At 41.2% G+C, this 60,948-nt stretch overlaps 5 protein-coding genes across 10 annotated transcripts in view; all 5 read right to left on the bottom strand.

Annotated features, from left to right (window-relative positions):
- Positions 1-711, bottom strand: part of LOC139368265 (sesquipedalian-1-like) — a 15,379-nt gene extending 14,668 nt beyond the window's left edge. Inside the window, exon 1 of one of the 2 annotated variants that reach the window (XM_071106982.1) lies at positions 454-711. The gene's annotated coding sequence lies outside the window, so the exon portion shown is untranslated. Of the gene's footprint in view, positions 1-101; positions 294-453 lie in introns of those variants that run through there. The other variant, XM_071106984.1, reaches the window with a different exon arrangement.
- Positions 712-2,953: 2,242 nt separating this feature from the next.
- LOC139368268 (uncharacterized) lies at positions 2,954-7,129 on the bottom strand. Of its 2 annotated transcripts, XM_071106991.1 has the most exons (4): positions 6,845-7,129; positions 4,959-5,149; positions 3,894-4,837; positions 2,954-3,670 (listed from the first exon to the last, which is right to left on the bottom strand). In XM_071106991.1, exons 2-3 carry the CDS (start codon positions 5,146-5,148, stop codon positions 3,894-3,896), a joined length of 1,134 nt encoding a protein of 377 aa, XP_070963092.1. In that variant the 5' UTR covers position 5,149; positions 6,845-7,129; the 3' UTR covers positions 2,954-3,670. The 2 variants fall into 2 exon arrangements, with proteins under 2 accessions (XP_070963092.1, XP_070963091.1); XM_071106990.1 differs by lacking the exon at positions 6,845-7,129 and having other exon boundaries at positions 4,959-6,070.
- Positions 7,130-14,898: 7,769 nt separating this feature from the next.
- On the bottom strand, positions 14,899-19,343 carry LOC139368267 (uncharacterized). Of its 2 annotated transcripts, none has more exons than XM_071106989.1 (2): positions 18,808-19,343; positions 14,899-18,459 (listed from the first exon to the last, which is right to left on the bottom strand). In XM_071106989.1, exons 1-2 carry the CDS (start codon positions 18,995-18,997, stop codon positions 17,534-17,536), a joined length of 1,116 nt encoding a protein of 371 aa, XP_070963090.1. In that variant the 5' UTR covers positions 18,998-19,343; the 3' UTR covers positions 14,899-17,533. The 2 variants fall into 2 exon arrangements, with proteins under 2 accessions (XP_070963090.1, XP_070963089.1); XM_071106988.1 differs by having other exon boundaries at positions 14,899-18,486.
- Positions 19,344-19,422: 79 nt separating this feature from the next.
- LOC139368266 (uncharacterized) lies at positions 19,423-28,569 on the bottom strand. 3 transcript variants are annotated; one of them, XM_071106986.1, is made up of 3 exons: positions 28,357-28,569; positions 27,134-27,340; positions 19,423-20,918 (listed from the first exon to the last, which is right to left on the bottom strand). In XM_071106986.1, exons 1-3 carry the CDS (start codon positions 28,358-28,360, stop codon positions 19,885-19,887), a joined length of 1,245 nt encoding a protein of 414 aa, XP_070963087.1. In that variant the 5' UTR covers positions 28,361-28,569; the 3' UTR covers positions 19,423-19,884. The 3 variants fall into 3 exon arrangements, with proteins under 3 accessions (XP_070963087.1, XP_070963086.1, XP_070963088.1); XM_071106985.1 differs by having other exon boundaries at positions 19,427-20,918; positions 27,134-27,343; positions 28,357-28,553; XM_071106987.1 differs by lacking the exon at positions 27,134-27,340 and having other exon boundaries at positions 19,495-20,918; positions 28,357-28,528.
- A 15,943-nt stretch (positions 28,570-44,512) lies between these two features.
- On the bottom strand, positions 44,513-54,634 carry LOC139368269 (protein kinase, membrane associated tyrosine/threonine 1). The gene is made up of 8 exons (XM_071106992.1): positions 54,341-54,634; positions 53,504-53,986; positions 53,119-53,356; positions 52,538-52,826; positions 52,284-52,390; positions 51,448-51,620; positions 49,339-49,559; positions 44,513-45,297 (listed from the first exon to the last, which is right to left on the bottom strand). Exons 2-8 carry the CDS (start codon positions 53,873-53,875, stop codon positions 44,892-44,894), a joined length of 1,806 nt encoding a protein of 601 aa, XP_070963093.1. The 5' UTR covers positions 53,876-53,986; positions 54,341-54,634; the 3' UTR covers positions 44,513-44,891.
- Positions 54,635-60,948: the final 6,314 nt, after the last annotated feature.

The following is a 60,948-nucleotide window of genomic DNA, read 5'->3' on the forward strand; positions in this document are numbered from 1 at the left end:
AAATATTCAAATGTTTATTAATTATCAAATGATTTTGGTTGTCTAATGATTTAACGCCATATGCGTTTGAACTTTGAGATAGTAATACAACGTTTGCATACTTCATTGCTGTGATGGTGAAATTACGCATCTTTACAAATATTAGGCTCATTCAATATGCGCAAATTAATTCGGTCGATTGTTTAGCTACCGTTCACAATCCGTAATTATTATATACAATTGTAATACTTTGTTGCAGCTAAGGGGATCCGTAAAACAAAAACGCATAGGCTACTGTAGCGTTCATCATGAGAAATCCCCTTAACGTATCTGCTTCCGCATTTGTAAAATAAAGGCAAATTGAAGTTTGGTAATATCATTGGGCTAAAAAGTCGTAGGCTACCTCTCTTCATCGAGAGGAACACATGTGTATGCCTAGTAAAAGAGCAAAGGGTAAATGGGGTTGTTACTTACCTCTCTGTAGAATAACGTGTGAAGGCTCACCAGGTATTGGCTAGAGAGGATACAGTTGTTGTCAAATTGATGTAAAAAATAAAATGTTGCATTTTAGCTAACCCTAACCCTTTTCTTAACCTTAACCTACTTCTCATAATCTGTTACGTTAATTATCCTAACCTGCTACGAAAAGTCCATTGTGACATAAACTGTATCCCTTCTAGACAAAACCGTCCCACCAGCTCCCTGGGTGTTGTCAAACACTTCCTGGTAACTAAGGTGAGCGCTCAAATGAGCACATCGTCCACGTCAGCGCCTCATAGGTAACATGGGCCCACGCCCCTCAACTGTATGCTGATAAAGCCAGTGGTGTAAAGTTCTTAATAAGTAAAAATACTTTGAAGTACTTCTTAAGTCGTTTTTTGGGGTATCTATACTTTACTATATGTATTTTTTTACAACTTTTACTCCACTACATTTCTAACGAAAATATATACTTTTTACTCCCATACAATTTCCCTTCTACCCAAAAGTACCTCTTACATTTTGAATGCTCTGGCAGGACAGCAATATGGACCAATTCACACACCTATCAATATAATGCGGTCATCCCTACTGCTTCAGATCTGGCGCAATCACTAAACACAAATATTGGGCTTGTAAAGTGTGTGTTGGAAGTGTGTCCTTGTCTGTTTGTAAAAAATTAAATGTTGCAATCTGGTTTGCTTAAATTTGATGTATTACTTTTACTCAAGTGTGACAATTGAGTACTTTCTCCACCATCACACATAAGTACATTTTAAAACCAGATACTTTTACTCAAGTAGTATTTTACTGGGTGACTCACTTTACTTGAGTCATTTTATTTTATTAAGGCATCTTTACTTTCACTCAAGTATGACCATTGGGTAATTTTTTCTCCACTGAAGCCAGCATTGGATTGAATGAACTGTATTCACAATGTCAGGTCACACTAGATCTGAGGTCATGTTGATAAGGGACTCCTTTGTCATGGGGATGTATACCCCATTGTCTTCTCTGTTGGTTTATGCAAATCTCATCAACCCCCATACAATCTTGTTGTAGCCTATGAAATCATACTAGGTGTTTATCCTTTGAACTGTACAATTAAGTTAATGATTTGTGATAGTTTCTGAAAGTGTTGCAATTGCCTCAAATGCACACAATGGAAGTTACTTAGATGAAACTGCTTATGTTGTTGATTGCAGAAAGTCATGGGAATTAATTCCATGCAGTGATAAATGCAATGTACTATCCTCACGAGTTTGTAATAAAGTAAAGGCAAATGCTTATCATGTGTCCATTTCATTGTCTGAGTAGTGACTGACCACCAAACACCATAAGGCTGTGTTTACACAGGCAGTCCAATGTTGATTTTTTTTCCACTATTTGAGCAAAATAACATAATTGGGCTGCCTGTGTAAACACAGCCTAAGCGTTGCACAATTCCCCACTCTAAGACTAGTGCTATTTTGTAACATGAGGTAGGCCTATCATTATGACTATAACGTTAGAGCATGACATTCTGAGATGAACACTAAAATAACCCTGTTCCTGTTTTGTCCCAACTAGCCACCAGACCAACTGAGCTAATTGATCGGTTCAATTATTGACTCAACTCAACACACCTGAGCCCTATACTAGCCTGCTCCGGGTCAGACGAACGCCATTTATTCTGAAAGGTTGCTTCATTTGAGGAAAATTACGGATTAAATATTCTAATCCAATGTTTGTGTTAAATCGTTATGTTAATACCTATCAAATGTAGTAATGACAGAATGCATTTAAAATGTCACACGGTATAACCTTTTGTATGAATTAATACAATTATTGTATCGCATTGTATCGATAGGAGAGGGGGGAAAGGTGCTCGTGCATTAATACGCACACCAAAACCGGCATTAACGATAATAAAATAAAGACCGCACTTCTAAGACTTTTCACACCATAGCCTGCTGAATTTGCAAGCTAACCTTAATTTAATTTCGGCACAAATGAAAATGTATCTGTTTCGGCATTCTCAATGAAGAGTTCGACATGCAGCCGCAGTTATAAACCGTCTAGGGTTAACAGTAGGCAGGCGATCAATATCCACCGTCATTACGGAAACCATCTAGCGTAAGAACCAAACGGAAGCAAACAAAACGGGGCGGGACCTACAGGAATTGGTTGAATAGGAAGTCTTGAGTTTTCCGTTTGCAAAACAGAAACAGCGTAATGATTACACCCCTGACTAGTTTAAGAAAACCATGAGTCAATCCAGCTTCATTCGTAGTTATATCCGAAGAGGAAGAGACGCCCAAATCGGAGGAAAATCTCTCTCTCTAGCAGGAGTTGTTTTTTCATTGTTTCGCCCACCAAGCAAGAAGTTTCATAATACTGACATGTTTTTAATCAAGCATATTCATGTCATGAGGCTAGTAGCATAGCATCTCTCTCCATTGAATACTGGCCGTTGATGTCAACAAACCAAATCGAATATTCAAAAATAGATTACAATAATGAGCTGTATCCACCAATTCAAAAGGATAGGCAGGAGCTAGACAGCCCACCGTGCTGCTTTGTGAACGACTTCCATTATTAGGGTGGAAAGACATGTCAGTATATCCATAATCTTTGGTATCCCACTCCGGGCTTCCAGGTAGGTTAAAACAAAAATATTACATGCCTTAGGCACTACAGGACCGGGGTTGCCTACTCCTCTGCATTAGAAGTTGCAAGCCTGTTCAATTAATTATATTTCTTTGTTCTGACAAGTAGAAAGAGAGTCCTGACCCAAGTCCTCCGTTTGCTCACTTCTCTCTTTAATCATCATGAACACAATGTTGTAATGCTCGATTTGTCACACAACATCCAAGTCTTTCCTGTATGTGTACAGAGGAGATACATGTTTCAGTGTACAAAACATTATTTTGTTGCTTACACAGCACTCTCTTATTCAAAAGCCAGTGATAAGAGGTTTGCCTATTGAATAATGAACACTCCAGTGGATCAAAGGTATGCCATCCACTAATGGTCAAAATACATGTTACCCATTGACTAAATCGATAACCTGAATAATACAGCCAATCCACCCATGAGTATGACCCAGTCACTTTACTTTTTCAGCACTGCATATCTCATGTTAATTTCAGTACCACGCACTGCATGTGCATTCATTCATATGCACTGTATGTGCATTTATATAGTTTAAAAAAAAAATTGCTTTGAACGCCTAGTTTGACTGTTTTATTTTTATTTTACCTTTATTTTACTAGGCAAGTCAGTTAAGAACAAATTCTTATTTTCAATGACGGCCTAGGAACAGTGGGTTAACTGCCTGTTCAGGGGCAGAACGACAGATTTGTACCTTGTCAGCTCGGGGGTTTGAACTTGCAACCTTCCGGTTACTAGTCCAACGCTCTAACCACTAGGCTACCCTGCCGCCCCTTGAACGCCTAGTTTGACTGTTGATCTCTCCATGCCTGCTGCAGGTGTAAGGTCTCTCCGATGTGGATCTTCTGATGCCTCTTTAGGTTCTCCCCACGGCTGAAGCTCTTGCCGCACTGGCCGCAATAGTATGGCTTCTCCCCCGTGTGGACTCTTTTGTGCTTTTTGAGGTCCCCGGCCTGACTGAAACACCGGCCGCACTGAAGGCAGCAGTAGGGTTTCTCGCCCGTGTGACAGCGCTGGTGGATACGCAGGTTCCCCACCCGGCTGAACGTCTTGCCGCACACAAAGCAGCTGTGCGGCTCATCCCTCCTGAAGTGTTGCCTATGATGTTTCCTCCCGTCCCTGCTGTTTTTCCCAAACCCAAACCTCCTCCCGACGCTGTTGTGACTCGAGTGGACGAATACAAGTTCGTTATATGGTCCAGTGCTCACATGAGACTTGTGAGCATTCGTTGTTGGGTCGTAGCGTGTGGAATTGCAGCTTAAATCGACACAATCAAAGGTCTCCGGGATAGTCAAAGGTTCGGGTGCTGAGCACTCGGTGGGCTCGGGTTCCGTCTTGATAACAGTCAGATTGATGCCAAGCTGGGTGTTTCCCTGTGAAGTGCTATTCAAGTCTGAGTGCGAGTCATTTTTCACACCCTGAGGCACGTGGACCGAAACGGCTTCATCTGATTGCCGTGCCACCTCCTCGTGATGCCCGGGTAAGGTTAAGGTAAAGTTACACTCTGTCTCATAGTGTGCTGTTTGATCCAGCTCCAGTGCATTGTACTCCTCCTCCTCCTGCCTTAGTCTCACAGTCTGTTCGAAAGTGAGCGCTGGTTTCTCATCTACCTGCGTGGGCTCTGGGCTGTCCTGCCTCAGACTAGGGCTCCAACCCTGCTCTGACGGTTTCTCGATGGCCGCTCTTCCACGGCCACCAGTCTCAGGAAATGTTGCAAGTTGAGCAGCTGCAAAACAAAACAGTGAAAGGGTGAACTTGAGCAAGCGGCAGAAAATGGCATCTTATTGATTTGATTATGTTGGCCAGCCACCCACCACCACCACCACTGAGACACTATCCTGACTCACCTATGTTCTCTCTCTTCATCTTGTCCTGCATTTCCTGCAGTCTTCTCCTCAGACTCTCATTCTCTCTTTGAGTTCTGGCTGTTTTCTCCTGGTACTCAGACACAGTCTCTTTCACCACCTCCAGAACCTCATGCACTGCCACCGTCAGCAGCTTCGCCACACGGGCATTCAGACGCTCAATTTTGGACATCCTGAAAGGAACATAAACAGAGGAGTCTGCTGGTCTGGACCAAAAACTATTGCATTACTTTCATGATAAGCAAACAGTGCAGTGTCAATTCACCTGCCACTAGATATTGATAGGAGGGTTTGACTGTTATTGAATGACATATTGAGCAGCTTACCCAATTCGAACAGAATGCTCAACCAATGAGAATGCTCATTGGTTGGTCACCCTCTGTAGGGTTGCACAGTATACTGAAACTTCGATACTAGAACATGGAAAAACGGTTCGGCACTAGAATTTGTTACTTTCTGTACTTCTGTCAAATGTGTCTCACGTCGTATAATGATTGAGAAGATGAAGTCTATCAGCACAGCCGATGTCCCATTCTGCAGTGAGCGCACCGTTCATGCCTCTTACCTGCTCCATTTACTCATTGCTAGCTCCCCACTCATGCTGCACAGAAGTTACCAAACTTGAATAATGCAACACGGCATGTAGAAATGTTGAAACTGTTCACAAAACAATGTCCATACAGGCTAGAATCCTAATACAATGCAAGATGATACCGGTAGCTTCCAGTTGTAATTGTAGGTTAACTTTCGTTGCTAGCTTACAGCTGAAGCTAACATCAAACAATTCACAACCCTAGCACTTTGTGATATAATGCAAATCATTATGCAAAATATGCTGATTTCAAAGCTGTGTCACCAAAAACGTTATTAATTCACTTAATCGTCTCTGCATCACATCCAAAGCTACTTTCCCACCTTCTGTAACGTCTCCCTCAGACTATATGGACATTTTTTTTCTATTTTTTCTCTCCACCTTTATTCAACCAGGTAGGCCAGGTGAGAACAAGTTCTCATTTACAATTGCGACCTGGCCAAGATAAAGCAAAGCAGTGTGACACAAACAACAGAGTTGCACATGGAATAAACAAACGTACAGTCAATAACACAATAGAAGAAAAAAAATCTATATACAGTGTGTGCAAATGAGGCAAGATTAGGGAGGTAAGGCAATAAATAGGCCATAGTGGCAAAGTAATTACAATTTAGCAATTAAACACGAGTGATAGATGTGCAGTAGATTAATGAGGAAAACAGATTGTCATCTGTAGCCACAATAAATAATTTAAAAGTATTTTCTTAAAACTGCATTGTTGGTTATGGGCTTGTAAGTAAGCATTTCACTGTAAGGTCTACACTTTTATTCGGCACATGTGACAAATACAATTGGATTTGAATAGTGAAAACAACCACAATAACTCAATGTATGCACTTACTCATTGAATATGCTTACACTTGTATTGTGAATAGGCCGCCTAGGCCATCTTGATTTACCATGTTTACCAATAGAGATTTACCATTCAAATAAATGATTACCATTATGTAGTTACATTGGTAAAAACAGTCAAATTAATTATGATTGTACAATTTATTAATTGATGCATACATGGCTGTCTATGAAAAATGTTGACATCAAATTTAAAATGTAATGATATTGAACTCAAAAGGTATCCAACGATAAAACAGAGCAGTAACGTTAGCGGAGTTATCCGTCTGGATCAAGTGCCATGGTATCGAGTTACTAAACCTGGTATCGAAAGAAATTCTGGTATCGTGACAACACACTCTAGTGTTGGAAACCCAGCCAGTGAGTGGGATACACTTTGTGTATGACACTCAAGTTTACACAAAAAAAGTCAAACAATAGATACCTCTTTGTTGACCCTTATCCGCCCTTCTAGGTGTCCAAAACAACAGACAAGTTTGTATGGGGAATGGGCTAGCCAGCAAACGCGTTAGTTAGCACAGTACACCACAGTCGCCAGAAAAAAAAACGTGTCCAACCTTTGGCTTACAACTTTTTAAAGTAATGTTGATAAAATGTACATTGTAAACGAAATAATCCTCGTATGAATACAGGTTAACTAATTGAACTAAGGTTCATGTTTTGGTAGAAAAAAAACACGCAGCAGCCTCTAAATGTGACGCCCGCTGTGAAGCAGGCAGGAATAAAGAAGTACTTCCAGGTCACGGATATTCTTCGATGAGGTTGAAAAGCGGTTGTCATCCAAAAAAGGTTGCATTACCACCACCTACTAGACTGGAGTACAACTCCCTTAAACTTTTTTTTATTTCTTTAAAAAAAAACAAATTCTCTACACTTACTAAAAACCCACTCCACTATTTAAATCTATTTAGTCCTACCTCAGGCCAACAGCCTGAAAGGATGGGACACTACCACCCTGTAACTCTTCTGACATCACATTTCGCACACCCAAATACCTCTCTGCAGCGGTCACCACCATTTTTCTGTAACTGACGTTCCATCCCTGCAGTACAGTTAATAACCATTGCTATAAATGAAAAAAATCCAATCTTACTGAAACATAACTTTTTTTGGCCTATCCCTCTGTACTGGTTCAGCTCTACTACTCACACCACTCCTCTCAGGATCCCTCCCCTTGACCCATCTTCCTCTTCTTTCTTCACTGGCTCAGCATATGACAACTTCTGCACTACTCTAACCCTGGAAACCTCAACCTGCCTCTCTTGCACCGGACATTTCTGATCCACAGCCACATGAGCACCCCTGCAATTAACATATACCATTACTTTCCCCAATGCTACACATTCTTTTGTCTCATGCCCTTCTGCACACTTCTCACACCTAGAAAACTCCCTCCTACAGACTGCTGCCACAATGCCCATGAGCTTAACACCTGTAACAACATAATGTATTAGGCACAAAAGCTTGTACGGGATAACTTATATATCCTTACATCACTTTGTCGGGCAAAGACTCAACATCAAAACTCAAAAGGACAGACAATGACTCTTCTGTTTCACCACTCACACCACCCTGTCTGCGTCGCACCAAATAACGAGCATCACAAATCCAGGTCACAGATTTTCTTCTTCTTTAAATTTGTATTGGTGGATCGCAACTAACTGAAAGGTGCATACACCACCACCTACTGTACGGGAGTGTGAGGATGATCACAGACTCCCAATTTATCTGTTGCGTCTATTGTTCTGGAAAGTGAATTCATTACACTTTGTGACACAAAAAGGGAAGGGAAGAAGAATTCCCCTACCATCTAACCTTACAACCAATAAAACCTCACCACTATTCCACTACCTGACCCTATCTGATCCAACACCAGGCCGGCATTCTGGGAGGACAAGACAACACACTTTGTAACTCCTCTGCAGTAAAATATCATACACCCAAGTACTTCTCTGCTGCTGCCACAACAACATATATTTTATGTTATTTACATTCCATTTCTGTGTTACAGTTGATAACCATGGCTATGAACGCTAAGAAGCCAACCATACTGAAGCACATGTTATTCCGATCATTCCCTATTGGCCTCAGCAGAGAACAGAGAACCTCTTACATGCCGACCAGACCGGAAATGTCACGTGCGCGAGCATAGCAAAATAAGTGTACACATACATGTTATTCAATCATTGCACCCACGCTGCTCGCACGCATTAGCAAGCATCAGCGTGGTCAGACACTAAAATAGAACTTGGTTCTATTTGTGACGCTCAGCACGCTGCAAGTCCTGCCTCTCCCATCTCCCCATTGGTTTTTAAAAGCAAATACACATGTGCCATCTCCTCATTGGTTTTTAAGAGCATATACCCACATGGGTGATTGAAAGATGAAGATGCCGAACAGTTACCATACCAGATGGTGATGCAACCGGTCAGGATGCTCTGACTGTGTAACTGTATAACTTTTTGAGGATCTAGGGACCCGTGACAAATCTTTTCAGTCTCCTGAGAGGGAATAGGCTTTGTCGTGCCTTGCTGTGTTTGGACCATGATAGTTTGTTGGTGATGTGGACACTAATGAACTTGAAGCTCTCAACCCGCTCCACTGCAGCCCCGTCGATTTGAATGGGGGTGTGTTTGTCCCTCATTTTCCTATAGTCCAAGATCAGCTCCTTTGTCTTGCTCACGTTGAGGGAGAGGTTATTGTCCTGGCACCACACTGCCATGTCTCTGACCTCCTCCTTATAGGCTGTCTCATCATTGTCGGTGACACTGTTGTGTCGTCAGCAAACTTAATGATGGTGTTGGAGTCGTGCTTGACCATACAGTCGTGGGTGAAAAGGGAGTACAGGAGGGGAATAAGCACTCACCCCTGAGGGCCCCCTGTTTTGAGGATCAGCATGGCAGAAGTGTTGTTGTCTACCCTTACCATCTGGGGCGCAGCCAATCAGGAAGTCCAGGATCCAGTTGCAGAGGGTTGGGTTTCGTCCCAAGATCCTTAGCTTAGTGATGAGCTTTGTGTGCACTATGGTGTTAAACGCTGACTACAGTCAAGTAACTTTAAAAAAAACTTTATTTCACTAGGCAAGTTAGATAAGAACAAATTCTTATTTACAATGACAGCCTAAAGCGGGCAAACCCGGACAACACTGGGCCAATTGTGCACTGCCCTGTGGGAGTCCCAATCACAGCCGGTTGTGTTACAGCCTGGATTCGAACCAGGGTGTCTGTAGTGACACCTCTAGCACTGAGATGCAGTGCCTTAGACTGCTACGCCACTCGGGAGCCCAACCATATAGGTGTTCCTTTTGTCCAGGTGGGAAAGGGCAGTGTGGAGTGCAATTGAGATTCTGTCATCTGTGGATCTGTTCAGGCGGTATGCGAATTGGAGTGGGTCTAGGGTTTCCGGGATGTTGTTTATGTGAGCCATGACCAGCCTTTCAAAGCACTTCATGGCTACTGACGTGAGTGCTACGGGGAGGTAGACATTTAGGCAGGTTACCTTCACATTCTTGAACACAAGGACTATGGTGGTCTGCTTGAAACATGTAGGTATTACAGACTCGGTCAGATAAAGGTTGAAAATGTCAGTGAAGACACATGCCAGTTGGTCCGCGCATGCTTCGAGTACATGGTAATCCGCCTGGCCCAGCGGCCTTGTGAATTTTGACCTGTTTAAAGGTCTTGCTCACATTGGCTACGGAGAACGTGATCACACAGTAATCTGGAACCGCTGGTGCTCTCATGTATGCTTCAGTGTTGCTTGCCTCGAAGCGAGCATTAAAGGCATTTAGCCCATCTGGTAGGCTTGCGTCACTGGGCAGCTCACGGCTGGGTTTCCCTTTGTAGTCCGTAATAGTTTGCAAGCCCTGCCACATCCGACAAGCGTCAGAGCCGGTGTAGTAGGATTCAACCTTAGTCCTGTATTCACGCTTGCCTGTTTGATGATTCTTCTGAGGGCATAGCAGAATTTATTATAAGTGTCCGGGTTAGTGTCCCGCTCCTTGAAAGCGACAGCTCTAGCCTTTAGCTCGGTGTGGATGTTGCCTGTAATCCATGACTTCTGGTTTGGATCTGTACGTACGGTCACTTTGGGGACTTGAGGAAGCTGGTGACTGAGGTGGTATACTCCACAATGCCATTGGATGAATCCTGGAACACACTTGTTTTCTCAATCTAAGTAATATAGATGTATATATGAGCATACAGTATATTTCCATTCACAAGGATACACTGTGTAGTAATGAACATTTTAAGCAAAAACAATGCGTCAGAGTTAATGCAGGAGCTAGAATGCTTTTTAGACCGCCACTACCATGCCCCGTTGGACATGAAACATGTCAAAGGCAGCAACTGCGCTTGCTCCGTCATATGCCCTCCGCGCAAAAAGTAACAACCGAGGCCTTCTTCATCCAAAACCACTGGCGAAGGAGTCTTTCAGCACGGAGGCTATGGACGTGTCAGGGTTTGCTGGAGTCTATCAACAAAAAGCTGACGAAACTGGAGATGCTAGAGACAATCCAACAGAGCATCTCAGAACTGACACCTAGTTTGGAGTTCAGCCAAAAGGAAAAAAGACAAACTGAAGAAGGAGAACAAATCTTTGAAAGGTACTGTACATAACATTTAGAATGCAGTTGAGACAATTAATTGGGAGAATAGAACACTGAAGGAGTCACTGCTTGATGTACAATCTCAAGGAATGTTTCGTGGATTCCTGAGATAGACAATATCTAACCAGATGATAATGTGAAGGAATTTATTTATTTATGACTGAAAAGCTGAAACTGCCCTCCAATGTCGTGGAGAAAATCACCTTCTCCAGGGTGCATAGAATGGGGAAACCCTTCAGAGCCATACCTCACGCAATTATTGTGCTCTTTAAACATTTCAAACAGAAGGGAATGGTCAAAACCAGGGGCAGAGAATTAAAAGGTACCAACTATGGAATGAATGACCACTTTCCCCATGACCTAAACCAGAGACGCAATGTACTCTATCCTGTCATGCGAGAACACAGGGGGCCGGAGTGACAGAGTTGCAATGGTTATGGATAAACTGCACATACCGTTGAAGTCAGAAGTTTATATAGACCATAGCCAAATACTCAGTTCTTCACAATTCCTGACATTTAATACTAGTAATAATTCCCTGTTTAGGTCAGTTAGGATCACCACTTTATTTTAAGAATGTGAAATGTAAGATTAATAGTAGAGAGAATGATTATTTCAGCTTTTATTTATTTAATCACTTTCCTAGTGGATCAGAAGTTTACATACACTCAATTAGTATTTGGTAGCATTGCCTTTTAATTGTTTAATTTGGGTCAAACATTTCAGGTAGCCTTCCACAAGCTTCCCACAATAAGTTGGGTGAATTTTGGCCCATTCCTCCTGACAGAGCTGGTGTAACTGAGTCAGGTTTGTAGGCCTCCTTGCTCGCACACACTTTTTCAGTTCTGCCCACAAATGTTCTATAGGATTGAGGTCAGGGCTTTGTGATGGCCACTCCAATACCTTGACTTTGTTGTCCTTAAGCCATTTTGCCACAACTTTGGAAGTATGCTTGGGGTCATTGTCCATTTGGAAAACCCATTTGCGACCAAGCTTTAACTTCCTGACTGATGTCTTGAGATGTTGCTTCAATATATACACATAATTTTCCACCCTCATGATGCCATCTATTTTGTGAAGTGCACCAGTCCCTCCTGCAGCAAAGCACCCCCACAACATGATGCTGCCACCACCTTACATCCGGTTAAAACTAACCTTACTAAAAAAAAAAACAGAATCTGGGAGTAATTTGTATATCACTGGTTAGGGGATGACTTGTAGAAGACAGCCAGCTACAGTTTGGATTGTTGCATTTTGTTTCAAGTGGGTCGTCAACGTGGAAAGGTAAACGCAACAAACACTATTTTGTTAATCACTCATATCGATATCAATTTGAAATCAGTAGAGAGGGGGCAAATGTTTGAGGTGTATGCACTGTTTAAACAAACACTATTCAAAGGCCACAATGAATCTGAGAATCATTTACATGTTTAGAAGAGAATTTGCTAAAAGACAGTAATCTAAATTCTAGAACAGGGGTTTTAAACTATTTCCAAGGAGGGCCGAGTGTCTGCGGTTTTTGTTTTTTCCTTTCAATTAAGACCAAGACAACCAGGTGAGAGGAGTTCCTTACTAATTCGTTCTTTACTAACCCACAGTCTCTCGGCCTTAGGTGGAATGAGCTTGACACGTGTTCTAGAATGTCGGATGGAAGTTTTGGAAGGCTGCCAAAACAGGGAAGGAAACAAATCAGTTGCTTTGTTATTTAATTTCAACAAATCACGACCCGCCATAGGATATCAACAGTGATAAGGATTGGTTGTTATTTGAGTGATAGTTTAACTCTCAAATCCATGAATTGGTATGAGGCCAGCGTCTTTTATACAGGGAGCTTTCAAATTTTCCACGCCATTTGGCCACCAGTCCATACCATAAAATCAACAGTGCAAAACCAATGATATTGCTCTGTTTTGAGCAATCGATTTTGGGTCATTGTGTTGACTATAAATGTGTATACTAACATCACTAATGAGGTAAAAAGGATGTACAATTACCCTCATTCAATGTGGTCAAAATGTGATGTTGTTTAATGTAGTAAAACATTCTGTCCAAGTACAGGAAATTAGAGTAACAGGGTTGGTTATGTTTCCACTTGACACTGCAGAAATATGTATTAGATGTTTATGTATTCCCATTGGTTGGTTGAATTTACATATTAATATTATGACATTAGTCATGCTTGCAGATAGGGGGGAGATCGCAAACTTAAATTCTTCCCAGTCTGATATTGACGTTCAAGCGGTAGGTCATGTTCTGAAATACTGTATTCTATTTTTCATATTTACAATGTGTGCGAGTTCACTATGTACATGTCCTGATATACACTACTGTTGAAAAGTTTGGGGTCACTTAGAAATGTCCTTTTCTTTCCATGAAAACAATAATGATTTTTAATTGAAATAATAATTGTGTCCTTCAAACTTTGCTTTTGTCAAAGAATCCTCCATTTGCAGCAATTACAGCCTTGCAGACCTTTGGCATTCTAGTTGTCAATTTGTTAAGGTAATCTGAAGAGATTTCACCCCATGCTTCCTGAAGCACCTCCCACAAATTGAATTGGCTTGATGGGCACTTACGAACCATACGAACCATGACGTTGCAAAATGGAGTGATAGCCTTCCTTCCTCAAGATCCCTCTTACCCTGTACAAATCTACCACTTTACCACCACCAAAGCACCAGCAGACCATCATATTGCCTCCACCATGCTTGACAGATGGTGTCAAGCATTCCTCCAGCATCTTTTATTTTTTTCTGCGTCTCACAAATGTTCTTTATGATCCGAACACCTCAAACTTATATGTCTGTCCATAACACTTTTTTCCAATCTTCCTCTGTCCAGTGTCTGTGTTCTTTTGCCCATCTTAATATTTTCCTTTTATTGGCCAATCTGAGACATGGCTTTTTCTTTGCAACTCTTCCTAGAATGCCAGCATCCCGGAGTCGCCTCCACTATTGACGTTGAGACTGGTGTTTTTTTTAGCTACTGTTTAATAAAGCTGCCAGTTGAGGACTTGCGAGGCGCCTGTTTCTCAAACTAGACACTAATGTACTTGTCCTCTTGCTCAGTTGTACAACGGGGCTTTCCACTCCTCTTCTATTCTGCTTTGAGCCAGTTTGCGCTGTTCTGTGAAGGGAGGAGTACACAGTGCTGTAAGATATCTTCCGTTTCTTGGCAATTTCTCACATGGAATAGCCTTCATTTCTCAGAACAAGAATAGACTGACGAGTTTCAGAAGAAAGTTCTTTGTTTCTGGCCATTTTAAGCCACAAATGCTGATGCTCCAGATACTCAACTAGTCTAAAGACGGACAGTTTTATTGCTTCTTTAATCAGGACAACAGTTTTCAGCTGTGCTAACATAATCGCAAAAGGGTTTTCTAATGATCGATTAGCCTTTTAAAATTACAAACTTGGATTAGCTAACACAACGTGCCATTGGAACACAGGAGTGATGGTTACTGATAATGGGCCTCTGTACGCCTATGTAGATATTCCATATATTTTTTTTAATCTGCATGTTTCCAGCACAATAGTCATTTACAACATTAACAATGTCTACACTGCATTTCTGATCAATTTGATGTCCTTTTAAATGGACAAATAATGTGTTTTTCCTTCAAAAACAAGGACATTTCTAAGTGACCACAAACTTTTGAACAGTACCTGTTAGATATTTGATGCATCCTGGGATGTGTTTTGTATGTTATTGCTGTAAGAGCGAGTTAGCTAGCATGCTCTAATTGTAATGGTCACATTAGCTCCCAGTTATTCCCATGTTAAAACAGACGAATCACAAACCTACAGCCATCAACATACTGTTGTCCTGTACATCTATTGTGCTTCCTTGTGTCTATCGTCAGGTACTTACATTTATTGTACTTTTATTTTTGTCATTGTTATAAATAAACATTTACATTTAGGCAGATAGCGTTCATACACTGAGCATACAAAACATTAAGAACACCTGCTCTTTCCATGACAGACTAACCAGGTGAAAGCTATGCTAACAATGTTTACATTCAGCTTTTTGATACCTTCTAATCCGTGAGCATGTAAGCCCTTCACACTCATACTCGTATATATGGGTTGAAAATGGCATATTTGGACACTAATAAGCACCTAAATTGGAACGTAGTGTACAGCAACATGCTATACATGGCAATTCACAGCATTGTGTATTTTGACTGACAAGACATTCTCAACTTGAGCACCGCACCAACAAGAAGTTGCCCCCATCCCTCCCGATAATTGGGCAACTTCTGCAATGTTGTTGTTGTCTGTTATGTCATCATACACTGGATTGTTCTGAACACAATGAGCCTGTTCGTTCATGGGGAAGAACATTTGCTGTGGCACACGCACCTGGATGTACTCGTGACTCCTTTCTATGTGAACCAAAATTACAATCTGTTTCTCTGAATTGCCTTGTGAAAGCCTAACACTGTCAGATCAAATAGGTAAAAGAAATGTACCTAGTTGAAGACTTCTTTGAGTCATAAAAGTGCATTGAAATTGATTAGGAACTGTAGACACTTGAGAGGTGTGTGGTCACTTGGAGACCAGTTAGTCCTTTCACTCTTGTCACTTTTGTCTTCCACAATTTTCCAGTAATAGTCTTGTTACTGAATGTATCCAGAGTAGTTTCTGATTTCATTATCAACAAATGCGGCGAAGAGTACAGTAAATATAAAATACACATTTAAAATCAATGTAATGTTTGGATTAAGACTTGTGCCTGGTGAACTGTTGTGTACTCACCTTTGGTCTAATAATATCCCCATTAACTCCAAAATCATGGTTATGCATCTGCTTTTCATATTTCTTCTGTAACAAACATGTACATTTAGCCCTATCCATGTAGACCATTTCCCACATGTGAAGGGTTTGCATGAATTAAGATGGGTTTCAATGCATTCTTACTTTAGCTGCTTCAATGATAACTATTTTTAAACTAAGCATTTGAAGGTATTGGTTTTTTTACATTATTTGTAACCTTTATTTAACTAGGCAAGTAAGTTAAGAACAAATTCTTATTTTCAATGACAGCCGAGTGGGTTAACTGCCTTGTTCAGAGGCAGAACAACAGGTTGTCAGCTCGGGGATTCGATCTTGCAACCTTTTGGTTACTAGTCCAACACTCAAACCACTAGGCTACCTGCCACCCCATCTTTTCTTGGAAGATATCTCACTATGTAAACTTTTTCCACTATTAATAATAATACTTTCAGCCAGCTGAGCAAGTGCACAAAGTTTCTACTAAAACGTCCTTTTCTAGGTGACATACGCTGTGTCCAATCAATCAATGTCTGGCTGTGTGAGTGTTTGGCTGTGGGATCGCCTAAGCCAGTGGAGGCAAAGCTCTACAAAACTTAATTGTACAAAGCCTATTATTTGGTAGGGAATACTATTATCTACTATGTAGATCAGTGATTCTACACCTCACGTTGCTCAAGCTGATCCACTCCGATGAATTAGGGTTATTTTAAGGGGAGAATCAATTAAACAAACCACAGGACATTATGCTTACAGGGTAAGGAAACCAATATGTGATTTTGTCATTTGGGTGAACTATCCAATGAGCCTGTAAGTATCAAATGCTGTCACACATCAACCAATTATACATTTATTTGAACAGCTTATCTATGAAACACATGCTGCATACACACTGTCAGTCCATATAGCGTGTATTGATCCATGCTTGATTATGTCAATTAAGATAACTCACATTGTAATGATCTTACAAACACTTCCATGAGTTGACTATTGGGAATGCAGTTAGTGCAGTCACAGTCACGTTGTTGGCTCTACAGGCCAGTTGCTGGTTTGATCCCAGTGTAACCGATGTGAAATGGCTAGCTAGTTAGCGGTGCGCGCTAGTAGACGTCACCCGCTCTGAGACTTTGAAGTAGAGGTTTCCCTTACTCTGCAAAAGCCCGGAGCTTTTATGGAGTGACCGGTAACAATGCTTTGTGGGTGACAGTTTGTTGTGTGTTCATAGGGTCCCTGGTTCAAGTAAGGAGAGGGACGGAAGCAACACTGTTACATGAATGCTGTTGACCGGGATCACACAGTTGGGCTTTGTCCAGAGGTCAAAGTAGGTTGAGTGCAGCCAATGTAAAATTTGGCTAGCTAGTTAGCGGCGCGCACCAGTAGCGTTCAAATCGGTGAAATCACCTGCTCTGAGACCTTGAAGTAATTGTTTCCCATGCTTTGCAAGGTCTGCAGCTTTTGTGGAGCAATAGTTAATGATACTTTGGAGACAGTTGTTGTTTTCAGAGGGTCCCTGGTTCGAGCATGGAGAGGGTCAGACAACGCTGTTACACAAACTAGCTCCAATTTCACTCTCAAAAAGTGTGGTCTACATTATACCTTGTGACCATGTAGTAAGTGGCACACTATGCTTCGGGGGTGCAGCACAAAATCACCCCAACATCCATACAAACAGGCCAAAGTTCAACAAATGCACTTCACTTTTGATTCAAGGACAATTAAATCTGAAACTTTATTCAACACTAAGATGCCTGACAACGTGAATTCTCTGATGCTTCTTAAGGTGACTGGACTGACTGAAAGTCTTGCCGCACTGTTGGCAGCCATACGGTCTTTCCCCAGTGTGAACCCTCTTGTGTTTCTGCAGGTTCCCAGCGTGACTGAAGCGTCTCCCACAGTGCAGGCAGCAGTAGGGTTTCTCCCCTGTGTGACAGCGCTGGTGGATTCGAAGATTCCCGATCCGGCTGAATGTCTTCCCGCACAGGATGCAGCTGTGACTCTCCTCACGCCTAAGCAGAGGCCTATTTTGTCGCCTGGCGTCCTGGACCAACTCTGGGTGACATGTGAAGGGAAACGTGTCCACAAAGGTGTTTAGACCTTCTGCGTTGATGTAGTGCACTACACCGTGCATTTCCGGGTTGTTCTGCATGGGTTCCGGGGCACTGTGATTATGTGTTGCGCTACTATTCGAGTCTTCACACTCAAAAAATGGGTTCTGGTCTGGGGTCTCTTGGGGGGCAGAGGAATATTCCAAGTGCTCAGGTTCAGTTTTGATTTCACCTGAGAACAGACCTGGGTGAGGAGGAGAGCTGGGATGGCTTAAGGGTAACATGTTGGAGGACATATGTCCAGTGTGCATGGAGTCTAGGTCGGCGTCACACAGAGAATGAGGCATGTATACAGTCAGGGCTGCCTCTGTCACCTGTGACAACCTCTCGGGAGGCGCTCTGCTACGCTCGGCTAACGTTAGTGTGACATTACACTCAGTCTCGGAGTCCTCCAAGGGGTCTAGCTCCAGTGAGTTGTTGTACTCGATCTCCAGTCTCCTCCACGGTTTCTGGGTGAGCAATGGTTTGTCCTCGTACTGTGTAGACTCTGGGTCCTGCGGCCAGGGGCTGCCCTCGCTTCCCTCCTCCTGCTCGGTTTTACCTGAAATGGCTGTGGGAGCAGGGGCAGACTGTTGAGCTGCCAATGACAAAGATGGTATCAGAAAACCACACCAAACACCACAGAGGGTAACAATTGTTGATTGTATTAATTTGATCAGGCATATCACAACAGCGTTTCTCATCTGTCCCCACAGATGAATAACTAAAGAACTATCTAAACATCAGAATTTACCTAGTTTCTGCTACATGTGCTTTTGAGGAAAACTACCCCCAACAACTTGATAGCAGTCTCATCTGAGCAACCCAACATAATAGACTCAGAGCAGAAACAGTCAGGCCCTCCTCATTTTTACAGTCAACTAGGTCTATTACTTCAACAACAAGCATTGAATCTCACCGGTGTTCTCTCTCTTCATCTTTTCCTGAAGTTCCTGTAGTCTCCTCCTCAGACTCAAGTTCTCTCTCTGAGTTCTGGCTGTTTTCTCCTGGTACTCAGACACAGTCTCTTTCACCACCTCCAGAACCTCATGCACCGCCACCGTCAGCAGCTTCGCCACACGGGCGTTCAGACGCTCAATTTTCGACATGATTTACAAATTAGGTTACAGGACTACAAAGTGCAGTAAATGACTGTGAGACCGTCCAAGTTTCATGTAAAAAGGCAGGGCAGGGCTTACTTTGAAGCCATCGATGACCGTCCAATGGTAGCTGTTGTAAGCTAACTAGCTGCTAAGGTTACAGATCTTAACACGCAGAGGCTCTGACATGCTAACGTTAGCTTCCGACTACATCAATGCCTGTTTTGGCTCCGATGTTTTCTTCTTCGTCGTCGTCTGAGCGATCAACATGCAAGTTCAACATAAAATGTCTCACCTGTGTCCATTTCTGGATAACGGCTGAACTGTTTTGTTGTAGCACAGGGCTCGTCACTTCCGCAAGTCACGTAAAGGGGCGGTTGCCAGAACGGACGCGCCCTCAAGTTCGTGTTTCACTTTGACAGTGATTTTCATTATATGTAGTCCCAACAGTGGAATATTTTATTAACACATACATGTAATAAATAGTACGTACATTTTGGTTTGGAGAAAAATATTTGTTTATTCAAAATGACAAGAATTACACATTCTAATCAAATTTAGAGGTTTACTAGTCGTAAATATCAAATAGGAAGATTCCCAGACCCACACCACCATTGTCAGGAATAATACAGTAATGTGTGGTCTTGCGCATTATTTCTATCAGTGAGATTTGGTGCTGAAAATGTCAATACCAGCTTTTCACAATATTGTCCACATCAGAAAACTCTACCAATGATTAGTAATTATGTCAAGTCAAACACAAAGTAAGCAATTCTCTCCTGTTAGATATTATCCTTTCACTTTCCTGAACATTTCCCCCATACACTTAATCTGACCAACTCTAAATTAACGGAATGCCATAGTTCTCAGTCAAAGATCCCTTATGTTCTCATACATTATGGCACTGATCCTAGGTGAGTGAGCTGGTGCTTCTTGAAATTACTAGAATGACTGAAGCGTTTCCCACACTGGGTACAGCCATACGGTCGCTCTCCAGTGTGGTACCTTTGGTGTATTTTTAGGTAGCCTGACTGACTGAAACGCTTTCCGCACACAGAACAACAGTATGGCTTCTCACCAGTGTGGACCCTCTTGTGTTTTTTAAAATCACCAGCGTGACTGAAGCACCGGCCACACAGAGGACAGCAGTAGCGCTTCTCACTACCGAGATGTCGCTGGAGTATTCTCAACCCTCCTGCTCCACCAAAAGATTTCCTAAACGGGAGGGTATTGTGCTGTTCCTCAAATCTGTCCAATGCCGATTCAGCATTGTTTCCCAATGCAAATGATTCCCCTGAGCAATTTTGGTTAGGCTGGAAGTACACAAGTTCATAAGACCCTGAGTTAGGTTGAAGAGGCTCTCGATTGAGTTGGGTCTGGGGTAAAATGTGGCTTGAGCCTGCACAGTCATAAAAATGCTTTGGTGTTGAATATGTGACATACTCTTCCACTTCGGGTTCTGGTTTGATCTCCTCAAAAGTCAGCAGTGGTTGAGAGGCCTGAGGGGAATCGTTTGGGAAAAGTGAGTTTGAAACGGTGTGAGTGGAGTTCATATGACTCAATAGTGTTTCTGACAGCGCAGTATCAGCCACCAGAGTGTGGTGTTCCTTTACATGTGTATCATGTCCTATCTCAGATTTAAGATCCAACTCTCTGCTCTGTGTGGTCGTTTCTGGTCGTTCCTCGGCCAGCAAGCTCCTTGGGCCACACGGTGAGTGGAACGACCTGCTCTTCTTTTTCAAACTGATAGGAGGAAAGCCAAATGTTTGGACTCCAAAGGGTTTTTCGCTGGTAAGCCCATCATGTGGCTCTGGAGAGAGAATCTCTGTCAACTCCTCTTCAGACGGGAAGAGTTCAGTGTCCTCCCCCAGGGAAAGTTCCTGCTTACAATTCTGCAGCTCAAGTTGGACAGTCACAGTCTGCACAGCACCTGTGAACATGAACAAGATGCATATTGGCTTATAGCAAGGTAATAGGCAATTGACTGGGGGAGGGTAGCTGATGGTGGTCATAAGCAATACCATTTTATTTGTCCATTGTGAAATGTAAATGTGTCTTTCTGTATTTAGTTTGTTCTCAATCTCCTGGAGACCAAACAAGAGGCTAGCCCCTGGAGCTTGTTAGGGTTGGGTCATTCCATGTCATTTCAGCAAGAGATTGTGTAACTGGCCTGCACAAAATACCCCATAATGTCAAAGTGTAATTATGTTTTTAGACATTTTTACAAATTCATAAAAAATGAAAAGCTACAATCGAGTCAATAAGTATTCAACCCCTTTGTTATGGCAAGCCTAAATACATTCAGGAATATACAATTTGCTGAACAAGTAACATAAGTTGCTTGGACTCACTGTGTGCAATAATAGTGTTTAACATGATTTTTGAAAGACTACCTCATCTCTGTACCCAAACACATACAGATAATTGTAAGGTCCCTTAGTCAAGCAGTGCATTTCAAACACAGATTCAACCACAAAGAGCTGGGAGGTTTTCCAATGCCTCACAAAGAAAGGCACCTATTGGTAGATGGGGAAGGAAAAAAAAAAGTAGACTTTGAATATCCCTTTGAACATGGTGAAGTTATTAATTACACTTTGGGATGGGCGTATCAACACACCCAGTCACTACAAAGACGTCCTTCATAATTCAGATGCCGGAGAGGAATGAAACCGCTCAGGGATTTCACCATGAGGCCAAAGGTGATTTTAAAACAGTTACAGAGATGAATGGCTGTGATGGGAGAAAACTGAGGATGGATCAACAACATTGTAGTCACTCCACAATACTAACCTAAATGACAGAGTGAAAAGAAGGAAGCCTGTTCAGATTTTTTTTTATATTCCAAAACATGCATCCTGTTTGCAATAAGGCACTAGTAGTACTACAAAAAAAAAGTGTGCAACAAAATATCCAGAATACAAAAAGTGTTATGTTAGGTGCAAATCCAACCCAAAACATCACAGAGTACCACTCTCCATATTTTCAAGCATGGTGGTGGCTAAATCATGTTATTGGTATGCTTGTCATCAGCAAAGACTATGGAGTTTTTTTTAGGATAAAAATAAACTGAATAAAGCTAAGCACAGGCAAAATCCTAGAGGAAAACCTGGTTCAGTCTGCTTTCAAATTCACATTTCAGCAGGGCAATAACCTAAAACACAAGGCCAAATATACACTGGAGTTGCTTAACAAGACGACATTGAATGTTCCTGAGTGGCCTTGTTAATTTTTTAAAATAATAAATGTGCAAATATTGTACAATCCAGGTGTGCAAAGCTCTTAGACTTACACAAAGACAGAATCACCTTTGGCAGCTCTACTTTGGCAGATTACAGCTCTAACATGTATTGACTTAGGGGTGTGAACACTTATCTAAATGAAATATTTCTGTATTTATTTTGGAAATAAATGTACAAACATTCTCTGAAAACATGCTTTCACTTTGTCATTATAGGGTAGTGTGTGTAGATGGGTGAGAGAGAAAAAAAGCATTTCATCCATTTTGAATTCAGGCTGTAACACAATGACTAGGTATCCCCCTTTCCCCAATGTGTAATACATCAAGGAGTGTGTGAATTCTTTCTGAAGGCACTGTAAAAAGTCAATAAATATAGTACCTGACGTCCTATTTGGACCCAACTTTCTTCTAACAATGAGTAAGACATGAGGAATGCAAAGAAATGGTCAAAAGCCACCCACGGTCACACCACACCAATCCCACCCCCAAAACGAGTCTACAGTATCAGTTCTCTACGGCTGACAAATAGTATGGAACTGCAGCTCGGAGTATTGTTTCTTCATTCTATGTAATGTATTCTCAGTGAATTTGGTGTCCCCCCCCCCCCCCCCCCCAATTCAGATAAATTAGTAATTGAAATTGTTAGGCTTATGTCCCATTCTACATCCTGATATTACCAGGTTCTAACCACTAGATAGTGCTGTTTCTGCTATTATGTGATTTTTGTTAAATGGATAGTTCACCCAAATGACATATTGGTTTTATAACAGTATGACAGCAACCCTTGCTTTGGTTGTTTACCTGGCCACCATTTCAAATGCTAACTTTTTAGCATTTGTAGCACAAATCCAATGCAAGTAAATGGTACCTACAGTTGAAGTCGGAAGTTTAAATGTATTTGGCTAAGGTTAATGTAAACTCAGTTTTTCACAATTCCTGACATTTAATCCTAGTAAAAAGTCCCTGCCTTAGGTCAGTTAGGACCACCACCTTATTTTAAGAATGTGAAATGTCAGAATAATAGTAGAGAGAATGATTTATTTCAGCTTTAATTATTTCATCACATTCCCAGTGGGTCAGAAGTTTACATACACTCAATTAGTATTTGGTAGCATTGCCTTTAAATTGTTTAACTTGGGTCAAATGTTTCAGGTAGCCTTCCACAAGCTTCCCATAATAAGTTGGGTGAATTTTGTCCCATTCCTCCCGACAGAGCTGGTATAACTGAGTCAGGTTTGTAGGCCTCCTTGCTCACATACGCTTTATCAGTTCTGCCCACAAATTGTCTAAAGGATTGAGGTCAGAGCTTTGTGATGGCCACTCCAATACCTTCACTTTGTTGTCCTTAAGCCATTTTGCAACATCTTTGGATGTTTGCTTGGGGTCATTGTCCATTTGGAAGACCCATTTGCAACCAAGCTTTAACTTCCTGACTGATGTCTTGAGATGTTGCTTCAATGTATCCACATAATTTTCCATCCTGTGAAGTGCACCAGTCCCTCCTGCAGCAAAGCACCCCCACAACATGATGCTGCCACCCCCGTGTTCTTCGGCTTGCAAGCCTCCCCTTTTTTCCTCCAAACATAACAATGGTCATTTTGGCCAAACAGTTCAATTTTTGTTACATCAGACCAGAGAGTACGATAAGAAAAAAGGTACAATCTTTGTCACCATGTGCAGTTGCAAACCGGAGTCTGGCTTTTTTTAATGGCGGTTTTGGAGCAGTGGCTTCTTCCTTGCTGAGCGGCCTTTCAGGTTATGTCGATAAAGGACTTGTTTTACTGTGGATATAGATACTTTTGTACCCGTTTCCTACAGCATCTTCACCAGTTCTTTTGCTGTTGTTCTGGGATTGATTTGGTCCCATGGTGTTTATACTTGCGTACTATTGTTTGTACAGATGAATGTGGTTTCTTCAGGCATTTGGAAATTGCTCCCAAGGATGAGCCAGACTTGTGGTGGTCTACAATTGCTTTTCTGTAGTCTTGGCTGATTTCTTTTGATTTTCCCATGATGTCAAGCAAAGAGGCACTGCGTTTGAAGGTAGGCCTTGAAATACATCCACAGGTACACCTCTAATTGACTCAAATTATGTCAAATAGCCAATCAGAAGCTTCTAAAGCCATGACATAATTTTCTGGAATTTTCCAAGCTGTTTAAAAGGCACAGTCAACTTAGTGCATGTAAACTTCTGACCTACGGGAATTGTGATACAGTGAATTATAAGTAAAATAATCTGTAAACAATTGTTGGAAAAATTACTTGTGTCATGCACAAAGTAGATGTCCTAACCGACTTGCCAAAACTATAGTTTGTTAACAAGAAATTTGTGGAGTGGTTGAAAAACGAGTTTCAATATCTCCAACATAAGCATATGTAAACTTTCGACTTCAACTGTATATTCACATTTTCATACTTCATATCCAAATCATCTATAACTAACATCATTGAGTTACACAATCAAATTGTAGACACTTTTTTAGGATGATTAAGGTGTTAAGAGTAAATATGCTAATATTAGGTACCATTGACTTGCATTAGATGTGCTAAAAAGTTAGCATTTGAGACGGTCGACAACAAAACCAAAGCATGATTTCTGTCATACATTGTCCATGGACTGCTTACAGGTTAAGGAAACCAACATCATTTTGAAATTTGGTGGAACTGTCCCTTTAACATTGGGGGAGGTGTCACGGCTATCACCTAATAGCACCTAGTGGTTAGAACCTTGTAATATCAGGATGTAGGACGGGACATAAACCTAACAACTTCATACTATGTCAGACAGAGAGAACTGATACAATATACTAGTTCTTGGGGTGGGGTGTTGAGGGTCCATGGGTGACTTTTGACAATTTTTGGGATTTCTTACTCACTGTAAAATAAAAAATAATGTCCAAATCAGATGCAAGGTACTATATTTATTTAATATTATATGATTAGAAGTCGACCGATTAATCGGAATGGCCGATTAATTGGGGCCGATTTCAAGTTTTCATAACAATCGGAAATCTGTATTTTTGGACACCGATTTGGCCAATGTTTTTTTTTTTACAACTTTATTTAACTAGGCAAGTCAGTTAAGAACACATTCTTATTTTCAATGACGGCCTAGGAACGGTGGGTTAACTGCCTTGTTCAGGGGCAGAACGACAGATTTTTACCTTGTCAGCTCGGGGATTCAATCTTGCAACCTTACAGTTAACTAGTCCAACGCTCTAACCACCTGATTACATTGCACTCCACGAGGAGCCTGCCTGTTACGCGAATGCAGTAAGCCAAGGTAAGTTGCTAGCTAGCATTAAACTTATCTTATAAAAAACAATCAATCATAATCACTAGTTAACTACACATGGTTGAATATTACTAGTTTATCTAGCGTGTCCTGCGTTGCATATAATCGATGTGGTGCGTATTCGTGAAAAAGGACTATCGTTGCTCCAATGTGTACCTAACTATAAACATCAATGCCTTTCTTAAAATCAATACACAGAAGTATATATTTTTAAACCTGCATATTTAGCTAAAAGAAATCCAGGTTAGCAGGCATTATTAACCAGGTGAAATTGTCACTTCTCTTGCGTTCATTGCACGCAGAGTCAGTGTATATGCAACCGTTTGGTCCGCCTAATTTGCCAGAATTTTACGTAATTATGACATAACATTGAAGGTTGTGCAATGTACAGGAATATTTAGACTTATGGATGTCACCCGTTAGATAAAATACGGAACGATTCCGTATTTCACTGAAAGAATAAACGTCTCGTTTTCGAGATGATAGTTTCCGGATTCGACCATATTAATGACCTAAGGCTCGTACTTCTGTGTGTTATTATGTTATAACTAAGTCTATGATTTGATAGAGCAGTCTGACTGAGCAGTGGTAGGCACCAGCAGGCTCGTAAGTGTTTTGCCAGCTGCTCTTCGCAATGCTTCAAGCATTGCACTGTTTATGACCTCAAGCCTATCAACTCCCGAGATTAGGCTGGTGTAACCGATGTGAAATGGCTAGCTAGTTAGCGGGGTGCACGCTAATAGCGTTTCAAACATCACTCGCTCTGAGACTTGGAGTGGTTATTCCCCTTGCTCTGCATGGGTAACGCTGCTTCGAGGGTGGCTGTTGTCGATGTGTTCCTGGTTCAAGCCCAGGTAGGAGCGAGGAGAGGGACGGAAGCTATACTGTTACACTGGGAATACTAAAGTGCCTATAAGAACATCCAATAGTCAAAGGTTAATGAAATACAAATGGTAGAGAGAGAAATAGTCCTATAATTCCTATAATAACTACAACCTAACACTTCCTACCTGGGAATATTGAAGACTCATGTTAAAAGGAACCACCAGCTTTCATATGTTCTCATGTTCTGAGCAAGGAACTTAAATGTTAGCTTTCTTACATGGCACATATTGCACTTTTACTTTCTTCTCCAACACTTTGTTTTTGCATTATTTAAACCAAATTGAACATGTTTCATTATTTATTTGAGGCTAAATTGATTTTATTGATGTATTATATTAAGTTAAAATATGTGTTCATTCAGTATTGTTGTAATTGTCATTATTACAAATAAATAAATAAATCAGCTGATTAATTGGTATCGGCTTTTTTTGGCCCTCCAATAATCGGTATCGGCGCTGAAAAATCATAGGTCGACCTCTAATATGAATCCTATACATTTAAATTGACAATTTGGGTGCCATCAATTTGCTTAATTTCTAAGCGCTCAAAAGTATATTTAAACAAAATAATGTTGCAGGAATGCTAATATCTGTTTAACAACAGAAACAACTTCATAATCTGAGATGGTGGGTGTCAAAATCCTCTTGTGCTTTGAGGTGGAAAACCTAGTTTAGAGTACAATGCGCAAGGGAACATCGCCTAGCATACACTCACTACTCGGACTCACCTGTGTTCTCTCTCTTCATCTTATCCTGGAGTTCCTGCAGAATTTTCCTCAGACTCTCATTCTCTCTTTGAGTTCTGGCCGTGTTCTCCTGATACTCTGACACCGTCTCTTTAACCACCTGCAGAACCTCATGCACCGCCACCGTCAGCAGTTTCGCCACACGGGCGTTCAGACGCTCAATTTTAGACATCTTTCGAAGGCTTCCATCTGCTTAATAGATGAGGTGCAAAACTCTTAAAAATCAGCACTAGAAATACAGTTAAAACGTGGTGTAAAATGTATCACATGAATGAAACAATGCAACTGCTACATATGTTCTGTTCAAGCAACAATGTTGCCATAAATGGAGTGCAAGACTTCCAAGGCAGTGGCTAGGTTTTCATCCAAATGGCGACAGATTTTCATGCGAATATTCTAGAAAATATGCCAATTTTCCCACCAAATGGATTTATTGCGGATTTTTTTTTTTATCAGTGCGTGATGACGTATTACACACAACATTTACACTTACATTTTCATGTACCGAATAATAATCTAAAATTCAATGTGTTTCAATCGCATTTTCAACTACCGATTTTTTTTTTTTTTTTTTGTCACAATAGCAAATGTGCCTACTCTGTTCTTGGCACCTGCGCTCTATAGCCAACAGCTCGCAGATACATTGCGGGTAGGCTGTGCGGGTTGTCTATTCTACATGATGAGATTATTATGGATAAGAGCGATAATATTTGTATTTGTCAAGCATCGAACATCATGTCCCTAGACTAATACCCTCGATATTTATTGGAAAGCAGCATCAAGCTCAACACCGTGCACTTTCACCACCATGTGAAGTTAAGATACATATGAAATAAATTACGATGAATAAACTGTATGGTTACCCGAGTCGTACTAGTGGGATGACCACACACCATATCATCGCGTGCCTCCAAATGTACTTCGATTTGATGGTTATATCAACATTTGCGCATAAAGGCGTTTCCACCGCCATTTCCATCATAATGAATTTTACCGACACAAAAAGATACAATGTCAAAAAAACAAAATATCTGTCGGCATTTATAACATTACACCAAAACTTCCACAGCTGCGCCGATTTTTTTATACTATGAGACTTTCCTCGCATAAAAACTATGGATGGAAACGTGGTTAATGACAGATATTTACATTACATTTTCACGACGGATAACGTACAAGGATAGATACTATTAATGGAACCTTACCCATCTGATTTCTCCTCTCACTCCTTAGAGCATGGAATCCGCCTGAAATGCAAGTTAATTACAAACCGACTTTTGTGCTAGGGTGTCCGCCAGATTCTTGATTCGATATCTCTAGACGGGGACATTTAACAACAGATTAGAGAAAGATTGGACATAAACAACATTTGTCAGATCATCGTCCCGTCAGAACCACAAATGAAATACTTCCGGGTCATAGAACTTCAAAAAAGTTCAAAATAAAAGTCCCTTTCGACATATTCAAATCAAAATGTATTTCTCAAACGCACCGAATACAACAGGTATAGATAGACCTGACCTGACAGTGAAATGCTTACTTTACAAGCCCTTAACCAACAATGCAGTTTTAAGACAAAGTAAAAAATAACAAATAATTAAAGGGCAGCAGTAAAATAACAGTAGCGAAGCTATTTACAGGGGGTATCGGCACAGAGTCAATGTGTGGGGGGGGGCACAGGTTAGTCGAGGTAATTGAGGTAACATGTACATGTTGGCAGAGTTAGTGACTACAGTAAGTGACTACAGTTTGCATAGATAATAAACAGAGAGTAGCAGCAGAGTAAAGGGGGGGGGGGGGGACAATGCAAATAGTATGGGTAGCCATCTGATTAGATGTTCAGGAGACTTATGGCTTGTGGGTAGAAACTGTTAAGAAGCCTATTGGACCTAGACTTGGTGCTCCGGTACCGCTTGCCGTGCGGTAGCAGATAGAACAGTCCATGACTAGGGTGGCTGGGGTCTTTGACAATTTTTAGGGCCTTCCTCTGACACCGCCTGGTATAGAGGTCCTGGATGACAGGAAGCTTGGCCCCAGTGATGTACTGGGCCGTACGCACTACCCTCTGTAGTGCCTTGTGGTTGGAGGCAGAGTAATTCCCAAACCAGGCAGTGATGCAACGAGTTAGGATGCTCTCGATGGTGCAGCTTTTGAACCTTTTGAGGATCTGAGGACCCATGAAAAATCTTTTCAGTCTCCTGCACTCTTCACGACTGTCTTGGTGTGTTTGGACCATGACAGTTTGTTGATGATGTAGACACCCAGGAACTTAATGCTCTCAACCTGCTCCACTACAGCCTCGTCGATGAGAATGGTGCTCAGTCCTCCTTTTCTTGTAGTCCACAATCATCTCCTTTGTCTTGATCACGTTGAGGGAGAGGTTATTGTCCTGGCACCACACGGCCAGGTCTCTGACCTCCTCCCTATAGGCTGTCTCATTGTTGTCAGTGATCAGGCCTACCACTGTTGTGTCATCTGCAAACTTAATGATGGTGTTGGAGTCGTGCCTGGCCATGCAGTCATGAGTGCACAGGTAGTACAGGAGGGGACAGGGCACGCACCCGAGGGGCCCCCCCGTGTTAAGGATCAGCATGGTGGATGTATTGTTACCTACCCTTACCACCTGGGGGCGGCCCGTCAGGAAGTCCAGGGTCCAGTTGCAGAGGGAGGTGTTTAGTCCCAGGGTCCTTAGCTTTGTGATGAGTTTTGAGGGCACTATGGTGTTGAACGCTGAGTGGTAGCATTCTCACATACAGTGCCTTGCGAAAGTATTCGGCCCCCTTAAACTTTGCGACCTTTTGCCACATTTCAGGCTTCAAACATAAAGATATAAAACTGTCTTTTTTGTGAAGAATCAACAACAAGTGGGACACAATCATGAAGTGGAACGACATTTATTGGATATTTCAAACTTTTTTAACAAATCAAAAACTGAAAAATTGGGCGTGCAAAATTATTCAGCCCCCTTAAGTTAATACTTTGTAGCGCCACCTTTTGCTGCGATTACAGCTGTAAGTCGCTTGGGGTATGTCTCTATCAGTTTTGCACATCGAGAGACTGACATTTTTTCCCATTCCTCCTTGCAAAACAGCTCGAGCTCAGTGAGATTGGATGGAGAGCATTTGTGAACAACAGTTTTCAGTTCTTTCCACAGATTCTCGATTGGATTCAGGTCTGGACTTTGACTTGGCCATTCTAACACCTGGATATGTTTATTTTTGAACCATTCCATTGTAGATTTTGCTTTATGTTTTGGATCATTGTCTTGTTGGAAGACAAATCTCCGTCCCAGTCTCAGGTCTTTTGCAGACTCCATCAGGTTTTCTTCCAGAATGGTCCTGTATTTGGCTCTATCCATCTTCCCATCAATTTTAACCATCTTCCCTGTCCCTGCTGAAGAAAAGCAGGCCCAAACCATGATGCTGCCACCACCATGTTTGACAGTGGGGATGGTGTGTTCAGGATGTTGCTTTTACGCCAAACATAACGTTTTGCATTGTTGCCAAAAAGTTCAATTTTGGTTTCATCTGACCAGAGCACCTTCTTCCACATGTTTGGTGTGTCTCCCAGGTGGCTTGTGGCAAACTTTAAACGACACTTTTTATGGATATCTTTAAGAAATGGCTTTCTTCTTGCCACCCTTCCATAAAGGCCAGATTTGTGCAATATACGACTGATTGTTGTCCTATGGACAGAGTCTCCCACCTCAGCTGTAGATCTCTGCAGTTCATCCAGAATGATCATGGGCCTCTTGGCTGCATCTCTGATCAGTCTTCTCCTTGTATGAGCTGAAAGTTTAGAGGGACGGCCAGGTCTTGGTAGATTTGCAGTGGTCTGATACTCCTTCCATTTCAATATTATCGCTTGCACAGTGCTCCTTGGGATGTTTAAAGCTTGGGAAATCTTTTTGTATCCAAATCCGGCTTTAAACTTCTTCACAACAGTATCTCGGACCTGCCTGGTGTGTTCCTTGTTCTTCATGATGCTCTCTGCGCTTTTAATGGACCTCTGAGACTATCACAGTGCAGGTGCATTTATACGGAGACTTGATTACACACAGGTGGATTGTATTTATCATCATTAGTCATTTAGGTCAACATTGGATCATTCAGAGATTCTCACTGAACTTCTGGAGAGAGTTTGCTGCACTGAAAGTAAAGGGGCTGAATAATTTTGCACGCCCAATTTTTCAGTTTTTGATTTGTTAAAAAAGTTTGAAATATCCAATAAATGTCGTTCCACTTCATGATTGTGTCCCACTTGTTGTTGATTCTTCACAAAAAAATACAGTTTTATATCTTTATGTTTGAAGCCTGAAATGTGGCAAAAGGTCGCAAAGTTCAAGGGGGCCGAATACTTTCGCAAGGCACTGTAGGTGTTCCTTTTGTCCATGTGGGAAATGGCAGTGTGGAGTGCAATAGAGATTGCATCATCTGTGGATCTGTTAGGGCAGTATACAAATTGGAGTGGGTCTAGGGTTTCTGGGATTATGGTGTTGATGAAAGCCATGACCAGCCTTTCAAAGCACTTCATGGCTACAGACAGTTCTTGGGCACAGGGACTATGGTGGTCTGCTTGAAACATGTTGGTATTACAGACTCAGTCAGGGACAGATTGAAAAGGTCAGTGAAGACACTTGCCAGTTGGTCAGCCCATGCTCGGAGTACACGTCCTGGTAATCCGTTTGGCCCTGCAGCCTTGTGAATGTTGACCTGTTTAAAGGTCTTACATCGGCTACGGAGAGTGTGATCACACAATCGTCCGGAACAGCTGATGCTTTCATGCATGCTTCAGTGTTGCTTGCCTCGAAGCGAGCATAGAGGTAATTTAGCTTGTCTGGTAGGCTCGTGTCAATGGGCAGCTTGCGGCTGTGCTTCCCTTTGTAGTCCGTAATAGTTTGCAAGCCCTGCCACATCCGACGAGCATCGGAGCCGGTGTAGTACGATTCAATCTTAGTCATGTATTGATGCTTTGCCTGTTTGACGGTTCATTGGAGGGCATAGCAGGATTTCTTATAAGCTTCCGGGTTAGAGTCCCACTCCTTGAAAGCGATAGCTCTACCCTTTAGCTCAGTCATATATTCCAGTCTGTGCTAAAAAACAGTCCTGTTGCTTATCATCTAAGTCATCTGATTACTTCTTTATTGACCGAGTCACTGGTGCTTCCTGCTTTAGTTTTTGCTTGTAAGCAGGAATGAGGAGGATATAATTATGGTCAGATTTGGGAGAATGGAGGGCAAGCGAGAGCTTAGTACACATCTCTGTGTGTGGAGTAAAGGATGGTCTAGATTTTCTTTCCCTCTGGTTGCACATTGACCATGCTGGTAGAAATGACGTAAAACGGATTTAAGTTTCCCTGCATTAAAGTCCCCGGCCACTAGGAGCGCCGCATCTGGATGAGCGTTTTCTTGTTTGCTTATTGCTTATACAGCTCATTGAGTGCGGTCTTAGTGCCAGCATCAGTTTGTGGTGGTAAATAGACAGCAATGAAGAATATAGATGAAAACTCTCTTGGTAAATAGTGTTCTACAGCTTATCATGAGATACTCAACCTCAGGCGAGCAAAACCTTGAGACCTTCTTACTATTAGATGTCGTGCACCAGCTGTTGTTTACAAATTTAAACAGACCGCCACCTCTTGTCTTACCGGAGGCAGCTGTTCTATCTTGCCGATGCAGTGTAAAACCCGCCAGCTGTATGCTATTCATGTCATCGTTCAGCCACGACTCGGTGAAACTTAAGATACTACCGTTTTTAAAGTCCCGTTGGTAAGATATATACGTGATTGTAGTTTGTCTATTTTGTTATCCAATGATTGTACGTTGGCTAATAGGACTGATGGTAAAGGCAGTCTAAACATAAAAAATGGTTACAATTTTTTTTATATTTAAGTGACATTTGCATTAAATGTGGGTTTAAAACATGTTTGATGGTCAAATAAATGGTCTATAAGCAAAAATGTATTTGATTTGCATTGTGGAATGGGCGGAGTAAAAGGCCAGCAACACTCTGTATTATTCAGAGCCACATGAAATGACACCATATATACATTCTACAGACCCTACTGAGCACAGGAGGTTGGTGGCACTTTAATTGCGGAGGACAGGCTCGTGGTAATGGCTGGAGTGGAATAGTATAAAATACAGCAAACACTTGATTTCCATTTGTTTGATGACATTCCATTCGCTCCGTTACAGACATTATTATGAGCCGTCCTCCCCTGAGCACCCTCCACTGCTACTGAGTATTCCTTACAATGCTTTTACTGTGGCACCCAGAATAGTTTTCGCTCTATAAGCCAATATGTATTCCATATAGTGATTCACATTGTGACCAATGGAATGGGTGGAGTAAAAGGCCAACAACACTCCGTATTATTCAGAGCCTCATAAAATAATACAATATACAGTACCAGTCAAAAGACTGGACACAGCTACTCCTTCCTGGGTTTTTCTTTATTTGTACTAATTTCTACATTGTAGAATAGTGAAGACTTCAAAACTATGACATAACACATATGGAATCATGTAGTAACCAAAAAAGTGTTAAAGAAATCAAAATATATTTTGAGATTCTTCAAAGGAGCCACCCTTTGCCTTGATGACAGCTTTGCACACTCTTAGCATTCTCTCAACCAGCTTCATGAGGTAGTCACCTGGAATGCATTTCAATTAACAGGTGTGCCTTGTTAACCTTTTCACAGGTACCAACACACGAGTGTGTTCATTCTACAGTGTTCCCTGTAGAGTATGACTAAATCAGTGTGATTAGAATGCGTATTTAGAACGTCCAGTTTCGAATGACGCCACAATCAGCATTTGCGCTGGCCACACATTTTGCACAAACACAGTCCTTACAAAGTTATGTCCAGAATGTGAGCAGTTTATTTTTGGATGCAATGTTTACACATTCACAGCAGTAGCTACAGCATAACACAATCATCCAAACCCGAGTAATGTAGGCTATATTTGTCCTAGCACTAACTGAGGAAAGATTGACATAACACAAGCGGTCATATTTTTATAACTCTCAGCTGATAGAAACTACAATATGAATTATCTAATAGCAATTGCTATTTATAATTAATGACATCACGGGTGAGCTCACCATTGATCGAAATAATTGAGTAAAACACTTTCTAGAAATCGAAAGTAATCAGGTGATGGGTAGTTTGTGCGCACCGCCATGCTTGTTTTTGTCGCATCAACCAAAGATAATAAGAGGAGACAAGATGAGTTTGGTCTGGTTGTAGTATGCATGTTGAAGGGGGTGTGTCATATACGATCATCCACTTCCCTTCATTCACTTCCGAAGTTTACCCGAAAATGAGTGAACCATTCCTTCACCTCATTATAACATCTTTGGTCTGGCATATTACGTAACACCCAGAATACATCGTATAATATCAACAAACATGGCACCACACATAGCTGGCAAATAGCTTAGCTCAATATAATCAGTACAACCTTCAAAAAAGTATTTTACACACATCATAGGTGTCCATCACAGTATATGCAATAATCGGAATGCATTATTTGTCACCAGTAATTGAAAACATGTGAATAAAACTGTAATACATTATTCTCCATACATACATACATACATACATACATACATACATACATACGTAACGGATGTGAAACGGCTAGCTTAGTTAGCGGTGCGCGCTAAATAGCGTTTCAATCGGTGACGTCACTTGCTCTGAGACCTTGAAGTAGTAGTTCCCCTTGCTCTGCAAGGGCCGCGGCTTTTGTGGAGCGATGGGTAACAATGCTTCGTGGGTGACTGTTGTTGATGTGTGCAGAGGGTCCCTGGTTCACGCCCGGGTATGGGCGAGGGGACGGTCTAAAGTTATACTGTTACACATACATACATACATACTGTATGCGCCTACAGTAGAAACGACAACATGATATACAGAAAATAAGGAACTTACTTTGATAGGAACGTACACATGTCCAAAGTTATTATGTGTAGTAAAACAACAAGGAAGGCAAAGTGAGCACCAGCAAGAACATTTTCCAATTCGTGCAAGACTGCGCAAATATTTGCATACTTGATCTGCGCAAACATGAGTGAAGTGTGGTGGCTTCTCCTGGAAGAGAGAGGTTTACCCAACTCGGTAAAGCTTCAAACATAAATTGTCCGCAGCGCTGAAATGGACTACTTCTATATGAATTAATGAGGAGGCGGAACACACCTCAATTCAAAACTGTTGTTATAAAATACAACTTGATAGAAAATGATTAGAAATGGGCAAGTTGAAACATAGCCTATAGATAATTAGCAGGTAGTGCGTGTTAATCTCCTGTTGCGTAATAATCACATTTTGGAAAAGTGAGTGCATTCTGACATCACGTGCATAAAACAACTCACGCTGGGGCGACCATTAGAAATATTTGGAACTCACATGTGAAAAGGTTAAAAGTTAATTTGTGAAATGTCTTTCCTTTCTTAATGCGTTTGAGTCAAACAATTGTTTTGTGACAAGGTAGGGGTGGTGGACCAAGTCCATATTTTGGCAAGAACAGCTCAAATAAGCAAAGAGAAATGACAGTGACATGAAGGTCAGTCAATACGGAAAATTTAAAGAACTTTGACATTTTCTTCACGTGCAGTCGCAAAAACCATCAAGCGCTATGATAAAACTGGCTCTCATGAGGACCGCCACAGCAAAGGAAGACCCAGAGTTACCTCTGCTGCAGAGGATACGTTCATTAGAGTTAAACTGCATCTCCGATTGCAGCCCAAATAAATGTTTCACAGTGTTTAAGTAACAGACACATGTCAACATCAACTGTTCAGAGGAGACAGCGTGAATCAGGCCTTCGTGGTCGCATTGCTGCAAAGAAACCACTACTAATGGACACCAATAACAAGAGACTTTCTTGAGCCAAGAAACACAAGCAATGGACATTAGACCGGTGGAAATCTGTCCTCTAGGCAGAGGTCCTCTGTCCAGTGTCTGTGTTCTTTTGCCCATCTTAATATTTTCTTTTTATTGGCCAGTCTGAGATATGGCATTTTATTTGCAACTCTGCCTAGAAGGCCAGCATCCCTGAGTCGCCTCTTCACTATTGACTTTGAGACTGGTGTTTTGTGGGTACTATTTAATGAATCTGCCAGTTGAGGACTTGTGAGGTGTCTTTCTCAAACTAGACACTCTAATGTACTTGTCCTCTTGCTCAGTTGTGCACCGGGGCCTCCCACTCTTTCTATTCTGGCTAGTGAGAGTTTAAGCTGTTTTGTGAAGGGAGTAGTACACGTCATTGTACGACATCTTCAGTTTCTTGGCAATATCTCGCACTGAATAGTTTTCATTTCTCAGAACAAGAATAGACTGACAAATTTCAGAAGAAAGTCTTTGTTTCTGGCCATTTTGAGCCTGTAATGGAACCCACAAATGCTGATGCTCCAGATACTCAACTAGTTTAAAGAAGGCCAGTTTTATCGCTTATTTAATCAGAACTAAAGTTTTCAGCTGTGCTAACATAATTGCAAAAGGGTTTTCTAATGATCAATTAGCCTTTTAAAATGATAAACTTGGATTAGCTAACACAACATGCCATTGGAACACAGGAGTGATGTTGCTGATAATGGGCCTCTGTACGCCTGTGTAGACATTCCATAAAAAAATCTGCCGTTTACAGCTACAAAAGTCATTTACAACATTAACAACGTCTACACTGTATTTCTGATCAATTTAATGGTATTTTAATGGACGAAACATTTTGCTTTTCTTTCTAAAACAAGGACATTTCTAAGTGACCCCAAACTTTTGAACGGTAGTGTATGTCCCCATTAACAGTAAAACATAATCAAAAGCTATTTCTTTCACATACCTGCTTTGCTGTTTCGTTGTTAATTTGTTCAGTCTCAACGAGGATTTCATCATATATGTCAAGCAGTGAAGTTTCAGCTCTGTCTGTCCGTGGCCTCTCTTCCTCTGTGCGCACTGTCACTGTGTCCGTTTCCATCTTATCCAGCTGTGTCTGTAACATTTCACGTAAACCCTGTTTGTCTGCATCGAAGTAGCGGTTCTTGTACCTAGCATTGATCACTGTACCTAGCACAGTGACACTGTAAAGAAGCTCAGAAAGAATGCCTCCGAATCACTTGTTCACTGCCCTTGTAGAGTACTTTTGCTTTAACCCCATGGTCTGTGTCGGCAGTTTTGTTGTGCAGGCGTTTCAATGCTACGACAGAAGGTATCACGTCTGCTGCAGATGCAGTTGATTATCTTATTTCTCAAGTCAGTTGTTCGAATGGAGCTAGGAGTATATTCATGTTTCCAAGTTTCAAACATGTTCTCAAATGCCATTGAAATGGCAGCAGCGGTATGAGAACCAGCACATTCTTGAGCATGCAATATGTCTTTCCTCAGTACGAAATCCTTGTCGACCCACTGTGCTGTCAGACTCTGCATGCTCATGGGGCTGACATCGCTGGTCCAAATGTCAGTCGTGAATCTAATAGCAGTGACGCCCATAGCAAGTAGCTCAGGGATGTGCGTTTCAACAATACTGTGTAACTCCGATAGGGCAACATCTGAAAAATAGCGCCTACTTGGTAGTGTGTAACGGTGCTCGACCAAACGGTGAAAGCTAACATCATCCATGACAGAGAACTGTTGACTGCCAAGGGCAATGAATTCCATTATCTTGGCGTTAAGGGATTTCACCTTTGAGTTGTCTGCCTGAAATTGTCTTACTCTTTAAAATGAATGCTCGACCTGAACTTGTTTAGTTGTTGGAAGTGTGCGCTTAGTATTTTTCTGCTTTTGTTCTCTTTAGCACTGTATTTTTCGTGACGTCATTACGTCATCTACCTACATTATACAGGTATGCACGTCAGCTTTGACATTGGTTTTGCACATCGGAATTAAACTAGACATCGGGCTGATGCCGATGTTAGCATTTTTAGCTAATATCGTCCGATTCCGATATGCTTACTGATATATCGTGCATCCCATCGTGTTATTTCAAAGTTTTGATGTCTTTACTATTATTCTACAATATAGACAATAGCAAAAATTAAGAAAAACCCTTGAATGAGTAGGTGTGTCAAAAACATTTTAATGGTACTGTATACATTCTACAGACCCTACTGAGTATTCCAAACCCAACTTTTACATTACATTGGCACATAGAATAGTTTTTTCTCTATAAGCCACTATGCAATTTACAGGCCTAAAGTGTATTGCTTTGGGCCCACGTAATGGGTGGAGTAGAAAGGGCTGCTGGGTATTTATACCACAGTCATCCAAGAAATAATACCATATTGTGTCTGCGTTCCAAAAAAAAGGACACATCCTCCTCCACTTACCCTCGCCTTATGACCTTGGGGGAATCCCCGTCACCATCTTGGACGTCGGTCCAAATGATTAGCCAAGCAAAATAACTTCACAACGTAAGCCCATCAGACCTCGTTTTTGATCAAATATCGTATTACCACAGACTTTTTTTTTTTAATTGAAAAACTGGAAGTCTTAATGTTGCTGTAGGGACACTAATGTTGCTGCCTTGACGCCAATCGTCTTTATGCTGCTACATTGTAGCAAAAAGCCAATGTTTTACTGCCACCTACTGAGTTGGAGATTTAGAGCAGGCCGCAATAGTAGTCAAAGGGCCAACCACCAAAAATGTGTTGTTCCGTGACCCAGGAAACAAAACTGCTAAATTTCAACAACATTACGTATATAATGTTATGAATATGAACTCTGTGTTTTTCAAAACTTGTAAAAGTTGCACATTATTTTCTTATTTTTAATAAGAAGAAGTTAGGACTTTTTGCATCGAAATCATAGCGCATTTTCGGTAATTTCCTATTCTTTTGTTGCACACAGAACACAACTATTTGTGCGCTCGGTGTTCGTCCTTGCATATTCATTTTATATTTATTTTATATAGCGCCTTTCATTATACAGATAAGCTCAAAGACACTTAAAAACAAAAGTACATGTAGTTATTTGGCTGGACAATGGTCTTCAACAGAGGCTGGCGCGTCAATATCACGTACTTCTCAGGTGAGACGCACATAGTAGTGATGGGTCGTTCGCGAACGAACGCCTCTATTTGAACGGATATTTTCTAACGTGAAAGATACGTTCATTTGGCTTCTGATTTGCATAGTGCTACTACGTTCTCGACCAGCCTCATTATTGCAATAATTAATCGATATTAAATAAAGATGATTGTTTGAAGAAATGACCAAATCTCTCTCAGTACTGAATTTCCATGACAGCTTGCAATTGCGTGTATTATTATTACAATTTCAATTAGATGAAATAAATTGTACATTTTACAGGCTATGATCAAAACAACAACCAACTCTCTGACATATAAAGGGAGAGAGAGAATGATAGAAGAGGGAGAATGTTAAACAGGGACTTCGAACAGATATCTCTGTGTTGTCTTTGACAATATAGCTAATTTTGACATTGTGGCTGTGTCATATGTGGCTATATACAGAACCAGTAAAAAGTTTGGACACACCTACTCAATCCAGGGTATTTCTTTATTTGTACTATTTTCTACATTGTAGAATAATAGTGAAGACATCAAAACGATTCAATAACACATATGGAATCATGTAGTAACCATTTTTTTTTTAAACAAATCAAGATATATTTTGTTTGAGATCCTTCAAAGTAGCCACCCTGTGCCTTGATGACAGCTTTGCACAAACTTGGCATTCTCTCAACCAGCTTCATGAGGTAGTCACCTGGAATGCATTTCAATTAACAGGTGTGCCTTGTTAAAAGTTCATTTGTGGAATTTCTTAATGCGTTTCAGCCAATCAATTGTGTTGTGACAAGGTAAGTGTGTGATGGATTCTGTTAAAATGTAACATGCTTCAAGTTAAACGGTGGTTTGTTTGTATCCTGATTGGTGAATGATTACTGTGAGTATTAAGGGAGTTTAGGCCATGAAACTGTGTGTATGCTAATTTGGAAAGGTTGACCTAATCAGATAAGAGAAAATTGCCTAGGATCAGAGAGCAGGGTCAGGCCCAGGACAGTGAAGATGGACGGGGTGTGATTCTGACGTTGTAAATGAGAACTTGTTCTCAACTAGCTTACCTGGTTAAATAAAATAAAGGTGATTTTTTAATTTATTTTTTAAACATCTAGCTAAACAAAGAGAGAACCATGGACATTCCACAGGGGAGATATGGGAAACTCATTGGGGTCATAAAATGTATAGCTGGGAAGTGACACCTACAAGAGTGTGGTGACCAAAAGGAGGGAAGAGTACAAGATGTGTTGTGAACTTTCTAAATGTATGCACTCAGCTCACAGCATCCTTGGTAATAAACACTTGAAACTTCTCTGGAGCTTTTGGTCTCAATCAATCTTTGCAATCAAAGAGGTTGCAATAGCAATTTTCTTTTTAACAGGTGGTATACAGAAGATAGCCCTATTTGGTTAAAGACCAAGTCCATATTATGGCAAGAACAGCTCAAATAAGCAAAGAGAAACGACAGTCCATCATTACTTTAAGACACTTTGAAAGCTTCTTCAAGTGCAGTCGCAAAACCATCAAGCGCTATGATGAAACTGGCTCTCATGAGGAAAAGGAAGACCCAGAGTTATCTCTGCTGCAGAGGATAAGTTTATTAGAGTTACCAGCCTCAGAAATTGCAGCCCAAATAAATGCTTCACAGAGTAACAGACACATCTCAACATCAACTGTTCAGAGGAGACTGCGTGAATCAGGCCTTCATGGTCGAATTGCTGCAACAAAAAAACAACTACTAAAGGACACCAATAACAAGAAGAGACTTGCTTGGGCCAAGAAACACGAGCGATGGATATTAGACCAGTGGAAATCTTTCCTTTTGTCTGATGAGTCCAAATTTCGGATTGTTGGTTCCAACCGCTGTGTCTTTGTGAGACACAGAGTAAGTAAATGGATAATCTCCGCATGTGTGGTTCCCACCTGAATCATGGAAGAGGAGGTGTGATGGTGTGGGGGTGCTTTGCTGGTGACACTGTCTGTGATTTATTTATAATTCAAGGCACACTTAACCAGCATGGCTACCACAGCATTCTGCAGCGATACGCCATCCCATCTGGTTTGCGCTAAATGTGAGACTATAATTTGTTTTTCAACAGGACCCAAAATACACCTCCAGGCTGTGTAAGGGCTATTTGACCAAGGAAATGGAGTGCTGCATCAGATGACCTGGCCATCACAATCACCCGACCTCAAACCAATTGAGATGGTTTGGGATGAGTTGGACCACAGAGTAAAGGAAACGCAGCCAACATCTGCTTTTCAAATTATAGTCCCATGTGTCCTGTACAGGATTCATCCGTGAAGAGCACACTTCTCTGCCTTGCCAGTGGTCATCGAAGGTGAGCATTTGTCCATTGAAGATGGTTACGACGCCAAACTGCAGTCAGGTCAAGACCCTGATGAGGACAACAAGCACACAGATGAGCTTCCCTGAGATGGTTTCTGACAGTTTTTGCAGACCCACAGTTTCATCAGCTGTCCAGGTGGCTGGTCTCAGACGATGGTGAAAAAGCCGAATGTGGAGGTCCTGGGCTGGCGTGGTTACACGGGGTCTGCGGGTGTGAGGCCAGTTAAACGTACTGCCCAATTCTCTAAAACAACACTTATGGTAGATAAATTAACATTCAATTCACTGGCAACAGTTCTGGACATGCCTGCAGTCAACATGCCAATTACACTCTCCCTCAAAACTTGATGAATCTGTGGCATTGTGTTGTGTGACAAAACTGCACATTTTAGAGTGGACTTATTGTCCACAGCACAAGGTGCACCTGTGTATTGATCATGCTGTTTAATCAGCTTCTTGATATGCCACACCTGTCATTTAGATGGATTATCTAGGAAAAATGAGAAATGCTCACTAACAGGAAGATAAACACATTTTTCCCCAAAATTTGAGTGAAATTAGCTTTTTGTGCGTATGCAACATCTTTTATTTCAGCTCATGAAGCATGGGACCAGGACCAACACTTTACATATTATGTTTATATTTTTGCTCAGTATATATATACATTGTAAAAATTTATGAAAACAAAAATGTGATCCTAATTTAAGATTATAGTTAAGCATGAGGTTAGAAGTGTGGTTAAGGTTAGGGTTAGGTTAAAAATCACATTTTAATAAGATACATTGTAGAAATCGGCTGGGTTTATGACTTTGTGGCTGTGGTAACTAGTGACCACAGTGGTGCTTCCGGAACGGTTATGTCGCGTGACCTGACATTGATACTTCCTGTAGGTATCATATGTTTCCTGTCAAATTTGTATTATACTTTTTGATACGTTTGCTTATGCAATATTAGTTTTAAAAAATAAAAAATAATGTAGCTTATTTAAAAACAAAAAAAGACGTACAATTTGTTCCCTAAACCAGAAGTTGTGAACTACAAATATGGCGTATTTTGTATTTTCCACCTAATCCTAGGGTTAGGAATGTCAATTATATCTTCACCAATTTCATTCTAATTGACATGTAAAATGATATGTACATTCATTAATAACTCAATAAAGTTGTACTGCATCACCATATGCCAATTCAATGTTTGAAGTTGTGCACTTTTTGAAATGTGTTTTTCAGTCCTTGATATTCAAGCTTGGAATGTGGGTCTGACATTATTTTAAAAGGATCCCTTAAGGAACTTCGAGTCAAATAATGTTTGGATATGTTCATCTATTGTTGATTTACAAATCGCTACTGAGCACTCCATGGCCACCAGGGGTAGGGTATTGAACAAATATGTCTGATTCATCCCAAAGACAAAAAACTAAAACAAAAAATTGGGGGGGGATTCCATGACCAGACTTGGCTTGTTACACTATGTTTTCTAGGGGTGTATTTAGCTTCATGGTGTGAAAACAAGTGTATGTACGTAAATGTTTATAAAACTATGTTATATCAATATTGGAGCATTGATAATATCATATACTATTTAAACATAATAAATGTTTGATGTGGCAATTCAACCCCTATACCAATTATGGCCTAAAGGCCATAACCGCACCTGGAATGCCATGGTGTCCGGCACAGCATGTTTCTGATAAGCAAGACACTGCACTGCATTTCTCACCGCCCTATCCAAATAGAGCAGCTGTGCCATGATTTGGCATTCACCTTCTGAAAATATATGCAGTCAAAAATATATCGTAGCCAACAGAACCCATGCAGAAAAACACACCTGCTGTCTCCATGCCCAAAACATTTTTGGATGTCAATGATACAGAGGTAGCCTACAGAAAGAATGCAAGTAAGGTAATAAGCATAATAGCATGGTATACATAGCCCTATAACTTCAATCTATAGCTACTCCTATCCTATTATGCCTATAATAAAATCCCATATGAAGATGCATTTATTATTGCATAGGCCTATATTGCGCAGGCCTAACTGAAGGTCAGTCGGCCATATAATAAGCTCGACTGTTGTTCCCTGTTACAAATCGATTAAACCGTCCGACCCACAGAACCAACAAGTAAGTGTGAGTGATGTTTTCGCATGTGTGTGTATCTGACTCTCCTACCTGGGTCTGCTGTAACTATTTTACGTGAGTGAGTGAGATGTTAGACAAATTCCTGAATAAAGTGTTTTCATCATTCAAGATTGCAGCCGGAAGCAACAAGAAGCACTGCGATGTGTGTGGACCCAAGGACAGGAAGACACAGTACACATGCATCAAGTGCAAGAAATACAGTTCCTCATGTGGTTTGTAGGCCGGCCTTAATTTGTGTTCAACGGGGCTCATTTATCGTTTCCATTAAATACTGTATGTAAAATTTGTCCTTCCAATTTGTTCAGTTCAAAGCAATAAACATCAATAGTGATGAAAACCTTGTTTCATTTATATTTGTTCAAGATAAACAATAATTCCACCCATGTCTTAATTTAAATTGATTGGTTTACAAAAATCGCATTCTCTAAAAAATAAAAGTGCTTTCATTGATAAATGTAATCTAGCAGAGGTAAATGGCAAATATTAACCATGTACGCTGTCTATATCTCTTGTAATTGATATAAGTCAACATTAAGTATTTTTACGTCAATTGTTACAGCTGTACTGTTTTAAAAACCCAATAATGCCGTAGGTCCATCAGACCCACGTTCATTGGGTGAATAACAAAAACACCACACAAGGGTTAAGCTTACACGCAGGTGTTCAGAGCATGCTAATTAGCACAGGTGGCCGCCTTTGTCTTCCGTAAACAAGTGCTGTAACATGGAGATATGGCCATGTGGGAACACTAACCTTATGTCTAGATGTGTGTGAATTGCAACTATATTATTTTCAGTCAATCTTTGGGATGATCCATCTATGGATCACATGTAATCAATTGAGTATGAAGACAGGATAAGCTTCCAACATCTCTTTAATTGGCTTTGAGTCATGGATTATAGCAGTAAATATGAGCTATTAAACATTTTCTTGCCATCACCAAAATAGTTGTGAATATACAAAGACATGAAAAGTTCATAACGGAATACTGTATATCACTTGACCCATTCTTTTAATGCAATCAATTACAAATTGAAGTAAGAACTTGTTAACTCATAAAAGGGGAACAAAATTGACACATTTCAAGCAAAACAATTGTTTGAAAGAGGCATTTTAAAAACAGAAACTGAGAACTATATAATACACATGGCAATTCAGTCCAGTGGTTCTCCATCTATTACAATGTAAAGCCGGAGTTAGTACGTCGTCGTTCAACACAATTTACAGTCTCGTTCTCAGGGTTGTCCTTCCAACGTAGAAGTCGTCTCATCAAACAGACTGAGCAGGTTCTTTGGTTCAAAGCTGGGTCGAGGGAGGGGCTCTGAGCGGACCCAGTTCCGGACGGGCCATTGGGAAGTGTGTGTAGATGTGTTGTGCTGATTGTGTGCGTCCATGGACCGGTCTATCTGGCTGAGTCTGTGAGAGCTTGTGCCTTTAGGGGACCCTGTGAGTGCTGTCATTGTGTGGCGGGATCTGTCTGAGTGGATGCTGGAGGGTGTGTGTGCGAGGTTGAGGCTACGTGAAGGTGTGTGGATGTGACCAGAGTGTGTAGGGGTGTGGGCAGGACTGAGTTGATGGAATACTGGAGGTGAGTTCGGCAGAGGGGTGGAGGTGCTTCCCATGGATAGCCGGGATTTGATTCTGTTGAATGAGAAAATTGTGAGAATGTCAAAGGGCAATAATAAGTGAAATATAAGTTAAGCCTTTTTCTATTGAGTAACTGTGGCTGAAAGGATGGACAAAAGATTGATCTCACCATACTTTTTCAGCAGCAGTGCTAACATTGCATTTTATTTTAATATATTTTTATTATGCCTATGTATGTTATGTTGTGAATTTGAACATGAAATATGTGTCTCTTGTAGATTATTCTTGTAGATTTTTCGTATGATGTACCCTATGACTAATGAAAACTTGCTATGTCCTCATTGAGATTTTACAGACATGTTTAATACGCGTTATTTATACACTTTTGTAATATTTATGAAATGCATATTGTTATATTTGGTAGCACTTATTTATTTTTCCTTTGCCTCCAACCCCCTTCGATGTGTGGAACGGATGTGGGTGGGGCCAGGTCCACATAATGGTGCAACTTTCAAAAAATCCCAAAAGCTCTGACGAAGGCCGTGTGGCCGATACGTAAGCTTATTAAAGATCGGTGATACTATCAAGAGCAGTGTACGGTTTTCTTTTTCCTTCAATATATTTTTATTGTTGACTCTTTTAGCTTAACAGGTACAGTTGCGGACAAATATATTGCAACCCTTGCACTTCTTAACCTCTTGAAACTAGGGGGCAATATTTTCATTTTTGGAAAAATAACGTTCCCAAAGTAAACGGGCTATTTCTCAGGACCAGATGCTAGAATATGCATATAATTGACAGCTTAGGATAGAAAACACTAAAAAGTTTCCAAAACTGTAAAAATATTGTCTGTGAGTATAACAGAACTGATATTGCAGGCAAAAGCCTGAGAAAAATCCAATCAGGAAGTGACTCTTATTTTGAAACCCCTGTGTTCCTATGCATCCCTATTGCCCATTGAAAGGGATATCAACCAGATTCCTTTTCTATGGCTTCCCTAATGTGTCTACAGCCACTAGACATAGTTTCAGGCTTTTATTTTGAAAATTTTGCGTGGACAACATTGTGTAAGTGGCCAGCTGAGGGCTCTGAGTGATTTGTGCGTAATAGACAAAGGCGGCCATTGTTTCTCTCTTTCCTACTAAGAAGCCACCTGTCCCGGTTGATATATTATCGAATAGATATTTGAAAAACACCTTGAGGATTGATTTTAAAAACGTTTGCCATGTTTCTGTCGATATTATGGAGCTAATTTTGAATATTTTTCGGCGTTGTCGTGACCGCAATTTCCGGTCGAATTCTCAGCCAAACGTGAAGAACTAACGGGAGTTATTTCGGCTACAAAAATAATATTTTTGGAAAAAAGGAACATTTGCTATCTAACTGGGAGTCTTGTGAGTGAAAACATCCGAAGCTCAAAGGTAAACGATTTAATTTGATTGCTTTTCTGATTTTCGTGACCAGGTTGCCTGCTGCTAGCTAGGCATAATGCTATGCTAGGCTATCGATGAACTTACACAAATGCTTGTCTTGCTTTGGCTGTAAAGCATATTTTCAAAATCTGAGATGACAGGGTGATTAACAAAAGGCTAAGCTGTGTTTCAATATATTTCACTTGTGACTTCATGAATATTTTCTAGTAATATTTATGTCCGTTGCATTATGCTAATTAGTGTCAGTCGATGACAACGCTCCCGGATCCGGGATGGGTAGTTAGAGGTTTTAACTTAAGGCACACCTGTTAATTGAAACGCACCTTCAGTGCTCGGTTGTCTCCACCAAGTCTGTCCCTAAACAATTTGATTTGCTGGTTTTACACATTAAAAACGTTCAAATAACTATTTGTTGACTGTGTCTGGGTGTTATCAGCCACCACCAACACCGGCCTGTACTCTAAATGCCCTAAGTTCTCTTCTGGCCCCTTCCACCAGCTGACAAACTAACCCCGATTCAGATGACCATCCTACCCATGCTAGACTACGGAGACTAAATGTATAGATGGGCAGGTAAGGGTGCTCTCGAGTGGCTAGATGTTCTTTACCATTCGGCCATCAGATTTGCCACCAATGCTCCTTACAGGACAGATCACTGCACTCTATACTACTCAGTAAACTGGTCATCTCTGTATACCCGTTGCAAGACCCACTGGTTGATGCTTATTTATAAAAACCCTCTTAGGCCTCACTCTGCCCTATCTGAGATATCTACTGCAGCCCTCATCCTCCACATACAACACTCGTTCTGCCAGTCACATTCTGTTAAAGGTCCCCAAAGCACACATCCCTGGGTCACTCCTCAGTTTGCTTCAGCTAGCGACTGGAACGAGCTGCAAACACTCAAACTGGACCGTTTTATCTCAATCTCTTCATTCAAAGACTCAATCATGGACACTCTTACTGACAGTTGTGGCTGCTTCGCGTGATGTATTGTTGTGTCTACCGTCTTGCCATTTGTGCTGTTGTCTGTGCCCAATAATGTTTGTACCATGTTTGTGATGCTGCCATGTGTTGCTGCCATGCTGTTGTGTCTTAGGTCTCTCTTTATGTAGTGTTGTCTCTTGTCGTGATGTATAAAAAATAAAAATATATTTTTTTTTTCAGTAGGCCGTCATTGTAAATAAGAATTTGTTCCTAACTTTTGGGACTGGGGGGGGGGGGCAGTATTGAGTAGCTTGGATAATAAGGTGCCCAGAGTAAACTGCCTGCTACTCAGGCCCAAAAGCTAGAATATGCATATAATTAGTAGATTTGGATAGAAAACACTGAAGTTTCTAAAACTGTTTGAATGATGTCTGTGAGTATAACAGAACTCATATGGCAGGCGAAAACCTGAGAAAAAAATCCAACCAGGAAGTGGGAAATCTGAGGTTTGTAGTTTTTACAAGTCATTGCCTATCGAATATACAGTGTCTATGGGGTCATATTGATGTCTTCACTATTATTCTACAACATAGAAAATAATAAAAAATAAAGAAAAAACATTGAACGAACAGGTGTCCAAACTTTTGACTGGTACTGTACATTATCCAGCGACAGTAAAGTAGTCTGAGTGTACAAAACATTAGGAACACCTTCCTAATATTGACTTGCACCCACTTTTGCCTCAGAACAGCCTCACTTCATTGGGCATGGATTCTAAATGGTGTCGAAAGCGTTCCCCACGGATGCTAGCCAATGTTGACTCCAATGCATCCCACAGTTGTGTCAAGTTGGCTGGTAGTGGATCACTACTCTAAATAGCTCGTTCCATCTCATCCCACAGATGCTCAACTGGATTGAGATCTTGTGACTGGGCAGGCCACTGCAGTAAGCTGAATTCACAGACATGTTCATGGAACCATTCCTGGACAATCCTAGCCTTGTGGCATAATCCTGCTGAAAAAAAACTGAGTTGCAGATGGATACACTACCGCCATGAAGGGATGCACCTGATTAGCAATGATGTTCAGATATCCTGTGGCATTCAAACGTTGCTCCACTTTCATCAAGGGGCCCAAAGTGTGCCATGAAAACATCCCACATCACCAGCCTGCAATGTTGATAACCACTTGAGTAAATGCTTTTCTCCATACCCTAGTCCACCCATCAGCAGGAACCCAGATTCCGACCAGGCAATGTTTTTCCAATTCTCCAGGGGCTACTGTTTTCATTCCTTAGCCCACTGCAATCGCAGTTTCTTGTTTTTTTGCTGAAAGAAGTGGAACTAAGGTCCAGCAGTGTTGTGGTTCTTGACAGACTCAAACCGGTGCGCATTGCATCTACTACCATACCCCGTTCAAAGACAGTAAAATCTTTTGTCTTGCCCATTCACACTCTGAATGGCAAACATACATCAATGTCTCAAAAATACTTTTTAACCCCTTCATCTACACCGATTGAAGAGTATTTAACAATAAGGGATCATAGCTTTCACTTGGTCAGTCTCATGGAAAAAGCAGGTGTCCTAATGTTTTGTACACTCAGTGTATATGAATATGCAGAAAAAGGGACAATGAGGTTGCATTAAATGGAGAACTCCCTCCCAATCAATATCTCAAATGCTCACTCTCATTTGGATGTTATCTGGTCTCGTGTCAGTTCAGAGTTGGTCATTTACCTGTGAGAGAAGGTGGGGGAGTGCTCCGGGCCCAGGGCGTCGGGCAGAAACACCACGTCCTCGAGGCTGCCTGAGTCAGTGTGCATCATGGCACTGGGGGGCAGCATGAACTCCAGCTCCGAACTCTCCTTTGGAGGGGTGCACGGTGAAGGGGGCGTCCAGCGTGGAAGGAACGGGAGGTTGAGAGAGGAGAAGAGCCCCCAACCAGAGTATAAAATAGACTAAGAGAGAAAGGTAGAAGATACACAAGTTTATTTGAATAGAAGTACAAATCAAACAGGTCCATCTTGAACAACATTGAGAGTCTATCCACAGGGATGCAAACTGGTGAGGGCCCAAAAAGGAGACACTTATTTTGCGAAAAAATTAATTCCCTGCTTAGCGTGAAATGCAGGTTAAATAATTAAACAACAAATTATATGATTTACATGATCAGTCTGTGTGTAAAATAAAAAGGGGTTAATGTGAACCTAACTCATCTAAAAAATAAAAATAAAAAAGCAATCCAATGCTATTTGTTGCCTAGACTTTACAGCAAACGACACTGAAGTCTTGAGGGGAAAAAAAAAACAATACACCAATATTGCAGTTAGCCATGACAGCCTTTATAATAGAACATTTGTGACCACATATCTAAAATATTGCACTTGGGGAAAAACATCTTAAAAGTAGAAATAGTTTCATTCTAACTGGCACTCTTTTTGCTCTATTATAGTGGCCACTATAGAAGATATCGATCAAGTGCACAAGGCTACATGTGCAAAAATAATGTTCAGAGTAAAATAAACATAACAATCCCCCTCACTCTCACACAAGTGATACTGTCAAGTTCAACAACAAAAGCAATATTTTTGGACTACACTGCACATTACTACATTATACACTTTCTGCCTGTGGACATGTGTTCTACAATGTGCCAGCAGAGCATGATACCCTTTGTTGGCATAATTGATCTCTTTCAGGCAGAGAGTACACCTAGCATACCCCTTTTAATCCACTGTATTGAAAAAGTGAGAAAGAGGGAAAGTGTGTGGTGTTCCTTTCACCTCCAGAGTGGCATCCAGCTTAAGCCAGGCCCAGCTCAGCTACACTTGATCCCTGAATCCACTTGTTTAACAAGCAATGCCTCATTTTCAACTAATTCTCTCATTCTGAAAATTAACCACATACTGTAGATGGAAAACATTATTTCACAGCAAGTAGTTAGTTAGCTAGTTAAAATGTCAGATTGCCAGGGTCCTAGTAAGCAACTAAAGTGTTATAAATTGAGGAACGGAAAGGAGTCAAATACCAGTTAATACTATAGCGAATTGGTTAGGTTACTAACGTTAGCTCATCTGATGTTGTAACATTAGCTAGACAACGTTAGCTGTCTGACTTCATTAACCAACTAATTTTCACACCATAAACTCAATTTGATCAGTTAAGTTGGCTAATGTTGCTCAACATTTCTCTGGCTAGCTAACGGAGAATTTGATCCAGCTAGCAAGCTACTTAACAATGCTAACAATACTTGTTCCACCACACTTTCTCCCTCATCTCAAACTTTCCAAATGCCAGTTGTTTTTCAAGTACGCTCCATCATCTTCTCACACCTGTCCCCGTGGTCAGGCTTCTCACCTACCTCTTCGTTATCGTTCAGGGAACGTGCTGCTGTAACCGGCAAACTGCGTTTCTACTCTCTGCTGTCTTTCCAGAGCGCACGCTGATGCTGTAACTAGCAAATTGGTTGTTCCTTCTCTCTTCAGTCACGTGCTGCATTATGTTGTTATGTGAACAATTAGCTGAGCCTTGGATACAGCCACTATTGCTCCAAAAGCACATCACTCGTTCGCTTACAGCCAGTAATGATCCAAAGCCACCCCCCAACCAACATTTTCTCAATGTATCTACACGAATCATGTAGGTCACCTATTTTGGATTCAAAACGGCAAATTTTGCCGAAAGGTGACTAGTTTGCACCCCTGTATCCAACATGTGTATCATAGCTACTTTAGAATATATTTTCTTATGCTGGTTAGCAGTTGAGTTTGAACAAAATGTATTATTAAAATAGTTAAATCGCAGTTTAGAGGGAGGCGGAAAGTTATGGCGGCTGGGTTTACCAACCTGGCAGAAGGCGACTAGTGTGAGCAGGGTTTCGCGGAGGAAGAGGGAGACATGGCGCCTCCAACTGTGTCTCCTGACCACTGGCAGGGTGAGGAGCTCGGGCACGGTGGCCCTCACAGACAGCTCCGGGGCCAGCATCATCCGCAGCACAGTCTGCAGCTCCACTGACAGGCCTGGAAGTATACAGACAATAACGGGAAACAGAAAATTTAAGATAAAAAGGATGACCCTAATAGGCATAAAATGTGAAGGTCCAGACTCGAGACAAATTTGCCAGGTGCAAACCATATGAAAAAAATTATTCCCTTACACTGATGCTCCCGATTGCTTTTCAATATTAGACAAACACATGGAAGGACATGACAGTGTGCAGGTTAATTTCACTGCGTTTTATCATTGCAACATTTGATGTACAGTTAGTTACATTCAACGTGGTTGTCCGAAACGTGTTCACAGCTGGCGATGCCTTACCGCAATTGGGTATTTCCCATCATTTGTTAGAATATCAATGAGTCATCAGCATCTTTCCTTTGCGGTACCTCAAACTGTCGTGATTAGCACCTGAGAAACTTTTATGAGGAGTTTTACTCCTGGCTCAGAGTTTGAGCAGTGTCTGAACATCATCCTAAAACCTACTCCGAGTTGAGTTTTTTTGTCTTAAAAACAGGTTAACAGGATTCCAAGTACCTTCTCTGAGATGCTTTGTGGATACGGTCCCAGATGTGTAAAAGCTGCCATTACCCATTATCTGTGTCATATTTAGAAGATTGTTAAATTGTAAAAATAAAAAAAAGCCCATAAATATATTGTACAAAAAAACAACAACCTGCCATTACCATTGGTAAACTCTGCAGGTAGACGGCCTTGTCTAAGCTGCTGCCATCCCTCTCCCCCTTTTGGCACCTCCATATTGCAAGCCAGCTCCAAGATGGACACGCCAAGACTGAGAAAAACAGGAAAGTCTCATTATTACTAATTGATTAGATATAAATCATGTTTTTTCCCCACCAGATGCTCAAAGCACTTCACATCGTAAAGGGGAATCACTTCCTCCATTATTAAGGAGTATAGGGAGCACCGGCATCATCACCTGAAAACATCAGCAGCAGGGCCATACTCGCCCTTCAGCAGCTCTGGGGCCATGTATCGGGGATCACCCTCCTGGACATCCTTCTCCCTCCCCTTCCCCTCCGGCAGGCCAGCGGCGACTCCCTCCCCTCGGAGCTCCAGGGCCAGCCCAAAGTCTCCTAGTTTGAGGCGGCCAGAGCGCGTCAGGAACACGTTGGCCGGCTTGAGGTCCAGGTGGGCGAAGCCACGAGCATGAAGGTGGTGCAGCGCCGAAAGGAGGTCGCACAAGTATGCCCACGCTGCAGGCTCATCTGTAGAGTAATGGGAGAAAAATGTGTCATTATGGACACACAGGGTTACATTCCTCAGGTATTGTTAGCACAGCCGTATTGTGTATCAGTGGCGGTCAGACAAAGTGTATCAACAGAAATCATCACACCCCAAATGTCATAGAAATAGGTAACTAGAACTATAAACAAATACAAAGAAACTCACATTAACTACATTTAATTTCACTGCCATTCACAAATCACATCCATGGAACAGTAGTATGCAACATATGATGTGTCACACAGTGCACCTTTCCAATTTTTACTGACTGACCTGGGCTGGAAGGTTGGGCCTCGGCGTGCAGCAGCAGGCTGGTGCAGCACAGCTCCATCTGGATGTACAAGCGGCACCCCTCCTCCCAGGCTGCCACAAAGCCCAGGATGTGTGGGTGGGGGCACAGGCGCTCGTGGTTCTGGGCCTCCCGCATGCTCCTGTTGCGCTCACTGTTGCCCCTGAAGCGCTGGACTGAACGCTTGACAGCGTAGTAGTGCCCGTCCTGGTGGCTCAGCACCTGGGAAGCGGTCAAGTGGAGCTCTGAGATCTTGTTCTTGTGTTATTTAGGCTCTCCACATTAAAGATGTTGATTGACATGATACATTTTATTTTATCTATGATATTTTAATTTCCCGTGCATCCGTTTTGGACAGTTCCCACTCACCTTGTACACCTCACCGAAGGACCCTCTCCCCAGCAGGCCCAGGTTGGTGAAGCACTGGTTGAAGTAGGACTGCTGTCTGCCGGGGTCGTACAGCGACAGCGGAGGGGGAGATTTGATGAGGGAGTGGGAGAGGGGAGACCAGGGGGACGGGGGGCGCTGGGGGAAGACCCGGCTCAGAGGGGGGCAGCCCTTGGACGGGGGGCGCGGGGGTAGTGAGTGCGAGATATGGGCGGGAGTCGAGAGAGATGAGGTGGAGGATGAAGAGAAGGGGAGGCGGCGTTTCTTAAGGGAGAAGGACTGCTCAGCCTTGGAGAAGTGGGTGGGGAGGGGGAGAGGTGTGGTGGCAACTTTGGTTTCCAAGTACACAGACATGGCTTGGAGAAGTTGAGGGATCAATAAAGGAGCATTGGCCTGGGAAGTGACAGGGAAGGTAAGGTGACCGTAGGATCCTGAGTTTCTGAGCACAAGTTCTGAGATTCAGAGCTGAGAAAATAAAGGTCAACATTAGTGCGCTTTCAACATAGTCAAGACAAGATGATGTTGACATTGGGTGCAAAACGGATAACAAATCTGTAAAAGACAACCTAATCAAAGCCACTTTAGGTAGCTAACAATAATAGCCTGAACCACATGGGTGACGTGTCAGTCAAATACCCATTGACCAACTAAGCTGGCACAAATGTCATTGATCTTGTTTCTGGTAAATAAATTAACGTTGTCAGCTAATAACTGTAGCCTTGCCATCGATTTGGGTAATCTTAACGTTAACATTACATGGACATTGCATTATTCAATTTAAACAACAACTAGCCAGGTCTCCAAAAGGAGTTTACTTACCAGACTGGACGAATTCTATCAAAATGAACAGCTTAATTCCAAGTGGCAGTCATCAACGTAGCTAATAGTAGCATTCTTATGACCAGAGAAACACGAAAGTCATCTTTAGATTAAAATATACTGGTTAACGTTCGATAGTTGGCAAATAGAGCTGGCTAGCTCCTATCCAAGTCAAGCACATTGTATTTCATGGAAAATATATGTTCCTGAACCAAAGGAGAACGACTTTCCCCGCCTCAACCAAGTACGGTTAGCTGCAGCCCAATATTGCGACCGGAGGACTTCTTCTTCGATGAGGTTTAACGGCGGTTGGCATCCAATATATGTTGCATTACCGCCACCTACTAGACTGGAGTACAACTCCCTTATGCTTTGCTTGAAAAAAACAAATACCCTACCATCGAACACTACACTCACACATTTAAAAAAAAAAAAAAAAAATTTAAAACACACCCTACTCCACTATTTAGTCCCACCTCATGCCAACAACTTGAAAGGATGTGACACCGTCACGTAACACACCCTGTAACTCTTCTGATGTCAAGTCTCGCACTGTAAATACTGCACGGCCAATTCAGACATCAGATTGACCATGCAATGCCTTTAAAGCAATTCTGCACCCATACTCCGTAGAATATGCAGCTGCCACCACCTCAATTTTCTGCGACTCACGTTCCATCCCTGCAGTAGCGTTAACAACCATTGCTATAAAATGCTAAAAATCTAATTTGACTGAAACTTGTCACTTGCCGGCCTATCCCTCTGTACTGGTACAGATCTACTACTCACACCCCTCTCAGGATTCCTCCCCCTTGACCCATCTTCCTCTACTTTCTTAAGTGCCTCAGCATATGACAACTTCTGCATTACTCTAACCTTGGAAACCTCAACCTACCTCTCTCGCATGGGATATTTCTTATCCCCAGCTCCATGGGCATCCCTACAATTAACACATTTTTTTTTATTTTTTAGAAAAAATAATTTATTACGTTCAATACCATTCATTCTTTACAACTCATAATTTTCATTCATACTCCAATAATGGTATTTTAATTTAACTAAACAAAAACCCCAAACAAAACCTCAGGGGAGCATCTTCCCTCCCCGTCATCCTACAAACTACAGTGCCTTGCGAAAGTATTCGGCCCCCTTGAACTTTGCGACCTTTTGCCACATTTCAGGCTTCAAACATAAAGATATAAAACTGTATTTTTTTGTGAAGAATCAACAACAAGTGGGACACAATCATGAAGTGGAACGACATTTATTGGATATTTCAAACTTTTTTAATAAATCAAAAACTGAAAAATTGGGCGTGCAAAATGATTCAGCCCCCTTAAGTTAATACTTTGTAGCGCCACCTTTTGCTGCGATTACAGCTGTAAGTCGCTTGGGGTGTGTCTATCAGTTTTGCACATCGAGAGACTGAAATGTTTTCCCATTCCTCCTTGCAAAACAGCTCGAGCTCAGTGAGGTTGGATGGAGAGCATTTGTGAACAGCAGTTTTCAGTTCTTTCCACAGATTCTCGATTGGATTCAGGTCTGGACTTTGACTTGGCCATTCTAACACCTGGATATGTTTATTTTTGAACCATTCCATTGTAGATTTTGCTTTATGTTTTGGATCATTGTCTTGTTGGAAGACAAATCTCCGTCCCAGTCCCAGGTCTTTTGCAGACTCCATCAGGTTTTCCTCCAGAATGGTCCTGTATTTGGCTCCATCCATCTTCCCATCAATTTTAACCATCTTCCCTGTCCCTGCTGAAGAAAAGCAGGCCCAAACCATGATGCTGCCACCACCATGTTTGACAGTGGGGATGGTGTGTTGCTTTTACGCCAAACATAACGTTTTGCATTGTTGCCAAAAAGTTCAATTTTGGTTTCATCTGAACAGAGCACCTTCTTCCACATGTTTGGTGTGTCTCCCAGGTGGCTTGTGGCAAACTTTAAACAACACTTTTTATGGATATCTTTAAGAAATGGCTTTCTTCTTGCCACTCTTCCATAAAGGCCAGATTTGTGCAATATACGACTGATTGTTGTCCTATGGACAGAGTCTCCCACCTCAGCTGTAGATCTCTGCAGTTCATCCAGAGTGATCATGGGCCTCTTGGCTGCATCTCTGATCAGTCTTCTCCTTGTATGAGCTGAAAGTTTAAAGGGACGGCCAGGTCTTGGTAGATTTGCAGTGGTCTGATACTCCTTCCATTTCAATATTATCACTTGCACAGTGCTCCTTGGGATGTTTAAAGCTTGGGAAATATTTTTGTATCCAAATCCGGCTTTAAACTTCTTCACAACAGTATCTCGGACCTGCCTGGTGTGTTCCTTGTTCTTCATGATGCTCTCTGCGCTTTTAACGGACCTCTGATACTATCACAGTGCAGGTGCATTTATACGGAGACATGATTACACACAGGTGGATTGTATTTATCATCATTAGTCATTTAGGTCAACATTGGATCATTCAGAGATCCTCACTGAACTTCTGGAGAGAGTTTGCTGCACTGAAAGTAAAGGGGCTGAATAATTTTGCACTGCCAATTTTTCAGTTTTTGATTTGTTAAAAAAGTTTGAAATATCCAATAAATGTCGTTCCACTTCATGATTGTGTCCCACTTGTTGTTAATTCTTCACAAAAAAATACAGTTTTATATCTTTATGTTTGAAGCCTGAAATGTGGCAAAAGGTCGCAAAGTTCAAGGGGGCCGAATACTTTCGCAAGGCACTGTAGATACTTTTGTACCTGTTTCCTAGAGCATCTTCACAAGGTCCTTTGCTGTTGTTCTGGGATTGATTTGCACTTTTCGCACCAAAGTACGTTCATCTCTAGGAGACAGAACGCGTCTCTGAGAGGCACTGAGTTTGAAGGTAAGCCTTGAAATACATCCACAGGTACACCTCCAATTGACTCAAATGATGTAATTTAGCCTATCAGAAGCTTCTAAAGCCATGACATCATTTTCTGGAATTTTCCAAGCTGCTTAAAGTCACAGTCAACTTAGTGTATGTAAACTTCTGACCCACTGGAATTGTGATACAGTGATTTATAAGTGAAATAATCTGTCTGTAAACAATTGTTGGAAAACTTACTTGTGTCATGCGCAAAGTAGATGTCCTAACCGACTTGCCAAAACTATCTTTGTTAACAAGAAATTTGTAGAGTGGTTGAAAAACGAGTTTTAATGACTTCAACCTAAGTGTATGTAAACTTCCGACTTCAACTGTATATACATTTGCACTATTTACGCCCATCTCAGTGAACTAATCCATTGCAGAGGCCTAGACTAAAAGCCAATTTATGCTTGATTCTAAAATGTGGTGGGAGGCTCCATATGGAGGGTGTGACACAAGCTCCAGAGGCATGCAGAGGCCAAATCCAGCTCTATACTGCATCGCCAATGCGCCTCCCAAATTTTGCAACAATGCGTAGAGCTCTGTATAGCTCCGCATTGACATGATTGGTTGACGGTAGGTGGGGGCGGTACATCCTATACACAGCTCTGCACTGCTCCGTGAAGCGCAAGAAGTATGAATGACTTATGCTGAGGCCATTCTTGTCCTGACTTCTACTGAGGCCATACCACCATAAATGCTGCACGGCCAATGCAGACTTCTGATTGACCATGCGCCCAGATGCACAATGCACATCTCTCTCCAGAATGTGCTCTCTCCCCCCAATTTGTGCACGTTCATTGTTTCATAACTTTATTGAGTAAATGATTTGTGTTCCTTAGTGTATATCAATTTCCCATTACATATATCACCAGTAGTACAGTCGTGGCCAAAAGTTTTGAGAATGACACAAATATTAATTTTCACAAAGTCTGCTGCCTCAGTTGATGGCAATTTGCATATACTCCAGAATGTTATGAAGAGTGATCAGATGAATTGCAATAAATTGCAATGTCCCTCTTTGAGTGAAGGGTCTGAATATTAATGTAAATGTAATATTTTATTATTATTTTATTATAAAATCAGCCCCAAAAAATCGTGTGTAGATTGATGAGGGGGGAAAAAATATTGATTACATTTTAGAACAAGGCTGTAGCATAACAAAATGTGGAAAAAGTTACGGGGTCTGAATAATTTCCAAAGCCATTGTAAATGTGCCCATTTGGGGATCTGATACAATTTCTGATTTGCTTAATGCACATGTGGAACTTCTCAAAGTAATGTTTCCCTTTTGATAACCACTCAGCGTGAAAGGGAAAAATGCCATGCTCTGATCCAGTGGAAACTTCATAAAATAGGCTTATCAGTGCTAGACTTGGATTGAAATAGGTTCCGCTACTCATTTTGGGTGCTGGTACTGTTTATATTTAGGTGCAGGAGCTCCACAATACTTTTGAGCTAATATTCTATAAGAGGAACAGGAGCTCAAGCAGTGGAAAATTTGAGGTACCGGTACTCAGCTCTGGTAATGTATGGTAAGCTCCTGCCCAAGTCAAGCATTGCTTTTTATCCCTTGTGCAAATAGCCTACAGCTGTGTCTGTCCGAGCTTACTAGCATGGAAACTCTGAGAGCACAGAATATTTTATGCAATGTTGCAAGTTTTGGTAGAGCAAGCTAGACCCAAGTTAATAGTTGATACGATGTTTCAAGTTCGTTGCAGACAGGCCATGTGTAGCCAATGTGATTTATAGGATATTTATTTTTATCAGGATATTTTCTACCTGCAGGCTGCAATGTTTAAATTTGTTGGCTTTATGTAGGCTATCTTTACATAGTTAGCAATAGAAGTTACTTTTTAGGGTTGTATCATTTTCATGTAGATTTGGATAAAAATTGTTTTAACGTCATGACAATGATTTTGAGATACGAAGACGTTATTATAAATTAAATGAAACTGTTTCACAAAAATGTGTATTTGAAAACCATAACTGGCACACAGATCGGTATAAATTGTAAGATAAATTGACATTCCACATGAGAAAGGTTGCCAACTGCTCGTGTAGCCTATTACCGGCAACTTCAGGAGAGTAATTGCAGAATCTCTGAAAGCAAGCAGGAGCAGGGGGAGAACAGCTGGGTCAGGTTAAGGTTTTTTTCTTCTGGTTATCTAGATCTCTGGCATCAAACTGTAAGCTTAAAGCATCAGACAAGCTCAATGCATATAGTTGATTATACTAAAATGCATAGGTTGTGTCTATATATGGAAAAATACACATTTAAAAATGTAGAGTAATCGAGTGGTCGAAATAACACACATCTTTCGGTTGACCAAGATTTTATTTAGTTGGGGCCAGCCCTATTATATTCAGATGTGTCTCCTTGCCTACCATCTTTATACATCAATGGCTGTTGTTTGCGGTATAAGAAGTGTAACAATAAACATGTCAGACAAGTTATTTAGAAAGAAATCTTCCCAGAACAGTTAAACAATTATTATGTATCTGTAACCAAGAAAATAAGAAAAAAATATTTGTCTTTCCCTATACCACCCAAGGCCAAAGAGTAGAGAATAATATTTATTCATCAAATTAATTTTTAAGATTGAAATTCAGTGTAGAGCGTAATTACTGTACATTTTGTCAGAATGACATTGAACATATTCTATTTTGCTGTGATTATATTACCACTTCCTGAGTGGAGTTACATGATTTATTACTTTCAAAGAATATTAATATTGCCAATTTCACATACAATGTCATCAAATTTGGTTTATTCCAAGATTATAATCATTTCAATTTCATGGTCAATAATGTAATTGTATTAGCCAAATTCTTTATATACAAATGTAGATTTTTGAAAACTTCCTCAATATTACAATTTTTTTGAAAGAGAGCTTGATATTTTTGTGCAATCATTAAGATTTGTTAAAAACAAATGTGCCCCGAAACTCATTGCATTGTTGCCTTTGATACATACAAGCTGATATGATATGTATAATTACATTTACAGTATAAAACCTCTGTGACATTTAAGTGTTCTATTAAAAAATACACTATATTTATGTTTTATAATTATTTTTCTTTCTTTTTTTCCCTTTCCTTTTTTTAAACCTGTGTGCTTGGTTATGTTCTTTGCTAAATATGCATTTTGAATGTATAATTCAAGTTTCGTATATGTTTGTGCAATTTCAAAAGTTTAATAAAAAAATTAAATACAATAACAGCAACAAAAATTAACAAACAAAAAAACGAATGTTCATATATGCCGATTCATGGACCGTCTATATCCAAGTTGCATCTGGTTTATTGCGACCAACATCACATGCGCACTAGCACTCAGTAGCAGCAGCGAAGTCATCATATCATCCAAAAACATTGGCTGAATATAAAATGTTAATATCTTCAGCTGTGAGTGATGAAAAATAAATCGTCCTCAGCGACAATTATTTTAAGAATTCAATGGATGTTGTGTGCACAAAGGTGATGAATAAAGGAGTCACATTGAGAATTTGACTTCTCAATGTGACTTTGGAAGTTATCTTTCTGGGCCAAGCGTCAGTTAAACTGCAATACCGGAGCAAAACTGTAGGAGCAGTTGAAACTGTGCTTCTAGACTAGAACCCTTGCCCCTTAAAGGCGCTACATGGCCATGCGGCCTTCGCAGAAGTCTGAGCAAACGGTGCAGTGCAGAACTGTTGTGAAGGAAGTGAGAT

Source organism: Oncorhynchus clarkii, chromosome 16, assembly GCF_045791955.1.
Source record: "Oncorhynchus clarkii lewisi isolate Uvic-CL-2024 chromosome 16, UVic_Ocla_1.0, whole genome shotgun sequence".
NCBI lineage: Eukaryota > Metazoa > Chordata > Actinopteri > Salmoniformes > Salmonidae > Oncorhynchus > Oncorhynchus clarkii.

Coding starts and splice junctions, on each gene's coding strand:
- LOC139368268 (XM_071106991.1), bottom strand. CDS start 5,148: ATGTCCAAAATTGAGCGTCTGAATGCCCGTGTGGCGAAGCTGCTGACG. Junction 4,838..4,958: donor GATGAAGAGAGAGAACATAG/GTGAGTCAGGAT, acceptor TTTGTTTTGCAG/CTGCTCAACTTGCAACATTT.
- LOC139368267 (XM_071106988.1), bottom strand. CDS start 18,997: ATGTCGAAAATTGAGCGTCTGAACGCCCGTGTGGCGAAGCTGCTGACG. Junction 18,487..18,807: donor GATGAAGAGAGAGAACACCG/GTGAGATTCAAT, acceptor TGTCATTGGCAG/CTCAACAGTCTGCCCCTGCT.
- LOC139368266 (XM_071106985.1), bottom strand. Junction 20,919..27,133: donor GATGAAGAGAGAGAACACAG/GTGAGTCCGAGT, acceptor TCATGTTCACAG/GTGCTGTGCAGACTGTGACT.
- LOC139368269 (XM_071106992.1), bottom strand. CDS start 53,875: ATGTCTGTGTACTTGGAAACCAAAGTTGCCACCACACCTCTCCCCCTC. Junction 52,391..52,537: donor CCTGCTGCTGATGTTTTCAG/GTGATGATGCCG, acceptor TGTTTTTCTCAG/TCTTGGCGTGTCCATCTTGG. Junction 49,560..51,447: donor CACTAGTCGCCTTCTGCCAG/GTTGGTAAACCC, acceptor TTTCTCTCTTAG/TCTATTTTATACTCTGGTTG.